This window comes from Phragmites australis, chromosome 15 (assembly GCF_958298935.1).
Source record: "Phragmites australis chromosome 15, lpPhrAust1.1, whole genome shotgun sequence".
Classification (NCBI taxonomy): Eukaryota; Viridiplantae; Streptophyta; class Magnoliopsida; order Poales; family Poaceae; genus Phragmites; species Phragmites australis.
Window position 1 is genome coordinate 12,156,053 of NC_084935.1, and position 72,089 is coordinate 12,228,141.

The 72,089-nt window shown below is 42.4% G+C and overlaps 1 protein-coding gene and 2 pseudogenes across 1 annotated transcript; 2 read left to right on the forward strand and 1 right to left on the reverse strand.

Moving 5' to 3' along the window:
- Positions 1 to 12,786: 12,786 nt before the first annotated feature.
- On the reverse strand, positions 12,787 to 15,365 carry LOC133893682 (GDSL esterase/lipase At5g45910-like; annotated as a pseudogene).
- Positions 15,366 to 25,645: 10,280 nt separating this feature from the next.
- On the forward strand, positions 25,646 to 27,404 carry LOC133892134 (probable carboxylesterase Os04g0669500). Its single transcript, XM_062332864.1, has 5 exons — positions 25,646 to 25,763; positions 25,855 to 25,976; positions 26,973 to 27,080; positions 27,184 to 27,276; positions 27,378 to 27,404. The coding sequence occupies exons 1-5, from the start codon at positions 25,694 to 25,696 to the stop codon at positions 27,402 to 27,404; spliced, it is 420 nt and encodes a 139-aa protein (XP_062188848.1). The 5' UTR covers positions 25,646 to 25,693.
- A 1,507-nt stretch (positions 27,405 to 28,911) lies between these two features.
- On the forward strand, positions 28,912 to 31,516 carry LOC133893712 (GDSL esterase/lipase At5g45910-like; annotated as a pseudogene).
- Positions 31,517 to 72,089: the final 40,573 nt, after the last annotated feature.

The window sequence follows — 72,089 nt, forward strand, 5'->3', positions numbered from 1 at the left end:
AGTCACGCTTTGAGAAGCGTGCAAGGGTTTTGCGGTTTGGCCTCAAAATCATAGGAGGACTGGAGGAGTACGTGGCACAATTGTAAAGCTTGTGTCGAGGCGAAGCCAAGTCGTGAAGACGCCGAGGCCGTCCGATGAATGGAGAAGAAAATGGATAAATGCCCACGATGGTAGGTAGAAGTGTACTATAAGAGATGGTTGTTTTGGGAAAAAACTAGAAAACTTGGGGTCAAGTTTTCTATGCCTATAAATAGAGATGTAGGGCTATAGGAGAGGTGGAACCAACCATTTGAGCCCTTTGCCACCCATATGAGAGCATTATGCTAAGGTTTTAGAGGAAAGGAGGATGGGTGTTTAGCATATGTAATAGGTAAGAGTTTTGAGAGGAAAATATTTGTAATCCATCTAAAATAGGATTGATATCTTTGAGTAATGAAGTTTATTTTGTAACATATGCTTGAATTTCCCTGGTTCTAGTTTCCTTCTCTTGGTTCTCTTGCCTTGTGTGCAAGTTTTTTCTTTTCGGTGTTGATTTTTATTTTTCTTTTTGAGCTAAATTTTTTTTAACACCTTGGGAGGTTGTTCTTCTTGATGCTAAAAGTATAAAATTCACATACACATACATATGTGATAGGGTCTTAAATCACCTTGCTTTTAGACCATCATCTTGGAGATCTTCTTCACCCGGTGTTCATCTCTTGATCCAAGAGTGATCTTTTCTCAAGATTCAACCTATATGTGGAGATGGGCCATGGATTGGTTTGTTATGGAACCTAGTGCTCAATTCCAACCATGAGACCCACCTTTTGTTGAATCTTCAAATTTGCTTTTTGATCTTTCTCGGAATCTCCAGACTCTCCGGTCCCATCTCCGGACTCTCCGCACTTTCTGGGTATGTGTAGTTTTTTCGCTATGTATTTGTGTTGTGTTCTGTTGCGATTCTGTTTTAGAAGTGCGTTGGGTGATCAAATAGGAGAAGGTCATCAATTTCGTAAGAAATTTGTTGAGGTGCATATTCACCCTCTTTAGTCGCCACTCCCGATCCTACATCGATTTGATTCTCGCTGGTGGAGGCTGCTGGATTTCGTGGTTCTCAAGCGCAATTCCACCTCCTTCTTTGACATCAAGAAGCTAGAGTCTGCAGTATTGATAGTCCGCGGTGTTGATCGAGCACAAGAACGAGAGCCTTTGGAATTTCTGAATTATTTTCCCTCAGAGTTTTCTGAGTTTTCCAAAGTTTTCGTGTGCGAGTTTCCAGACTATTGCGAATTTTCAGCTTCTTTTTCCCGTGTCTTTGGAAAGGATGGCACGTAAGAGCGGAGTCTGGCTAGATTTGGGAGTCCTCATTTCGGTGGGTAGCAGCCGCTTTTCTCGTTTCGACGGGTGGTCGCCGCCATCTAGTGAACCAGCCGAGCATGCATTCAACCACGTCGTCACTCCGTGCGTGGTGGGGTGTCTAATTGGCGCACGTGTTAGTAGGATGCTCATGTGCGATTTCGGACAACAAAACAATAATCACGGGCATTACCAGGCCTCCTTCGTTCTCACCTCCAGGGGCTCGCCCCCGCCCCAGCTTCCCCGACGGCTCGCCTCGCTCTCCTTGGCTTGCTCTTGCTCCTCCTCCTCCTCCTCCTCCTTCTCCGGTGTGCTCGCCCCCACCCCACCCTCCTCCATCATCTCTAGTGGCTCCCCGCTGCCGAATCCACCACCATCACCCGCCACCATGCTAACCCGACATTGCTGTGTAGTTGCTTTACTGCCAACACCGTGCGTCGATGGTCCTCCACCGTTCGACCGGTGGCGCCTAGCATAAGCGCCCCCCCGCCCGCCTCCTCCACCTCACCAGCCATTGCCCCAGACCTCCCACTAGGCCCTCCAGGACCCCAACCCTGAACCCTAATCCGAACCTTCCTCATCGGCCGCTATCCGCCGTCCGCAACTGACTCAAACACAGAAGAGTGCACCATGACTTCCCAAGTCGCACATGCTCATATAGGTCTTTTCGGTGCGTGGCCATAGTCGACCTAGCCAACCAAGCCATGACCTCCTAGAGGCTCGACTCAGCAAGCTTCATTATTGTATCTTGTCATTCTCTGCAGTTACCATCTAATCTCATACAACCTTACCTAACCGGAGCACTCTGCCTTTCACTTCAAAGCCAAATAGTAACTAAATCGGCAACATCATTAAGTTCTTATTACTAAGCCAATTAGCATTGCAATGACCATCATATATGCTAAATTTTGCCATCAACACATGCCCCTTGTTTTTTTGGTAAAGCTTGCATTCCAAAAAATAAATGCATAATACAACCAACATAGACAATGTGTTAACTCTCCTCTTGCCTACCTTAGATGCTCCTTAGGGCAATAACAAGCAAAACATTGGCCATATAACTTTACATCACACCTGCTCTAAGCATCTTGCCATACACTAGGATAGCATTTCTTTAAGTATTGTCCGTTAATAGCTCTATACAATTTCTCCCCTTGAAAGGTTTCTAACAAAAAAGAATTTCCAGGGATGATACTTAAAACTATGTATAGACCTTCTCAGCTCGGAGATCACTTGCTAAACTTATTGTCCTTTGACCCAATCGGTAGGATAGTCTTCCATACAAGACCTCTAATTTGAAATGACTTTACTCTTACCTTCTTGTTTTAGACCTTGACTACTCTTAATTTGTCCTTAATTTCCCTTAAAGTCTGTAATCTTCCCTCCACCACTTCATCAATCATGTCTATTATTAGATCATAATAATTCACATCCGACATGTTATTCTGCTCGGCCAAACTCAAAGCACCAATGTTTACTTCAACAGGTAGTACAACTTCTTGTCCATAAATAAGTTCATACGATGTTACTTTAGTGGCACCATGTCTAGAAATATGGTGTGTCCATAAAGCCTCTGATAGAACTTCATTCTATCTTATGGGGTGTTCCTATATTTTCTTCTTGATAAGCATAATCAAAATTTTATAACTAGACTCGGCCTGACCATTGGCCTGATAATATGGAGATGAATTGAGAAGCTTAATTTTCAATGTCTCGGCAAATTTACGTACTTGATGTAACATGAATGAAGTACCTTGATCCATAGTCAAAGTTTGCGGAATGCCGAATCTATAAAAAATATGCTCCAAAGTAAAATCAATCAACTTTTTGTGTGCCATGTCCTTGAGAGGAACAACTTCAACATACTTGCTAAAATAATCAGTAGCCATTAAAATAAAGCGATGAACTTTAGATGATGAAGGATGTATTTGACCAATGAAATATATGCCTCATCCTCGAAACGGCCATGATTTAATAATAGGATGCATCATATAAGCATTAACTAATTAAATATCACCAAACTTTTGACATGCCTTGCATCCTTATAATTCCTAAAGCAATCATTAACCATAGTAGGCTAATAGAATCTAGCTCTTTTCAATAACCACTTCATTTTGCATGCTAATTGATATGTACAGCATATGCATTCATGTACCTCTCCCATAGCGATTCTTGTTTGTTTGAATCCAGGCACTTGAGAAGCAAACCATTTATAACTCGGTGATACTGATCATCCTTCAACAATGTATACTTGAAGGCATATTCCTCACTTTCTCTCACTCGTCTCCATTTCCAAAAGATATCAGCTCAAGTAGGTGACTGCATATTCCTTGCCATCAATTTCTTATATCAAAACATCACCATCCACGTTCTCTCCCATAGCAATGTATAGCCGAAAAGATGCTAGAAGAACCGAAGGAGTAGACAAATATTTCTTGATCTAATTAAATGCAACTTGTTGTTATGCCCCCAGCAAAACCCGGTCTCATTTTTCAACCAAAGTATGGGCGTGAAAGCACTAAGGGTGTGTTTAGCTGGAGGATGAGGTTGGATGGGATATGACCATCCATATTTTTCTTGATGAGATGATTCAATTTTCTATTTAGTTAGTTGGATGAGATGAGTCAGTTTTTTGTTTGGTTGGTGGGATTACAGTGGATAGAACGAGATAGCTTTCTGTTTGGTTGCATGCATTAGATGAGCTGAGTTAGTTACGATGATTGTGCAATATTTGGATGAATTTATGCATATTTTAATTTATTTGAATTCAAATTAGATTAAAAAGAGAATATCACATGAAATGATAAAAATACATATAAATGGAGCATTACAAATGAACTCACTTTTTCAACAAATAACCTAGGTTGAAAATATTTTTATAAACTAGTACATCACATGAGAAGAATAGTAGTGAATTTTTCTATATTTCTAGGAATTTATTTGAGACATTTAAAATTACTAGAATTTATAAAAGTTGGCTTATTTGGAGAATTTTAATTAAATATTGGCTCTGGATTTTTAAATCAAACTAATTAAAATGGGTTGCTAGTAAGCTCTAATTTGCTCATGAAAATGTTTAGAATTTTTAAACCACTTTTGTACTTACAAATAAAATTAAGAGTTAAATAAAAAATATAAATACACACGTACAAGTTAGAATGGCTTCTAGCTAGCTTTCTTCTACGAGCGCGGTGCACTGTGATGGACGAGCGTGGATGTGGATAGCTTCATCCGGGTCTTTTTTTCCGGATCGGCTTGTCCAGCATCTCGACGATTATTAGGCTGGTGCTATCCGCCTGATCCACCAACCAAACAGCCGGCCACGCAAAAACCTGGGACGAGGTGATCCCATTCACTGATGTCCCTTTTTCGAAAAGATTTGATATAAATATCCTTAAATAATTTATCTTACCCAAAACTTTTGCATATCTCTTTTATATATAGGTGTCTAAACCTTTTGTATATGCTCTACTTTAGCAGAATCTATCTCTATCCCTCTTTCATGTATTATAAAGTCTAAAAACTTTTCAGCCGACACACCAAAAGTAAATTTGAGTGGATTCATTTTCAAACCATAATGACGCATTATTTAAAAGGCTAACCTGAAATTGGCTAAATGACAATCATCATCATCTGATTTAATGACTGTGTTATCGATGTATACTTCTAATATAACTCCAAGCAAATCATGAAAGATTAAATTCATAACCCTTTAATAAGTATCACCAGTATTTTTCAACCCAAATGTCATTACCATCCAGTCAATAATCCGACAAAACCAAAACAACAAAAAGTTGTTTTAGCCATATGTTCTTCTTCCATAAAAATTTGATTATAACCAGCATTACCATAAAAAAACCATTTATTCTATGTCCTAAAGCATAATTAATCAACATGCTGACACTAATCTTCTCTCAATCAGGATGATATTAGAGATCCAATCCGTATATTTGCATGGCCTAATAAACCTAGCTTTCAATAATCGGTCTATCTCTTCTTTAGTCCGATTATACATGTTAGGATTAAACATCCTAGGTGGTTGTTTATAAGGTCTAAATCCTGCTTTAATTGGTAACATCTCGTGATACTCCCAAGCAAAACAATCGACGTATTTTTTAAGTAGCTTGATTACTCTAGCCTTATAATTGGCTTTTGATGAGGACATCACTCATCCGGATACATGTAACACTACTCCTCAAGAGATAACCAATTACAAGAGCACGTGCACGACAATTAAACCATAAGGTGAACTTGTTCCGCATTGTTTGTACTTTCTTGGATAGGTTGCTACTAAATTCTTATGATGTTTTGTTGCTAAGGAATATAGGAGAAGCATTACGAGCTTGTCTAGACGTCATCATTCGAAGTCAAGTCCAAGTCAAGTCCCATTTGAACCCTAAAGTTTACTCGAAGTCTCAGGACAACACATCAATAAAGCGTGCATAACTTTCACATACGGAGTCCAATTGAGACTTTCTTAGACTTGATAGAAAGCTTATGACCAAACCTTTCCAATAGATCTAGTCTCACCCTAAAATTTGTTAGGAGTTAATTAGAGTCATTGAAATAATATGCTGCATCACCATTATGTGCCTTGTCGGGTCTTATATATAGTAGCGGTTATAGTTTAGACTCGAGTTTTACTTAGATTATTCTGTTTTTTAGACAATTTACCTGTATATTGGTTTGTGGAACCCCAAATTGAGCTTTTCATGGTAATTAGCAATATTCAGATTGCATCTACCTGTTCTTGCTTTTATTTTTGATTCGCTTGCAGGAAAAGCCTTCTTGGCGAGATCAACCACGTCTTGGTATAGTTGATAACTACGGAGTAGTGGTGTAGTGGTTGCGAGGATTCTCGATCTGTTTTGGTCAGAGCTTTTGGATCATCAATGTTGAAACTCTACCAATAGACTTATCATATTGCCTTTGGAAGATCAGGCATAATCCCATCAGCTTTTATATGCTTGTTTACAAATGTCAGTCTTGATACGGTACTGTCACCTATATCCACCTCCTCTAATGGATCAGCCAACGTAAAACCTTGACCTAACTTATCTAACTCATATAAGTCCTCAATGGCTACATGCTGTTGCTTGCTTCATGATATTAGTTTCTTGGATATTTTGGACAACAGTGCTTACATGCTTAGATTTGACCAAATTATTACTAATGACAATCGGTCCTTCGCTAAGCTCTTCGGCAACCACTTTTATTGAACCAATCTCAATAATGTCAACAGTTGTGGTCCTTGCTTCATCATCATTAATATGAAACTTTAGTAGAAACACCGATCTCCTTGGCCCGGTATATTTTCTTCACAACTTTAGCACTTTGAACATCACTAGATTGATTTATGCTTCCCGATCGGTCATGGACAGGACGTGATATTCTATCAAAAACTGGCCTCCGTGGTGTTGTCCATCCCAGATGAAAAGGAGGAAATTTCATGGGAGGAGGAGGTATCCATATATCGTCATAACCCCATGTCGGGAGCACCCATAGCATGGCGTCGACAGCCCAAGTGGTGGGTAAATGGTGGTAGCACGGTCTTCCCTTGGTTGATGATGATTACACACTCCTTACCTTGAAGGTGATCTTGGCCACTTGAACCTATTTGTCCGACTCATATTAGTTGGGACGGCCTTATCTTTCTCATATTTAGACAAGAGTTGCTTGAATGTGGAATTGAACTTCCCGACCTTGTTATGTCTCCTCGCTTCATTGACCTTCCACTTGCCAGCCTCTAGCCTTTTTGTTTTGATCAACCTTGGCTTAGCATTGTGATCATGAGCTCAGTAGCTGAAGTGTGCACCACAATCTTGATTGATTCTTTACCTTTGAGGCTTTTCTCAAGTAACACTTTTCTTAACAAGCTTTTATTTCCCTCAAAGGCTTAGATCTTTCTTCACCAATGATTACATTCTTTCCTTTAGTTGGTTCAGCTTGACTTGGCTGAATTAGGACGCTTTTGTCAAATCGACCACATTAATCAAGAATGACTGTTTGTCTATTTGCATCTTCGCAAGTTTCAATTGGCCTTCATTAATGGACGATTGAATCTATCAACGAAAAACATTGCAATCGTTGATTGCATGAGAATAAGTATTGTGCTATTTATAGTAAACTCATCTCTTTAATTTATCTATTGGTGGGATTAAATGACCATGAGAAAGCTTAATTTATTTTTCTTGTAGCGAGTAATAAAAAATTCTATCACACTTTGCTACACCAAAAGTAAATTTAACTTCTTCTTTCCAGTTCTTAGGAGGTATCGGCTTAAGAGCAGAGCAAACTAATGGTTTAGACTTAGAGGCCTAGGCCCATTCGGCCACACACACATCAGCATTATCATCGTCTGAAATTTCAGATTCATACTCAAGCATGTGAACATTAGGACGATCGACTCTTATTTTGTCATTTGACCTCTAAACATTTCTAGACTCTTTAGCCCTCTTGTGCTAGAGCTCTTTGCAAGACTTGACTAACATCTTAGAAATCATAACCCTCTAGCTTCTCCTTAAGATGTGACAATAAGCCCGAATAAGCCAATTCGGCCAAATCTTTTCCAGAAAGTGTCAAGTTAAAATATCGGTTCTTTGTATCCCTAAATCTTCTAATCTAATCAGCAACAAGTTCATTGTATTTTTATTTAACCGATGTCAAAAATATAATGCAGAAGTCTATATTCAGTGTCAGCACTATAAAAATATTAATGAAACTTCTCTTCCAGCTGAGACAACACATGTACAAAATTAGGAACAAGCGATGTAAACTATGTAAAAGTAGTTCCAGATAATGACAAAGGAAATAATCTAATTTTCAGGATATCATTGGAACTGGCTTCAACCAATTGTGCGAGAAACTGACCCACATGCTCCCTAGCGATGACGACTCCATCACCAACTAGAGCAGCCGAACAGATCAATTTGTGTTCATGGCTAGAGGAGCTGGTACCACACCTGCTGACGCAATGGCGGTAGATCCAAACACCATGGTAAACAATGGCACGGAAATTCCCAAGGATCCAGTAGCAGTAGCCGCCGCTCATGGTATCAGTGTTGCCAGCGATATGCCATCAGAAACATCTACAGCTAGCGCCTTACGTGTCCTTGACACAACTCTCTATCGATGAACCATGGGAGGTCAGATACCTCTTGGTCTTTAACGATGACTTCTGGTGGGCACACCTCCACCACCAGTATCAAGGGATGAGCTGCCCCAGAATAGCAACCGTGGAGCAGCATCATCTTGACCCCAGCCAAGTCTAGGCAGTGATGTTTTCAGCACTCTAGATGCTAATGTCCAGGGAGTCCATTTGATTTTGAGATCTCTTCCTGAGTTGGATCCAACGAATCCTTTAACCCCTATGGTTAACCAGGTCAGGACCTTACTCACTGTGGCCCAAATCCAAGCCGCTTGAGTAGACAATCTCAGCAACTCTGGGCACCCCAGTTGGCAATGCACTAGCTCGAGGAGCCACATATGCGAGTATCTCTGAGTCGAGCGATCTCAGGAGGGAAGCTTAAGTGATGAAGCCCAAGCACCACTTAACGGGCCAAACTGTGACTGCCCTATCTGTAGGCGCAGGAACCCAGAAGACCTGAGGAATTGTATTCCTCACAATTGGCATGATCTACATACAGTGATAGACAACCACCATGAGGAATGCCACAAGGACAACCACTATCATTACGATCACAGATCTCTAGGACAAGACTGTTGACGTGACTCCCCTGCTCGAAGGAACAAGCATGGTAGTCCTCCCCCACCTCTTGAAGAATTCAATGGATGCTGCAAAGTTTTCATACTCAAGCTTCGGTCAATACGGTGGCCCGAGAAGTTCAAGGCGGGCCCAATCCAGAAGATGATGGGAAGATCAACCCCAACGAGTGGTTACCAATCTATACCATGATTATTCAAGTTGTGGGCAATGACAACATGGTAATGGCCAATTATCTATTGACCGTGCTCGATGGACCTGCCAGGTCCTGATTATTGAACCTACCTCCTAACTTGATCTGGTTGTGGGCCGAGTTGAAAGCTTAGTTCATAGCCAACTTTCAAGGCTCATTCGAGCACCCAGGAACAGAGAACAATCTCCATCAACTGAACCAGGGTGAGGACAAGTCACTTTGAGATTTCATCCACCGGTTCAGTTACATGCGTAACATGATCCTAGACATCTCTGATGAGTCAGTCATCATCACCTTCAAGCAAGGCATCTGGGAAAAGGATCTTCTCGGGAAGATGGCTACTCAGAAGATCCACACGGTCAAAGAGCTCTTTGAGTTAGCCAACAAGTGTTAAAGTGAGCGGAAGCCCAGATACACACTAAAACTGGCAAGGACAAGTCTAAGTCCTCAAAGAACAAAGGGAAGGAGAACATACTCAGTGACAAGCGCAAGGGTCCATATACAATCATAGCTGTGGTTGACAGGAGCAAGTCGCACAATACTGGTGACAACAAAGGCCTGAGCAGAAGTGGTGGGAAGTGGTGTCCCATTCGTCAGATCAGCCAACACGACTTTGACAAATACCATGTCATCAAAAAGAAGGTTGATGAAAAGCTCAAGGCTGCTGTTGCTGAGTATAACAATAGAAAGGCGAAGCCGAACGTTAACGGCGATGAGCCCAACTTCCACAAGGTCAACCAAAGTCTAGCACATATCTTTGGAGGATCTAAAGCGTATGAATCTAAAAGGTGGTACAAGGCAGTTGAATGAGAGGTCAATTTGGCTCTAACTGGGCCTACTCGATGCCTCAAGTGGTTGGAGGTTCTAATCACCTTCAATCAAGTGGATCATCTAGCTACAGTTCCACACCCTAGTCGATACCCAGTTGTGGTCCAATCGACTATCCTTAACATCAAAGTCTCCTGAAGTTTGGTCGATGAGGGTAGTTTGCTTAACCTCATCTTTGCCAAGACCCTAGACAAGATGGGAGTTCAGAGGTCCGAGCTTAAGGTGGGAGTCAAGCCTTTCCATGACATAACCCCCAACTCATCTACCATTCCCTTAGGCTAGTTCTGTTATTGGTCTCACACTTGGTGGCATCGTTGGACTTGGAGGTGTTAGCAAAACTTATAAGCTTGGAGTCCTCGATCCCAACGGTGGCTGTATGCTTCCGACGCTTGGAAACCATGCCTTTGGAAGTAGTTGCCGCTTGACTGAGGTGTTCGACCATATCTAGGTTCGGCTTATCGTATTTGATCGCTGCATATTGATCTCCCCTGATAGTTATGACCCCTTTGGGACCCAGGATCTTGAACGTCTAGTATGCATAGTGCACCACTACTATAAACTTGCCATGCATTGGGCGGCCTAGGATCACATTGTATGCTGTCTCAAATAAGAATTCGAGCTCATCACTTTCCTCCGGGCAAACTAAGATGTGTCTGGAGTCCTAGGGAGGTGATTCAACATCAACTAGCTATTAAGTCTGACTCCAAACCTATGGTGCAAAAGCAGCGAAGTTTTGCAGAGGATAGGAATTAAGCCATCTAAGAGGAGGTCCACAAACTCCTTAAAGAGGACTTTATTCTAAAAGTTTGTCGCCCCACATGGCTCGCAAATCCGTCCTTGTCAAGAAAGCTAATGGTAGATAGAGAATGGGCGTCGACTTCACCGACCTCAACAAAGCCTGTCCAAAAGATCCTTTTCATCTTCCATGCATTGACCAAATCATTGACTCTACAGAGGTTTATACATTGCTATGTTTTCTAGATGCCTATTCAGGGTATCACCAAATTAGCATGGGAATAGTGGATAAGGAGAAAATTGCTTTTGCTACTCCTTTTGATGTATTTTGCTATGTAAAGATGTCATATGGTTAAAGAATGTTGGTACTACTTATAAACGGTGTATTCAAAACTGTATATAGCCCCAAATAGGACACAATGTGGAAGCTTATATTGATGATATTATAGTCTGCACCACTCCAACCATTTCAGCCACTTGTTTGTCCGATACACCGGCTTTAACTCTCAACAAACTGGATTTAACGTACGAGTCCATATGCATTGCATCGTAACATAATAAATCTGTGGGTCAAGCTAAAAGTATTGGGTGAACCTTATTTTCATCTCCTTCGTAATTGTACCCTCATGGTTTGAGTGCTCAAGAATGGTAAATAGAAAATTGCTAAAATCAACACCTGATGGACCTTTATGGATTTGACCATTTCTATAAAATACTCTAAGATTTATAGAGTTTGACATAACTATCACCTAAAAAATATATCAATTAGAAATGAAATTAAATTACATTCATACAATACGACTAACTTAAAATAGACTAACGCAATGGCCATGCCGACCCACCATTTCTGGTCCTACATTGAAAAGTACTATAGTCTTTGTTGCCTAAAATTTAATCAATGTTATTGTCCTAAATCTACATTGGGGATACCATTATTAAATAAACATATTACTAGCATCAACAAATTGAATATATTTAATTCTCAAAAACTTATTAATTAATACCATTTGATATTAAAATTATAATATAAATACTTCGGTGTTGCATTGCTTTTTGGATCCTCTATTTATTTTATTGTTTTATATTGCCCACTAGTCCTAAGTCCAAAATAACTAAAGTACTGAGATCTAATATTTGCACGCACATATATTTTATTTTCCTTACATAATATTAAAAATAATCTAATACAAAGATTTATACATAAAATCAACATTTACAAAGGAAAAATTATTTTTCTAATCCCTAATTTAATCTAAATACACATAGAGCGACAAACATCCATCTAAAACACAAATATAAAGGAAAATTTTACCTCAATATTTTTCTTCCTCCTCCCCTTCCCCTTCCCCTTCCCCTTCCTCCTCCCCTTCTCCTTCCTACTCCTCCTTCTCCCTCCTCCCTTCTTCCTCCTCCATTCCTCTTTTCTCTTTTCTCTTCTGCTAGCACGCTCCCTCTCTGCTCGCGACTTGTGGTAGCGAAATGCGACGAGCGCAGCCATGCAAGTGCAGGGGTGAGGGGATACGAGCCCCCCGGATTTCGGCCTTCCGTTTGGCAAAAATATAATTTTTGCCATACGGGTTGGCAACAACTAATTTTCGTCGAACCGTTTGGCAAAAATTGCCTCGAAATAGCCGCCGAGCACCCCAAACCTTCCGCTGGTGCCACGTCACCAGTATTCGCCATACAGTTTGGCGAAACTAATATTTTCGTCAAATGGTAAGGCGAAAACTTATTTTCGCCGAACCGTTAGACGAACAGGTATTAATTTTAGAATTTCCTCATTTTCGATATAGTTTCCACAATATCCGAAAAAATAATATTAAAAAATCCAAAGCCTTGCCCTGTTGATCATGGCAGTAGCTGATAGGTGATGCCAACAGCATTTATTGCTTGATATCTAAGCCTCAATCGATAAAACCGTTCAAACCGTGATTCCCATTCGTAATCCATCTAAACTATTGTATTCCTTACATTTAAATTAACAAATCAAGATTCATATTGATTATGTTTTAGTGTTAAAATATTTATTGGCATACAGGGCCTACATATCATAGTGACATGTGAAGCAATTTTGATAATTTTTCTAGTATTTGACACGAGCAATCCAAATATCTAAAATTTTACTAAAATTTGGCCATAACAAGGTTTTGGTCACGGCCAAATTTTAGCTTGGCACACCGGGATCACAAACAATACCCAGGTTTTGATCACCATGGCTGACCTTTGGATGACACCGTTCGTCTTTTAGCAACTGAGAGTATATATGATCTGTTCAACTTAGAATAGGAGGGGTGCAGTAGGGGCCGTGGACCCAGGCATCGGCGATCATCTTGTTCGCCGCCTCCGTCGGGTGGACGCCGTCCCAGCTCAGGCGAGCCGATGGGTCGTGGCAGGCTGTGGTCGCGCCCGGCATGCCGCATCTGGTGCCGACGTCGAAGTTGTACTTTCCTCCTCCTGCCCCGCAGCACGTCTCCAAAGGATTGCTGAATCCTGCTCGGCAACACAAATCAGCCAGTATACTTTCACATCATTTGCAACCGTTTGATATTTATTTTTTTTGTGGGGGGGAGGGAGGAAGAAAGAAAAACATAATTTGAAGCAATTTATCGCTTCGTGTCGCTCTATTTGATCTTTTGGATCATGGGGGGTAGAGTGAAAAAATTACCAAACTTTTGAGGCTGTTGGACCATTTGGTACACCTGGGAGTAGTAATCTGCGTACATGATCCTTGCTGATCTGTATTTCCCTTGGAGGATTTGTACTTGTTTTTGGAGCATTGAGTTGTGATTCTCTGTCAAACGGTTGTACCTTCTCAAGCAGCCGAACTGATCAAGGTCGGCTTGGCTGGAGGAACTAGCAAAAAATGTCAAAAAGAGTGGGAGACAACCCGTTGGGAGGATTCCCGGGGCTACAATGTGAACTGCACCAAGTGCAATCAATCTCTGGATGAAAAAACATATATATATATATATAGCTATTAATTTTCATATTCTGAATCTGCGAATATTTTTAAGGGAAAACTCGATGATATATATATATATACCTCAATACCATTAACGATGGCATTAACAATCATTGGGGTGTAATTCATTGCCTGCTCTGCCGTCAATCCAAGCACAAGAAACTGGATATTGTAATCGTTTCCTCCAAATCCACCGAACTGAAACAGTGATTTCTCTAGGAATCCTTTGCATTCTACCATGAGATGACAAGCAGCTTAATTGAATTAAATATATATTATATATACAGACAAATACATACGAATAGAAAAATCTAATGGGCAAGTTCATTAAGAAGAAAGAGTGCTCTCACTCTGTTTTGTTCCGCATATGGAAGGAAGCAACTCTTCAAACCACTGGATTTGCATGTCTAGCGAGCCATGGTTCCACACTGGATCTTCGATGCCGAGTGATTTGTAGAAGGTGAAGTTCATCGCGGTACCACCGGTGATGGCCATATTTGCACCGCGACGGAAATCTTTGCCTTTGGACTTTGATGGTGGTATTAGTGGGAGCCCAAGTGCTTGCGCTGCCATGTGGTAAAATTTAAAAGATAAAAACAAACTTTTACTTAAACTAATGTAAACGAGAGGTTTCTATGAAACGAGAGGTTGTGATTGCCCGTTTTGATTTTTTTTTTAAAGAAACGAGATGTTTTTGAGTTCCTTCTCTTTCTCTTTTCAGTAGCTATACTTCAATCTAAAATAATGGAACTTTTTCAAATCAGATATTAGTGGGAAAAATATAGTTGCATGGAAGCATTTTTTATGAAAAATATATTTAATCTATATAACTATGATTGATATAAATATATTTTTTGTTTATTGGCAGTAAAAGTCTTAAACATTCGAGACAAGGTCTTAAAAATTGCTGCTTGCATTCTAAAAAAAATTGTAATAATGTAGTAATGTGCATACTTGATCATTATTTTTCGTATAGTTGTATATTACTAAAAATTCCTACATCACTCATGTAACCAACACATATAAAGATGTTTCTTTTGTATGCGTTCCGACCGCCGACCAAACTTTGTTCTGGTTTCATAATTAAGATGTTGCCTTTTGGATGCCTGCCGATTAAACTTTGTTCAGTTTAGACCATGGATATGTTAGTTAACTAGATATCGTGGCTATGTATACCCCACAAAAAAAGATCATTTGTTCAGTCACAATTCTATTCTACAAACTCGCTAGTGTTATGAAATAAAGAAATATATCTACCGATGAAGTCAACGACCACGCGACCGTTGCACCACCGGCAGGACGGCCTGCCGAAGTAGGTCATGCCATATGGCGGATGGGTGCAGGTGAGCACGTCGAGCTCCGTCGCGTTGCTGCCGATGCAGATGTTGCCGGTTCGGCCACTGAATCTCCGAAGCTGAACATGGCATGGTATCTCGGCGCCGAGCTGGTGTTTGCAATGATACTGGTACTTGTACTACTACTGCTACCGATCACTACGATCAGGAAGAACGCAAGGGATGAGCAACAGGTGCTGCTTAAGAACCTCATGTTGGCTTATATGTGCACGCTCATCTACGGGCGGCGATAATGTATATAGGCAACACCTTGCCCTTGGATAATGGCAAGCTAATGATCAGCTTTTTAGTTGGCTGTTGGCCTTCACTAAATTTGCACAACTACCCAGTCAAGTTTCCAATTATGGATGCATTAATAGATTACTTGTCAAATGTCGGGCTCTTTATTGAAAGTCAGAATCATCCTATCAATTTGACCATTAAAACCAAGGTCTATACAAATTGATGTATCCATGACTTGGCTTAGTCAACTACGCTAGCTTTTCCTCTATGGATAACCAAAGCCAACACTTTTCTGAACGTTCTTTCCCATCCTTGCAGAGTTGGCTGTACTTGATCGAAAACAATGTTGTTCCTAGCGATCCAAATGCTCCAGGATCCAAGTATATGTAATTATTTCCATAAGGCTTCGTTTGGCACCAATAGAAATTCAACCAAGGGAGAGGAACCACGCTTGGATCGGGTGAAAACCCGTCCGTCCACCCAACCCAAGTGGGTTCAATCACAACTAATCTAAGATGTTAGTCTTATGTTTGGTGAAGGGGAAAAACAAAGGAACTCGAACATACACGCACACGCACACGCACACGCACATAAGAAACCAGACCAGAGAGAGCAGTTGCAGGTCTATGCTGAGGCGAGCCTCTGGTAGGTCGTGGCTAGGTTGGCTGGGTCGACTATGACCACGCACCGAAAAGACCGATATGAACGCGTGCGACTTGGGAAGTCACGGTGCGCTCTTTCGTGTTCGAGTCAGTTGCGGACGGCGGCTACCGGCTGACGAGGAAGGTCCGGGTTAAGGTTAGAGTTAGGGTTCAGGGTTCGGGGTCCCGGCGGGCCTAGAGGGAGGTCCGGGGCGATGGGCGGTGAGGCGGAGGAGGCGAGATGGGGGGCTGAGGCTGGGCATCGATGGCGCCGCCGGTTGAGCGGTGGAGGACCGTCAGCGTGTGGTGTTGGCGGTAAAGCAACTACCCGGCAATGCTGGGTTAGCATGGTGGCGGATGGCGGTGGCGGATTCGATGGTGGGGAGCCGCCGGAGATGATGGAGGACGGCGGGGTGGGGGCGAGCATGCTGGAGAAGGAGGAGGAGGAGGAGCACGACCAAGCCAAGGAGAGCAAGGCCAGCCGTCGGGGAAGGAGGGGCGGGGGTGAGCCGCTGGAGGTGAGAAAGAAAGAGGCATGTTAACACGCGCGATTATCGTTTTGCTGTTTGAAATCGCACGCGAGCATCCTACTAACGCGCGTGCCAATTAGACACCCCGCCATGCACAGAGCGACGACGTGGTTGAAGGCACGCTCGGCTGGTTCACCTGATAGCGGTGACTACCCGTCGAAACAAGCTAAGTGGCTACTGCCCACCGAAACGAGGACTCCCAAATCTAGCAAGACTCCGCTCTTACGTGCCATCCTTTCCACAAACACGGGAAAAAGAAGCTGAAAATTCCCAACAGTCTAGAAACTCACACACGAAAACATTGGAAAACTCAGAAAACTCTGAGGGAAAATAAATCAGAAATTCAAAAGGCTCTGGTTCTTGTGTTCGATCAACACCGCAGACTATCAATACCGTGGACTCTTGCTTCTTGATGTCAAAGAAGGAGGTGTAATTGCGTTTGAGCAACGTGAAATCCAGCAGCCTCCACCAGTGAGAATCAAATCGATGTAGGATCGAGAGTGACGATCAGAGAGGGTGAATAGGCGCCTCAACAAATTTCTTACGAAATTGATGACCTTCTCCTATTCGATCACCTAACGCACCTCTAAAAGAGAATCACAACATAACGCAACATAAATACATAGCGAAAAAATACACCTACCGAGAAAGTGCGAAGAGTCCAAAGATAGGACCGAAGAGTCCAAAGATTCTGAGAAAAATCAAAAACCAAACTTGAAGATTCAACAAAAGGTGGGTTTCATGGTTGGAATCGACCACTAAGTTCCATAACTAACCAATCCATGGCTCAACCTCACATATAGGTTGAATCTTGAGAAAAGATTACTCTAGGATCAAGAGATGAACCCCGGGTGAAGAAGATCTCAAAGATGATGGTCTAAAGGCAAAGGGATTTCAAACCCTATCACATATTTATGTGTATGTGAATTTTATACATTTATCATAAGAAGAACAACCTTCCAAGGTGTTGAAAATTTCAGCTCAAAAAGAAAAACGAAAATCAACACCGAAAAGAAAAAACTTGCACATAAGACAAGGGAACCAAGAGAGGGAAACTAGAAGGAGGGGAATTCAAGCAATGTAACAAAATAAACTTCATTACTCAAAGAGGCCAGCCCTATTTTAGATAAATTAAAAAGATTTTTCTTTCAAAACTCTCACCTATTATATAGGCTAAGCACTTATCCTTATCTCCTCTAAAACCTTAGCATAATGCTCTCATATGGGTATCACAAGGGGTTCAAATGGTTGGTTCCACCTCTCTCATAGCCCTACACCTCTATTTATAGACCTAGGAAACTTTACCCTAAGTTTTCAAGCTTTTCCCCAAAATATCCCTCTTGTAGTACACTCCTACCTACCACTGAGGGCGTTTTGGTCTATTTTTTTCTCATCCATCGGACGGCCTCAGCGTCTTCACGACTTGGCTTCGCCTTTACGATGGTGCCACGTACTTCTCAACTCTTCATGTGGTTTTGAGGCCAAACCGCAAAACCTTAGCATGCTTCTCAAAGCTGCCACTTGCTTCCACCAGAAGCAAGCGCTCTGATGATGACACGTGTCCTTCGTCTTACGATCTTGACTGCTGACAAGTCTCTCCCGCTCCCAATCCCTTGGGCCACCTTGTCACTTGCACTAGCATCCCCTTCGCTTGACTTTATAAACACACCATCTTCATCCTCATTTTCATACTTTTCTTGACCTTCATGTGTACAACTAGGATCAGCCTTGATTCCGTCCGCCCCTCCTTGATCGTCTGGGACCAAGCACCCGCTTAGCCCTGATCACCCGCCGTTGACCGCCAAGTTGTATTCGTAACCTGCACACCACGAAACAAGTAAACACATTTCTCCATACCCTAAAACATCTCCAAGTTAGCACAATAATAAAAAACTTCAACACGGAGCACATTTTGTAGAAAATGTGAACACCGGATGTTCCGGTGTGTTATGCTCTTGAACACCGAACCATCCAGTGAGTATAGCACTATCTGTTCTAGGAAAATTTTGCTCTCTGTAATAAAAGGTCTGGTGAAAGCTTCCAGTAATCTCATGACCATCACCGAATAATCCGGCATGTGCCAATCCATCAAACCACCCTTCTGCAACCTCTCTGCAACAAAAGGTCCGACACGATGAGGAATGCCTCTCACCCAAAAAGACCTCCCCCCCCCCCCCTCTCTTGAGTGCATGATCTTGTCATGCAGGAGGCTTGCCCCTCATGGCTAAGGCGTCCTCCTGCGACCTCACCTCGCTGGAGAAGCAAAACATGAGCGCGCTCCTCCAGGTTGAGATCGAGGACCACATCATGTTTCCAAGTGCCACAATAGCACCCGGGCCCATTCCAAGGGAGTCATGTTGATGAGTTTTTCCAATGTGGGGTGAGCGCACTAGAGATCCCAAACTATGAGTAGGTGGCGGTGAAATTGTAGAAGGTATACAAGAGCTTCCACACTCTCCGCCTACTCGCCATCTACACCATCCTCATGGCGCAAAGCAGGTGCGTGGTCACCGAACCGCACCCACCTACACTGATACACAAACTTGTTCTTCCCAAATCTGCATCCACATTGCATTTGTGCTTGCTAGTCATTAACTGTGTATCTCGATTGAGAAACCAGGTTGAAATGTGTCTTGGTTTGCATGTGATGAGTCATTGACAACATTGAATTTGAAATGATTTGGTTGGTATGAGCTTGTTTGTGTGTGATCTTGTTTATGGCTAACCAAAGTTTGAATTGGAGAAGACTATTTCAGAGTCCAGGAAATTATGCCTCATAGAAACATCTGGTGTATAGGTTTTTGACCACACCGGATAGTCTAGTGTTACGATGAAGTGAGCACTGGAGCATTTTCAGTGCTGAAGTAGAAATTGAAGCAAACACTGGATGGTCCAGTGATGAACTTAGAGAGCATCAGAGTATTTTTGGCAGAGAGGTGATTTTTAGCGCCAAGTTTGATTATGTACGCCAAATAATCTGGTGCTTAGTTCGTGAACATAGGAGAATGTGTCGGACCTTTTGTTGCAGAGAGGTTGCAGAAGGGTGGTTTGATAGATTGTCACACGCCGAATTATCCGGTGATGGTCATGAGATCACAAAAAGATTTCATCGGACCTTTTCTTGTAGAGAGCAAAATTTTCCTGGAACATATAGTGCTACACTCATCGGATGGTCCGGTGTTCAGGAGCAGAACACACCAGAACATTCGGTACTCACGTTTTCTCCAAAATGTGCTCTGAGTGGAAGTCTTTAATTATTGTGCTAACCTGGAGATGTTTTGGAGTGTGAAGAAATATGTTTGCTTATTTCATGGTGTGCAGGTGATAGATGCAATTTGGTGGTCGTTGGTGGGTGATCGGGGCTAAGCGGGTGCTTGGTGCTAGACAATCAAGAAGGGTAGAGTAAAGTCAAGGGTGATCCTAGTTGTACACATGAAGGTCAAGCAAAACATGAAAAAGATGATGAAGACGACATGTTGACGAAGTCAAGTGAAGCGGATGCCGGTGCACGTGACAAGGCAGCCCGAAGGATCAATAGTGGGAGAGACTTGCAAGCGGTCAAGATCTCAAGATGAAGGACACGTGTCATCATCAGAGCGCTTGCTTCTAGTGAAAGCAAGTGGTGGCAAGTCACGCTTTAGGAAGAATGCTAGGGCTTTGCGGTTCGGTCTCAAAACCATGGGAGGACTGGAGGAGTACGTGGCACCACCGTAAAGCTTACGTCGAGATGAAGCCAAGTTGTAAAGGCACCGAGGCTGTCCGATGAATAGAGAAGAAAATGGACCAAAATACCCTCGATGGTAGGTACGAGTGTACTACAAGATAGGGGTATTTTGGAAAAAGCTAAGAAACTTGGGGTAAATGTAACACCCAGTTTTAAAAGAACAAAACTAGGCACAACACATGTATGGCAGGATCAAGTTTCACACGTGTGCTTACTTCATTAGTGTATCATCACAGTGCCAAGATTACAACAATAATTAACTATTACAAAAGGACCCAAGGGTCTAAAAGAAAACACAGAAGAACTAAAAAGAGGTCTTCAGCGCCAGCGGGGCCTCCATCTTTCACAGGCATCGATTGGGGGCACACCAGTCTAGAATAGCAGCTCCGGGTCGAAGTCGTCCTCGTCGAAGGTAGCGGCTTCATTGATGGATTTTGAACAGCAGAAGAATGCAAGGAAGGGGACAACGAGTGTGAATACAAAAATGTACTCCGCAAGTGGAGGGAAACATGATTTTGGGTTTAAGTCAAGGAAAGATTTAGACACGGGTTAACTGCACTAAGCAACCTGAACCTATGATTCCAACAACAAGCGTCCCATTTACTAAGTGAAGACACAACTATGACAAAAGCATTGACTCATTGACTCATAGGATTTCATCCGACTACCAAGACTCACCAGGTAATTCCATTACCCGGCTACCCAACCAACCAGACTAAACCCTGATTCCAACTAATCCTGAAGAAGTCCAAGTTTGCTCTTGACCGTGAGCACGTCTGATCAATCAATTTATACTCTGCAGAGTTTGCACAGCGTTCCCCACAAGTCGTCAAAGGGGAAAATAGCTGGGGAGGGGGAGAGGAAGGGAGAGGATCACGGTGGTGTGCTTTGGTTGGAGAATAAATGTGCGGGGAGGCTCAGATTCGATCAGGCGCGGGCGGATTTGGGGGTGACTCGGGGCTCGACCGGAAGAGGATGAAGGTGAGCCGCAGCGAGAGGCTTGGCTGGCAGCTCAGCTTGGCAGCTCGGGCCAAGCCCGCTTGCCAGAGAGAGAGGGTGGGGATGGAGCGGCTCGGCTACAGCGTAGGCCAGCTCGATCTTGTGGGCCGGCGCGGGAGAAAGGGCGCGACCCAAGCGGGAGAAGGGTGAGGAGAGGGGGAGGAGGCGGATTGGTCTGAAGAAAAAGAATTTCAGCCCGAGAGCCGCTTTCCATTAATGAAAATCTTTTCTTTTTAAATTTCAAACAAATTTTCAAAAGGGATTTTAACGGGCGACTTCTAGCGAAATTTCGCAAATTTTTTCCACACATAAAAACCTTATTGCATCTATAACGGCATGAATGCAACAAACATTTAACCTAGGCCAATTTAAATTTAGAAATTAATTTTCCTATTGAACAAAATTGCAACCACCTATTTAAGTTCTAGCAAAATTTTAAATTATTGCAAAAGTTGAAATTTATGTTGTTACAGTAAAGTTTCCTAGACCTATAAATAGAGGTGTTGACCTATAAATAGAGGTGTAGGACTATGGGAGAGGTGGAACCAGCCATTTGAGCCCTTGTGCTACCCATATGAGAGCATTATGCTAAGTTTTTAGAGGAGAGAATAATGAGTGCTTATCCTATGTAATATGTGAGAGTTTTGAGAGAAATATCATTGTAATCCATCTAAAATACGGCTCACCTCTATGAGTAATGAAGTTTAACTTTTTACATATGTTTGAATTTCTCTTCTTCTAGTTTTCCCCTCTTGGTTCCCTTGCCTTGTGTGCAAGTTTTTCTATTTCGGTGTTTATTTTCGTTTTTCTTTTTGAGCTACTTTTTAACATCTTGGGAGATTGTTCTCCTTGATACTAAAGGTATAAAATTCACATACACTTGCATATATGATAGAGTTTTGAATCCTCTTGCCTTTAGACCATCATCTTGGAGATCTTCTTCATCTGGTGTTCATCTCTTGATCCTAGAGTGATCTTTTCTCAAGATTCAACCTATATGTGGTGATTAGTCATGGATTGGTTAGTTATAGAATCTAGTGCTCGATTGCAACCATGAAACCCACATTTTGCTGAATCTTCAAGCTTGGTTTTTGATCTTTCTCAGAATCTTCGGACTCTTCGGTCCCATCTCCGGATTCTTCGCACTTTCTGGGTAGGTGTATTTTTTTGCTATGTATTTATGTTGCATTATGTCGTGATTCTCCTTTAGAGGTGTGTTGGCTGATCGAATAGGAGGTCATCAATTTCGTAAGAAAATTATTGAGGCACCCATTCACCCTCTATGGTCGCCACTCTCGATCCTACATCGATTTGATTCTCACTGGTGGAGGCTGCTGGATTTCGCGTTGCTCAAACGTAATTCCACCTCCTTCTTTGACATCAAGAAGCAAGAGTCCATGGTATTGATAGTCCGCAGTGTTGATCGAGCCCAAGAACCAGAGCCTTTTGAATTTCTGATTTATTTTCTCTCAGAGTTTTCTGAGTCTTCCAATGTTTTCGTGTGCGAGTTTCTAGACTATTGGGAATTTTCAGCTTCTTTTTCCCGTGTTTGTGGAAAGGATGGCACGTAAGAGCAGAGTCTGGCTAGATTTGGGAGTCCTCATTTTGGTGGGCAGCAGCCACTTAGCTTGTTTCGACGGGTAGTCACCGCCATCGAGTGAACCAGCCGAGCGTGCCTTCAACCACGTCGTCGCTCTGTGCATGGCGGGGTGTCTAATTGGCGCATGAGTTAGTAGGATGCTCGCGTGCGATTTCAGATAGCAAAACGATAATCATGCGTGTTAGCAGGCCTCTTCCTTTCTCACCTCCAGCGGCTCGCTGCCGCCCCTCCTTCCCCGACAGCTCGCCTCGCTCTCCTTGGCTTGCTCGTGCTCCTCCTCCTCCTTCTTCAGCGTGCTCGCCCCCCACCCCGCTGTCCTTAATCATCTCCGGTGGCTCCCCACTGCCGAATCCGCCACCGCCACCCGCCACCATGCTAACCCAGCATTGTCGGGCAGCTGCTTTCCTGCCAACACCGCACGCTGACAGTCCTCCACCGCTACCCGGCAGCACCCTCTGTGCCCAGCCTCAGCCCGCCATCCCGCCTCCTCCGCCTCAGCGCCCACCGCCCCGAACCTCCCGCTAGGCCCGTCGGGACCCCAAACCCTGAACCCTATCCCTAACTTTAACCTGGACCTTCCTCGTCGGCCGGTAGCCGCCATCCACAAATTACTCGAACACGGAAGAGCGCATCGCGACTTCCCAAGTCGCACGCGTTCATATTTGTCTTTTCGGTGCATGGCCATAGTCGACCCAGCCAACCGAACCACAACCTCCCAGAGGCTCGCCTCATCATAGACCTGCAACTGCTCTCTCTAGTCTGGTTTCTTATGTGTGTGTGCATGTATGTTCGAGTTCCTTTGTGTAACACCCTAAATTTCAATTTTTGCAATAGTTTAAATTTTTTCTAGAAATTAAATAGGTGGTTACAATTTTGTTCAATAGGGAAATGAATTTCTAAATTTAAATTGGCATAGGTTATATGTTTGATGCACTCATGCTGTTGTAGGTGCAATAGGGTTTTTATGCATGGAAAAGTTTGCAAAAATTCTCTAGATGTCGCTCATTCAAACCCCCTTTTTGAAATTGTTTGAAATCTAAAATAGAAAAGGCTTTTGAAAATAAAAAATGGCTTTTGGGCCGTTTTCCTTCTCTCCCGGCCCATTTCCTCTCCTCCCCCGAGCCTAAGCCGAGCCGCTTCGCCTGAGCCACCCGCGCCCGAGCTGGCTCCATCTCTACCACCTCCCGCCGCCGACCAAAGCGCCCCCAAATCCGCCGGCCATTTCAAAATCGGAGCCTCTTCGCGCATTAATTCTTCAATTAAGTTGCATGTCCATGATCCCCTCCCTCCCCTCTCTTGATTTTGGCCGTTTGCCCCTTCATTCCCCTCTCTTAAGTATGAAAACGGTCACATTATTTCCAATTAGGGCACTAGCCAAATCCCATCGATTTCGAGCCCTCCTCTCCCCCTCTCGCGCATATAAACTCCCCATCACCTTCCTTGAGAGTTTCCCCACCCGTTCCACCCATTTCCCCTTTTGATTTGCACACAGAATCTGTTCTCCGCAAGTGGAGGAAAAACATGATTTTTGTACTCACACTCGTCGTCCCCTTCCTTGCATTCTACCGCTGTTCAGAAGCCGTCAATGAAGCTGCAACCTTCGACGAGGACGACTTCGACCCGGAGCTGCTATTCTAGGCTGGTGTGCCCCCGGTCGATACATGTGGAAGATGGAGGCCCCGCTTGTACTGAAGACCTCTTTCTTAGTTTCACTGTGTTTTCTTTTAGACCCTCGGGTCCCTTTGTATTAAGTTAAGTACGTTATTATAATAATGGCACTGTGATGATACACTAATGATGTAAGCACATGTATAAAACTTGATCCTAGTATACATGTGTTGTATCTGGTTTTGTTCGTTTAAAACTGGGTGTTACACTTTGTTTTTCCCCTTCACCAAACATAATACTAACACCTTGGATTAGTTGTGATTGAACCCACTTGGGTTGGGTGGATGGACGGGTTTTCACCCGATCGAAGCGTGGTTCCTCTCCTTTGGTTTAATTTCTATTGGTGCCAAATGAAGCCTTATGGAAATAATTATATATATACTTAAAAAAGTTGTAAGGCATGTTCTGTCCACTCCTTTGCCTCCGCGCAATTCCTCTGCCCGCCCCATCCACTCGCCAGCGTGCCCGTGACCATTCCTTCTCCATCCGCCCACCCGCATTCCCCGATCCCCTTCGCGCTCCTCCTCTCCTCTCCTCCTCGCTTCCTCCGCCTCCTCCATTCCCCGGCCCGTGTGCCCGAGCCACCGCCTCCTCCTCCACGCCCGAGCCACGTTGATGACACCACCCCTGCTCTCCCCCCGCTCCCCCTTCCCTGACTCCCTCGCACTCCTCGCCTCCTCCCCGCCACCTCGTGACTCTGCTGCCTCCCCACCGCCTCTCTCCTCTGCCTCATCTCCCGGCACCGCCGCCCGAATCCACACTGCCGCCACCGGATCTGAGCCACCATCGCCCGGATCCGCCTCCCCAACGCTTGCCGCCGCCCTTCACCGACACCGCTGCCATCATCTCGACCGCGCCGCTTCCGACCGAGGTGAGCCCGCCTTGCTGATGAGCTGCTGCACCAGGTGGACATGCACCACCCGATCCGAGCCGCCATGGCGACTGCGCAACAGAAGCCAGGCAAGCAGCTATGTGGCATGGCGGATGTGCTCGCCATCGCTACCGACCTCAGATTCCCCGCTCTGAACATACCTTTGAAGTGTTGTGAGTTCACCACTACCGCTTGTAAATTGATAGGTAAATGTGACATCAGATGTTAATTGAGCTGACACCTTGACAGGTAGGGTTCTCCGCAAGATGAGAGTGGGGTTCTCAAGGCTGTGGAAAATGTGCATGCCATGATAGACAGGGAAGTAGCAGATGGTATCCACCATGAGAATATATTTGTTTGTGGGTTTAGCCAAGGAGGTAAGAGTATCATTGATGCGTTTGGATGGATCGTTTTGTGGAGAAGGAATAATTTGTGCTATGAGCTAAGTAGTGGAACGTGATTCTGCAGGTCCTCTGACATTAGCAAGTGTTTTGCTCTATCTGAAGATGCTAGGTAGAGGTGCCATTTTCAACGGGTGGGTGCCTTTCAGTTCGTTAGTCGTTCAAAGGATTTCACCTGAAGCAAGGAAGGTAATCAATATTTTTCATCCTTATTTCCCTTTCCTTTAGTTTAATGCACAAACACAACCTTAAGGTGTGAGCAAGCATAAATGTTGAGGTTGATGGAAATTGCTGAACAACAAGAGATGTAGCTGATGATGTTTGCTCTGTTGGGTTCTTGTTGTTGTCTTTTGATTTGAAAGAACTTTTCGTATGCATCGAACAAACACTGCTGGAATCTCTACCTACGTTGGCATAGTCATACCTAGGAACCATCAGGTGATAAGTATTAAGTATTTCTCCTATTCGAGTTGGATTACATATACACCTAAAACAAAACAATTTAAATTGCACTGGCTATGGATTGATGTGTTTCAGTGAGCAATCTGGATAATTATGTAAAACATTGAATTATAGCGCTAAATTTTTTCAGCACTTGACTTATTTGGATGTTATCGTATGAAATTCACTGTCTGAACTTTACGTATTCCTAAGTATGTACTTCAGATTTAATATTCACAGTTCCCTCCTAAACATCAAATATTGCAATATGCCTATTATGGCGCAGCCTTACCTATCAATTTGGGTGCCAGTAGAGTTAAGTCAAGGAGGAAAAAAATGTGACCCTGCGGCCCCATCTTAGGACTTAGGATAGGAAAAATGTTATTTTACAAATTCAATAGAACATTGCACAATGGAAGTTAAATTACGCACGTAATCTCATATTTTAGCCAATCAAGTATTATGTTTATTTACACAATAATGATGATAGCATAAATCCTTGTGGGTGATTTACAATATTTGAATGAAATCAGGCAGACTGCAGTCACTTGTCAGACTTGCCGAAAAAACGAACCCAATAGATTAAGGAAAGTACTGGCCTCGCAGTTATTCAACCTTGAAGAATGTTAGATGGACCATCTGGTCTCTGCTGTAAGAATATAATTTTGAAAGAAATTTGGATTCTTAATATGGTCATTAGTTTATTTTGGTTTAAATTGTAATCACGATCTTTTAACTTTTCAGACACCATTTCTTTGGTCACATGGAGTAGCTGACAGAACGGTATTGTTTGAAGATGGTCAAGCTGGTCCACCATTTTTGCAAAGTGCAGGTGTTAATTGTGAACTTAAGGTAGATTTCTGCATGGTCCTTTTATCTCCCGCTTCAGAGAATCTTTGATTTCGACGTGAGCTCTGAGTATCCAACTTATCAAGCTATCATATGCATTTTACAGGCATATCCAGATCTTGGTCACTCAATTTCCCAGGATGAGCTGCAATATCTTGAGTCATGGATCAGAAGTCGTCTTAAGGCCTCGAGAAGGACGGTTAATTTAGTCCACCATCGCTTCCCCAGTATAGCAACTTGGCGGATGCCGCCATGTTTGTATTCAATCTCATATTTTAGCTAATGGTTTCTTGTGGTTAGATTTCGTTTCCTGTGGCTGATAGCTGATACATATCGAAAACATTATTGAGGCATAAAACTCTAGGTGTATGCAGTTGTCTTTAGCATCTTTACTTAATTTTGAGCATTGCCATTTTCTTCTTTTATGGACCTAACTGTTATTGATCTAATATTGGAGTTTTGTTTCCAACCTGAATATTGGAACTTTTTTTTTTACATTGGGGATGTTTTCACTAGCTCTCTTGCAGGATCACATTGAGGTGGTGAAATATAGCAGAATGCCTGCTTCTATAGGAGTCATACTGTTTTTTCTGTAACCTGAAAACAATTTCTTGCATCAGCTTTCCTATGCTTATTTTATTCTTGTCACAGTGAGAGGGCATTTAGTTCGGTATGTATCATATGGCATATGATGATACAGCCTCTCATTGGCTATTGGAGCTTTACGACAATATGAATATCGACAATTTCTTGCATTTGTGGAGCTGGGAGCTGACACAGTTTTGTACATCGAGCTTTATAATGATATCTTCATTTTCTTTTTGATATTTGCAACGTAACCAAGTTTGAATGTTGTGCATAAGGCTGAAATCAAATCTGGGAGTGTTGAGTGGGAGGGATTAGTTTAGTTAATGACTGCAGTAGAATCCTACAAGATGTTAGTGTCGATCCAATTTCTACACAGAAAGCAAGCTTTACTTTTCTGTTTTAGATGTTAGTTTTTTTCCTTTTATTATTTGTAGTTTCGGGATTGCATATCAGGATACTTCTTGGTAGATGTGATCATTTTGATATTGTCTGCTCTTTCATCCACCATGTATGTAGGTTAAGCAAATGATGATACCAGCACAAACAAATGAGAAACAGGCTTCTGCAGCTTGTTCTCATGCTGATATAATATGCTTTTGTTGCGACTATTTTTGGCAATCCTGCGGCAATAGCTTTCTTATCTCAGAATTGGAATTAATGATCATGATCTATAAAATTCTCTTTTTATTTGCAGTTATATATATGTACCTATCAATACATCTCATTATAAAGTATTAATAGCCATACCATATTCCTCTTGTCTTATGTTATTTTGGAATCTAAAGTATTTATAGCAGTAATACTATCATGTGTTATGTTATTTTCAATATGTTTCACCTGATCAAATATATTATCTCGTAAAAAATTTTAGCGCCTATTGCAAAGGAGCATTTGGATCGCTAGGAACAACATTGTTTTCGATCAAGTACAACCAACTCTGCAAGGATGGGAAAGAACGTTCAGAAAAGTGTTGGCTTTGGTTATCCATAGAGGAAAAGCTAGCGTAGTTGATTAAGCCACGTCATGGATACATCGATTTGTATAGACCTTGGTTTTAATGGTCAGATTGATAGGAATGATTCTGACTTTCAATAAAGAGCCCGACATTTGACTAAGTAATCTATTATTGCATCCATAATTGGAAACTTGACTGGGTAGTTGGGCAAATTTAGTGAAGGCCAACAGCCAACTAAAAAGCTGATCATTAGCTTGCCATTATCCAAGGGCAAGGTGTTGCCTATATACATTATCGCCGCCCGTAGATGAGCGTGCACATATAAGCCAACATGAGGTTCTTAAGCAGCACCTGTTGCTCATCCCTTGCGTTCTTCCTGATCGTAGTGATCGGTAGCAGTAGTAGTACAAGTACCAGTATCATTGCAAACACCAGCTCGGCGCCGAGATACCATGCCATGTTCAGCTTCGGAGATTCAGTGGCCGAACCGGCAACATCTGCATCGGCAGCAACGCGACGGAGCTCGACGTGCTCACCTGCACCCATCCGCCATATGGCATGACCTACTTCGGCAGGCCGTCCTGCCGGTGGTGCAACGGTCGCGTGGTCGTTGACTTCATCGGTAGATATATTTCTTTATTTCATAACACTAGCGAGTTTGTAGAATAGAATTGTGACTGAACAAATGATCTTTTTTTGTGTGGTATACATAGCCACGATATCTAGTTAACTAACATATCCATGGTCTAAACTGAACAAAGTTTAATCAGCATGCATCCAAAAGGCAACATCTTAATTATGAAACCAGAACAAAGTTTGGTCGGCGGTCGGAACGCATACAAAAGAAACATTTTTATATGTGTTGGTTACATGAGTGATGTAGGAATTTTTAGTAATATACAACTATACGAAAAATAATGATCAAGTATGCACATTACCACATTTTTACATTTTTTTTAGAATGCAAGCAGCAATTTTTAAGACCTTGTCTCGAATGTTTAAGACTTTTACTGCCAATAAACAAAAAGTACATTTATATCAATCATAGTTATATATATTAAATATATTTTTTAAATATATTTTTCATAAAAAATGCTTCCATGCAACTATATTTTTTCCACTAATATCTGATTTGAAATATAAAGTCCCATTATTTTAGATTGAAGTATAGCTACTGAAAAGAGAAAGAGAAGGAACTCAAAAACCTCTCGTTTCTTGAAAAAAAAAATCAAAACGGGCAATCACAACCAATTGGCAATCACAACCTCTCGTTTCATAGAAACCTGTCGTTTACATTAGTTAAGTAAAAGTTTGTTTTTATCTTTTAAATTTTACCACATGGCAGCGCAAGCACTTGGGCTCCCACTAATACCACCATCAAAGTCCAAAGGCAAAGATTTCCGTCGCGGTGCTAATATGGCCATCACCGGTGGTACCGCGATGAACTTCACCTTCTACAAATCACTCGGCATCGAAGATCCAGTGTGGAACCATGGCTCGCTAGACATGCAAATCCAGTGGTTTGAAGAGTTGCTTCCTTCCATATGCGGCACAAAACAGAGTGAGAGCACTCTCTCTTCTTAATGAACTTGCCCATTAGATTTTTCTATTTGTATGTACTTGTGTGTATATATAATATATATTTAATTCAATTAAGCTGCTTGTCATCTCATGGTAGAATGCAAAGGATTCCTAGAGAAATCACTGTTTCAGTTCGGTGGATTTGGAGGAAACGATTACAATATCCAGTTTCTTGAGCTTGGATTGACGGCAGAGCAGGCAATGAATTACACCCCAATGATTGTTAATGCCATCGTTAATGGTATTGAGGTATATATATATATATATCATCGAGTTTTCCCTTAAAATTATTTGCAGATTCAGAATATGAAAATTAATAGCTATATATATATGTTTTTTCATCCAGAGATTGATTGCACTTGGTGCAGTTCACATTGTAGCCCCGGGAATCCTCCCAACGGGCTGTCTCCCACTCTTTTTGACATTTTTTGCTAGTTCCTCTAGCCAAGCCGACCTTGATCAGTTCGGCTGCTTGAGAAGATACAACCGTTTGACAGAGAATCACAACTCAATGCTCCAAAAACAAGTACAAATCCTCCAAGGGAAATACAGATCAGCAAGGATCATGTACGCAGATTACTACTCCCAGGTGTACCAAATGGTCCAACAGCCTCAAAAGTTTGGTAATTTTTTCACTCTACTCCCCATGATCCAAAAGATCAAATAGAGCGACACGAAGCGATAAATTGCTTCAAATTATGTTTTTCTTCCCCCCCCCCCCCCCCCACAAAGAAAATAAATATCAAACGGTTGCATGATGTGAAAGTATACTGGCTGATTTGTGTTGCCGAGCAGGATTCAGCAATCCTTTGGAGACGTGCTGCGGGGCAGGAGGAGGAAAGTACAACTTCGACGTCGGCACCAGATGCGGCATGCCGGGCGCGACCACAGCCTGCCACGACCCATCGGCTCGCCTGAGCTGGGACGGCGTCCACCCGACGGAGGCGGCGAACAAGATGATCGCCGATGCCTGGGTCCACGGCCCCTACTGCACCCCTCCTATTCTAAGTTGAACAGATCATATATACTCTCAGTTGCTAAAAGACGAACGGTGTCATCCAAAGGTCATCCATGGTGATCAAAGCCTGGGTATTGTTTGTGATTCCGGTGTGCCAAGCTAAAATTTGGTCGTGACCAAAACCTTGGTATGACCAAATTTTAGTAAATTTTTAGATATTTGGATTGCTACCGTGTCAAATACTAGAAACACTATCAAAGTGGCTTCATATGTCACTATGATATGTAGGCTCTGTATGCCAATAAATATTTTAACACTAAAACATATTCAATATGAATCTTGATTTGTTAATTTAAATGTAAGCAATACAATAGTTCAGATGGATTACGAATCGGAATCACGATTTAAATTTTATTGATTGAGGCTTAGATATCAAGCAATAAATGCTTTGGCATCACCTATCAGCTACCGCCATGATCATCCAAAAAGCAATACAACACCAAAGTATTTATGTTAAAATTTTAATATCAAATGGTATTAATTAATAAATTTTGGGGAATTAAATATATTCAATTTGTTGGTGCTAGTAATATGTTTATTTAATAATGATATCCCCGATGTAGATTTAGGACAGTAATATTGATTAGATTTTAGACAACGACGACTATAGTATTTTTCATTGTAGGACCAGAAACGGTGGGACGGCATGGCCATTGCGTTAGTCAACTTTAAGTTAGTCGTATTGTATGAATGTAATTTAATTTTATTTGTACTTTATATATTTTTTAGGTAATAGTTATGTCAAACTCTATAAATCTTAGAGTATTCTATGAAAATGGTCAAATCCGTAACGGTCCATCATGTGTTGATTTGAGTAATTTTTCATTTATCATCCTTGAGCACCCAAACCCTGAGGGTATAAGGATAAAGGAGATGAAAATATGGTTCACCCAATACTTTTAGCTTGACTCTTAGATTTATTATGTTACGATAGAATGCATGTGGACTCGTACGTTAAATCCAGTTTGTTGGGAGTTAAAGCCGGTGTATCGGACGGAAAAGTGGTTGAAATGGTTGGAGTGGTGCAGATGGCGTCGGGCTGAGTTCAATATCCTAGTGCAACCATGTCCAAGAGAAGCGGATGATAGTAGCAGTGCAGCAATACCAGTAGAAGAAAAGGATACACGCAGGCATGCAGTGTCGATAGGGGAAGTTGAACAAACGTAGATGACCGAGGTAGAGATTGTTGTGCATAGGCGGGCGGCGGAGGTTGAGGAGGGTCAGGCTAATACATGGGAGGAAATTGAAGAAATCATTGTTGAGCTCGAAAACATGGACCGTAACGTAACTCATGAGGAAGGAGCTTTATTGGAATGTGTAAATGTAGATGAAGATGACGGTGATGATGAGGATGATGCAGACGATGACTGCTCTAATACTGTCATCCCAGAAGAATGGAACTTGCCTGACAAAGCGAGGATGCAAGTTATGGAGAACCATGACTCCCCTTGGGAATATGGTTCTAGTATGGTTCACCTAAATCGTGTCTTCCTCAATCGGTCTGAAATGAAGGATGTAGTGGCATAGTGGGCAGTGACATCACACAGAGAGGTATTTGTTGCTATCTCAAGCCTAGAAATGTATAGTGTCAAGTGCAGAACTCCTGGATGCAGATTTTATGTTCATGCATACAAGCCAAAGAATTTGACCCACTGGGTAGCCTCAAGAGTGGTTCAGCACAATTGTATGTTGGAAAATATTGGTCGAAAGCACTACAACCTCACTACTGCACTAGTTGCAAATGAATTGTTCATTGACATTATACAAAAGTGGGACATAGAATTCTCGTTTATCCAACGATTTATCTTACAATAGTTCAAATATGAGATTACTTATCAAAAGGCTTGGAGTGCAAAGCAAAAAGACCTGGAGAAGCGATGGGGTACATACGAGGCTTCTTATTGCAACCTAGCCCGCGTGCTTGAAATTCTGAAGGTCAGAAACCCTGGCACGTACACTGCTTTCAAGGAGACTGAACTTGATGAAAACCAGCCTAGGATTTTTTTGGCGTGCTTTTTTTCCTTTAGGTCAGTGTCTTCAGTCCTTCCAGCATTGCCGCCCTTTGTTTTGCATGGATGGTACATTCTTGACTGGGAAGTATAAAGGCCAAATTCTCACTGCAATTGGTATTGATGCAAATAACTAGATACTTCTTTTGGCATTTGCATTTGTGGAGGGTGAGAGCAGGTTGAGCTGGCTCTGAATTTTAGGCATCTTAAGGTTGGGGCTGTCCATGATCGACCTAACGTTTGCTTCATACATAGTCGGCATGCTGGGATCTTATCTGCTATAAAGACACTGCAAGAAGATTCAAGTGAGCCGTTCCCTTGGAATGACTGGCAGAATAGGTGGTGCATGCATCACGTGGGAGCAAATTTCCACAAGCAATTCAAGATTAAAGCACTGATGGACATGTTCAAGAGGCTGTGGAGCCAAAACCAAAGTCGCAAGTTTGATGCTTTGTGGAAGGAGTTGGATAAGGAAACAAGGACGCACGTGCAAGAGAGAAATAAGGAGTCGGCTACTAGTGATGAAACTGTACCGAAGGTGCTGCCACCTCTTGGAGAAGGTATTGATCCTCCTAATATGAGAAGAAAGTCGGCAAGAAACATCAAATGTTTCTCACGCTGGATTAAGGCAAATCCAAAGGAGAAGTGGTCCTTACTCTATGACACCAGAGGTGCTAGGTTCGTGTACTGGGCTATGTCTTTATCGAATATGTGTAATATGAGTTAGTATATTTGAAAGTTGATACCTATTTTTTTATGTTATTTGGTAGGTATGGCGTCATGCCTACCAAAATAGTAGAGGTTTACAATTGGGTCATCAGAGTGCTACGTGGACTCCCTATTGTTGCAGTCGTTGAGGGGATGTTGTACGGCATTATTGGTTACTACCAGAAGAGGCATTATGTTGTTGTGATACACTGTACAACAATGCATATACCGTATGCCCAATGGATGATGGAGTACTTGCAAAAGAAGAACACGAAGGCAGTGAAACATATGGTTCGTAGCATGGGCGTCAGTGAGCACCACTTCAAGATAACCTTGAGATCAAAAGGAGGAGTGGGGAGCGATACCAGAATTGTCACTCATGAGGTGAACATAGGGCAAGTTTTCAATGGATGGTGCAAATGCTCCTGCAACAAACCGAAGGTTTTACATGTCCCATGTTCTCATTTGCTGATTGCATTATCACAAGTGGGTGTGGGAAGCTCAATATATGTGTCACAATTTTACTTGAAGGAAAATGTGGTGCTGACTTGGACTAAAGAGTTTCGTGGATTCAGTGCACATGGTGACTTTACAGTTTACGATAGATATATGCCAATATGTCTGCCCCCTATGATGTTGCTTAGACATCCCCATAGAAAAGGTGGTCGGCCGTAGACTAGGCGTATATGTAACGATATGGATGAAGCTGAAGTTGGCGGCCCTGTGAGGAGGTGCAATGAGTGTGATAAGTATGACCACAAGGCAAAGGATTGCCCACACTCTAACCGCGGTGATGCTGGAGTGGGACCATCCACCGGTAGTCGACGTGGGAGAGTTGCACATGGAGGACAAGCAGTGCACGGGACTGAGGTAGACCTTGATGGATATGCTATCTAGGAACAATGTGTTTCTTCAGTTATTTGTGTAACTGTTATGTTTTTTATGTAAAAACTAAGTGGTATTATTTGTGTAATTTTTTTGTTCTTGATGTAAAAAATAAGTTTTTTTATTTATGTATTATTTATGTTCTCTATGTCATATGAAGTTGTTTGTGTATGGTTTATGTTGTTGACGTATGAATTATGTGGTCATGAATTTACAATAACTATGTGTTATATGTTGGTCTATTTTTGCAGAGATGGAGCCATCGTACGAGCTTCTCGACCGTTGTGTGGACAAGCGTCACCGTGGATTTTTACACACCACGTGTGACGCTTCGAGTATTCCTGTGTTACGGATTCGTGCACCAAAGACGGCTTGGCGACTACACCCAGACTAGTCCGGCAGGTTGTACAGATGGTTCAATTTGCATGCAGCAACATTTAATTTGTTGTAAATAATCAGCTCATGTATTTGCAGGTTGGGTCACGTAGGACTTCTTTCGCTTGTACGGATGCTTCAGGCCACAGCTGAGGACACGGGTCTGCATCAGGCAGCTAAGGGACAGGAGGACGAGGGCCAGCTGCAGCGGTCTCGTTGGTTCCCATTTGACCGTTCTCTTATTTCAGCTTTGGTGGACCGATGGAGGCTGGAGACACACACGCTCCACATGCCATTTGGGGAGATGGCAGTCACACTGCAGGATGTCTCCATGCTGATTGGGTTACTGATTTCTGGTGAACCGATCGGTCCCTTGGTCACTCTAGCTGGTTGGCAGCAAGACTTGTTTGAGTGGTTTCAGGAAGTTCTACCTGAGCCACTAAACGTCTGGCCCATTGAGGAGCATCAAAAGCAGAGGCCCAAGAAGCAATGGTTGGAGCAGTTCATAGTTAGTAATTGTTTACGTTACTTCTCTAATTTCATATTGCACGTGTTTTGTCCATTTATTATCGGTAATAACAATCAATCGAATTATGCAGGTGGATAGGATGGCCGAGGATCCGACGGAGTACCAGGTTGCTCGACACCTGGAGGCTTACCTGTTGTGGTTGTTTGGTTGGGTGATGTTCACCTCCAGGCACGGCAACACTATGAATGCACATTGGATAGCCTATGCCCCGGCTATTGCTGACGCAGCAGTCGGCGATGTGCCTTAGGTGTCTTGGGGTTCGCCGGTTCTTTACGCCACCAACCGCGCCCTACGTGACGCCTACATGAGGACATGCAACGCGTCCAACTTGACAAGTATGCCTCGTCTGCTTCAGCTGTGGTCCTTGAAGCACTTTCAGGTTGGATGACCCCTCGTGGTGCCTATGCATTACACCTCAGAGATGTACACTAGCGACGACATCAACAAGCCTATAATGGGATCACTTTGGACACGCTGATGGGTATTTCCATCATAGTACCATTCAAATTTTACTGTTGTAACATTGATAACCTAACTTAGATGAACTGTAATTTTACAACCACAATGGGCAGGAGTTCAGGTTCATTTAGCGTATGAGGCTTTCACTGAGTAGTTTGACCACCTAAGGGTTGATATGGTCGTTTAGGAGCCGTACACCACCGACTTCGTGTTGCGACGATCCACTGGTCGTGGGATCTCCGAATTGTGCTTTAAGGACTTAGCGTTTTGGATGACGAGGGAAAAAAACTGGTGTTTGACGTATTCATCAAAGACTATGCCATCCATCGTGTTATGTGCCAGTTTGGATGGTGCCAAGAGGTCCCGGTCCCGCTAGGAGACCGTGTTCCTGCTTCCGTACATACATGATTTCTAATGTCGCATACCTCATTTTAATATGTGTATTGCTTTTCTCTAATTAACACTCCATTGTAGGTTGTCGATGAAGGGGCCACCAAGGAGCATCATTGACATGACCATCAGGATGCAGCCCTGGGTCCAGTAGTAGGGTGATGCTCTTGCGGACGTGATCGAGTTTGGTGCGTCTTACGATGACTATAGTTACTAGTAGTACCTGCAGTGGTACAGTACATGGACTCGCACATGTCTCCTTCGTGTCGTGGACCCCCATGTCGTTCCTCTGCTAGCACTGCTGCCCTGTACCTAGGACACGCAGGAGTGGCGCTACACGTTGCCTTACGTAAAATGTTCAAATTTTTACGGCTTTCAACATTCACATTACTACTATTGCTAATGATTAGTCATGTACTGCAGTCTGACATCGCGAGAGAGATTCACAAGGAGGTGATGAATTCAGCTACGAGACTACGCGAGCAAGGTACATGTGGTACGGCAAACGATGATATCTTTGAAGCGTTCTCCTGCTTTTTCGCCAAGGCCTGACGTATCGTGAAGTGCACATCGTGCTGGTAGCCTGACGTTGTTGTACGCGAGTCTTCGGCCGCGCATTCCACTTAGAGGCCCCCACGACCTTCCTCCGCCTTCGGCCACCAGCAATATGCTAGTCCTCAGCCTTCGCTCCCTGATCAGGTAATTTTATCACTATAAGATTTTTTATTTAACCTAAGAACTTTTTATTTCGTTGAAAAATAAATATTTTGTATGTAATTATTTCTTTGTAATATTGTTGTACATTTACGTAATCTTAGCAATCTGTTTTTTTAGTTCCATGTAAGGTTAATAAACTTGTTATTTTGTTTTATACATTTATTTTCTGCCGCAATTATATCAAACGCTAGAAATCTTATAGTTTCTATGCAAATGATCAAATGCATAACGGTCCATATGGTGTCAATTTGACTAATTATGCAGGCAGGAGGCTCTGGATGGGCCGCCCCCTAGTTCATAGAAGGATCTAGATGGGCCGGCCCTCACTTCACAGGAGGCTCTGGATGGGCCGCCCCCTAGTTCACAGGAAGCCTCAGATGGACCGGGCATGGCTACGATACTGCTCAACCTCTGCATCATGTGCATGCAGGAGGCTCTAGTTTTGCCACACGTGTGTGTCTTCCTACGCCAAGTATGTCACGACTCTTTATTTGGTAATGTTTGAGTTATTACGCATTCTTCGCTAATACTCAGTTATTTGTGAGCGATATAAATGCAGGTTTGATCCGCATCGATACAACCACATAGGTTTCTGGAGGTACTTCACACTCTAGCGGGAATCCATTCTTTGACTATGTAGGGGCCTCAGAAGTGTTGGGGTCATCACAGTTGTACGGTGCACCACCACCCACTCAAACTACACAGCAGGAGGCAGAAGGCATCTAGACGTGAGTGCCACGTGCCTGATTGGTACACACCTTCCACCTACGAGCATCCTCGGGAGGAGGAGGAGGCAGACGTTCCAGCTTCAGCACGTAGGCGCAAGCGTGCCAGAGGCAGGGCGCATGGAAGGGGTCAGGAGTAGCCTGTGTTGCTTTTATGATTAATAAATATCATTTGTTCAACTTTCCATTTCATTAGTTCAGACTGCTAGTTTACGGAGTAGTTTAGTTACTCTGATGATACTATCTTATATGCTAGTACCTTATTCTGCTATCGTATTCTACTGTGTTAGTATGGTGGGAACAGCCGATGGCAGCGGAAGAGAATCACTAGGTGGATCCAATGCATCCAATGCATTCACGATACGCTTCACTGCATCCACACTGAGTACTTCATCTCCCTTCATATCCCCTTTCAAATATTCACTTCAAACTTTCAAAATAAAAAACCGTCGCATCAAAAAACCCTACAACTATAACCCTTTCAACTACAATAAAACATTACATGATGAGGATACAATTTATTCAATTATGAATAGCATGATACATGAAAATATAACAAAATACTAAGGTAACACGTCACCATAAAGCGTCAGTGGTCGTGGTGGTGGGGGAGCAAGCTTTTGGTGAGTCCTAGGTACATATTGGGATTCACATATTTAGGGAATGATAACATAGTACAGATCAAATACGAAATCAAATCCTTGGCCGACCGCTAGAACACATCCTTATTACTCCTAGTTGTTCTTCCAACCTACTATGCGAGGTGGGATATAGCGCCTTCTAACGTTGTTGTATCTCTCTCGGTGTAATTGTTCCTGTAGTTCCTTGATAATGACGTGCAGGTGACGGATGTATTCTTCAATGTGTGGATCTATTAGAGGGTCAATCCAATACTGGAACCCAGAATCATCTGTCTGGAAAAAATGATAGATGAGATAAGTAAATGGTTTTGAGAAAAAAGGAAATAAAGTGAGTATTATTTCTTTGTACTCTGAAATGTGGGCAATGGAAGAAGCGGCACCCATAACATGCCGGTTCTTAAACTCTCACTCGTGAACCACCATTGAGGTGCCAAGAATCGGCACTGATAGGCACTACCAGTGTCAGTTCTTGGCTAGAACCAGCACTAATACTTCAGTACCAATTCCAGCCACAATCCTGCACTGATAGTGCCTATTAGTGTCGGTTCTTGGCATCTCAATTATTGCTCATGCACGGGAGTTTAAGAACTGGTACTGATAGTCACTATCAATGCCGGTAGGAAGTAGAACCAGCACTGATAGTTACTATCAGTGCCGGTAGGAAGTAGAACCGACACTGATGATATATATCCAGCACTTAACCACTCTCCTCGTTATGCTCCATTCAGCATGCAGCCTCATCATCGCGTGTTGGCTCGTCGCCTCCTCGTCCTCGTCCTTGTCGTGCGTTAGCCCGCCACCTCATCCTCCTTGTCGCATGCTAACCACTGCCTCCTCGTCCTCGTCATGCGTCACCCCGCTGCCGCCTCCTCCTCCTCGCGCGTCGGCCCACTGCTGCCTCATCCTCCTCATCGCGCGCTGGCCCATCATTGCCTCCTCGTCACCTCCTCGACATCCCCATGGTGAGCAGCAGTAGCAGTGGAGGTGGAGGGCGTAGATCTAGGCAGCATGGAGGCGGCCACTCTATCCTATCCAGCCGCCCGGGTCCGGATGACCACTCTCGTACTTCCGGCCTCTAGATCCTCAACAGTGTATCCCCTTCCTACCCGGAATGGCCACGAAACACCTGGGTTAGTTTTCAAATTCAAGTTAGCAAATTGTAGTTAGCAAATTATAGTTAGCAAATTGTAGCTAGCAAATTGTAGTTGGCAATTTTAGTTAGCAAATTTAGATCCTAAAATTAGATATGTATTTTAGTTCAAAATATGTTGGCTTATTATTAGATGTGTATGTCATTATATTAGATGTGTATCGCTATATCGGTGTTTTAGATGTTATCATCACTTTCCGATGAGTAACTAGTTTGGTACTTCCTTGTTCTGCAATTGATGACTTGACATAATTGCGATATTATCCACATATGCGGATTGATATGGCATTGGCGTTTTTTTCTCTGGGCATGCAGACGTACCTATGACTTGTCTTAGGTACATCTGCATGCTCAGAGATGAAAATCTCTTTGCTATAAATTATAAGAAGGACAATTAATATTGTAGTTTGCTGTTAACAAATTCATAACATGTCAATTGATGTAGATGTTTCCTTATGTACAATGGCTACATGATATTATTGAGGACCTTAGTGGCACACCACCTTGGTGACAACGACATTGGCTGATAACAATAAAATGAAGATCACTATCTCTTTTAGTATTGCTTTTCCTAAAGAAGGATATATCATTTTAATAGCATCAAGCTCTGAAACAAACCAAAGACTTATGGCTGAAAGATCTACTATTTATGCGCTTCTACAATCGGTTAACCTGCAACTTGGATACATGTTTTCGGATTACAGCTATTTCAAATTGAAAGTGCTTGAACAGAATGAGGATGTAATTGCAATGACTCCTAGGCTTTCGCGGTTACATACAGCTGAAACGGTTGGTAACATAAACCTGTAGTTTGTAGCTAGGATTATTTCAATAATATTAAAAATTTTCTCTATATTGTTGCTCTTTGTCTGTAAGATTTTTACTAGAACACTCGGATGCTGATGGATCGTAGCTTGACTTCAATCTTACGCCTTGTTGCCCAGCAGTGGGGTACACATTACTTGGTCCTCAATGCAGAAAGGTCCGGGAAGGAAATTACGAGTCACACCTTAAGTTTCAGTGTGATAGTAACAGTTTTGTTATTTACAGAAGTCTAATGGAACTTCCGTTTGAAGCAACAACTAGTGCGCTCATTTATGCACTGAATCATTTTGATGTAATATTTGAAGTTGAAATTTTAGATATCAACTATGCATGTAATGGTATTTGATGTAATTTTAGAAATGCCTGTAGTTTGAATTAATGTATTAAGTGTTTAGCGTGACTTAAATATTACAAGGGCTCCGGAAAGGAGAGGATGGAGCTCACAATTGCACAGAGGCTCAAAAAGAGATAGTGACACAAGAACATGAAACTTAACAAGCTAAACTCGAAGAGTTGGTTGGCACATTTAATTTCATATAGCCAAATCATGTGCAAGGTGACCACCATATAAGCATCCACTCATACCGAGGTAATACAAGCATTAAGAACTAGCCAACTTCAATCTCAAACTAGCAAAATAAACATTCATGACAGTAGGCTTTGCAAACGCTCACATATGAAATCAAGACTTAGTTAGATCAAGTAATTAAAATAAAATTGATCATTTAGGCATATTTCGTTCATTTTTATCCTCAAGTTGACTCTTATCCAAGTAAAGTATCACACGACTAGGTATGACAAACACCTTAAGGCTTCAAGACAACTGTATTGGATCACATTTTAGCATAAGATACTTGAATTCGCCAGATTATTCACATGATCAAGTCAAATAGTGTCTTTACGACACAAGAAACACATATTCTCATAAGGTTCTATCATGAACTAGACATTTGATAAAGATAGAAAACATAATATAATGTTCCCCAATCCATTGTCTTGAACCAAGAAGACCTAGAGCAAGATATTCATCAAACTAGCCTTAACACAAGTGTTGACTAAGCCTAAGAAATTATGGACATGGTGATCAAGAATGTAGCATTTTATAGCCTACATGATTCATAAAATTGCCAAATTTCATCTTAAGTAGAGATAGCGTGCTTGAAATGTATCATGTCAAAGAATCAAGAAGAGCCTAAGATTAAAAGATTGCTCCACACAACTACTCAACTTAGTCCAAATTCAAGTCTAGCAATCGAAAATGCTAAAGATATATAAGTCAAAGCTCAGCTACTATGATTATCTTATATTGTGAAATGTAATGTAAATGCAATAAAAGTAACATAGAATATGTACAAATGATAACTCCCCCTCACACAATGTCATAGGTATGGCACACATCAAGCTCTCCTCTCAAATAGGTAAATCCTATAGCACTAGAGGCTTGGTGAATATATCGGCTAGCTGGTGTTGGGTATCTATGTAGCTCAACTCAATATCTTCCTTCTCATTATGGTCTCTTAGAAAGTGGAATCTCACATATATGTGTTTGGTTTTGGAGTGTTGAACTGGGTGGTTAGCTAAGCTTATGGCACTAGTGTTGTCACACAAAAATGGTACACTCCTGAAATTCAACCCAAAATCCCTCAAAGTAGCAACTATCCACAAAATATGTGACCAACAACTAGCAGCAGCTACATATTCAGCTTCAGCAATAGACTGTGCAATACTAGACTGTTTGCAAGAAGACAACACACAAGAAAAGTACCCAAGAAGTGACTTGTTCTTCAGGCCTCCGCCTACCACCTACATATGAGAAGAATAATAGGTGGATGACTCAATACTGGGGTTAGTCAAAAACCTCTTGGGAATCAAAGACTGGGTCATCCGTCCTGAAGTGGTAAAAGCAGGTGTAGGTAAAACTGGTCTAATACGCTGAGGGTGAGTACCACGATGAGGAAAACATGGTCCGTCAAAGCGCTGAGACTCAAAACCTCTTACACGTGGACCAAAACCATATGAATCATGGCAAAATCTACACTGGACAACACCTCTAGGAAGATAATGAAAAGCGCTAGGGACTCATGAGTAGAAGCGAGAAAAAGGCTCATGTACACCAACAGAGGAGCAGTACATGTCCCGGGTGCTCCACTCCCACTCACGCCGCTCATCTCTCCTACGGAAAAAGTAAAACCCAACCAAGTGACTCTCTCTCTCTCTGGCAGTAGGTACAGCGGTAGCGTCTCTCAGGAACTCGACCGCCGGTCACTCGGGGCTCTCTCATCTTAGGTTGTGGAGCTCTCTTGGGTTATGGTGCAGGTTTCTTCTTTGTGGGTTGAGAAATGGGTTTCTTGATGGGTTGTGTTGTGGCATTGATTTTAGAATTTTCAGCTTCTACGGTAGTGGGTGTAGTGAACACAGTCTTAATCTCTCCACTGTAAGCTATCCTCTCAAAACCCAACCCAAGAGCCAAACTCGCCTTATCAGCACACATCTTGGTCTTAGCTAGGATCAAATTCATTTTCCCTTTGCCCTCTGAGCACTTCTCCACCAGAGAAAGGAGGTACTCATTCTTAGTCAAAAGCTTTTGAACTTGCCCTCTACCCAGATGAGTTTATCCTAAAATATGGTGCAGGTGGAACAATTTGGATGCACATCCTTAGGACTTCCAGCACTCTCGAATCTAGACTCTAGCTCCTTCAGGTGATTTTCTTTTAGTTCAATATCCTTTGCGAGCAAAGGGTAATTCTTACAGGCACCTAAGAGGAGCTTCTTCACAGCACTCTCAAGCCGACTGGTGACTTGAGCATGCACATTACGAAGCTTGGCAAGTTTAGCCATGACAATCAAGCAACTCTCACATTCCTCAACATCGGGCCTAGACCTAAGCAATGCAAGTTCAGTAGAGATAGACTCATACTTAGGCCTAAGATCCTTCAACTCACGCACAGCTTTCTTTTGGCTAACAAGAGCATCATTCAAGATATCGACTTGAATGGAAAGCTGGTCGTAGAAAGGAAATACATTGGAAGGATCCAGCTCGAGGTCGCTATCGTCGTTGTTGTCGTCTGCCATGAAGCAGAGGTCAGTGAAGTCCTTGGCCTTCTCTTGTTCTTTGCTTGCGATTCATCCTCCTTCAAGCTCTCCTCATCGCTGAAAGAAGTGTCAATGTCGCTGAGAGCCACCACGAACTCCTTAGAAGCCATCTTGGCCGCCTTCTTAGACATCTTGTCATGGTTCTTTTTGAAGAAGGGATTCTTGTTCTTCTTCTGGTGCTTGTTGTAGTCGTGGTCGCCATCCTCCCTCTTCTTGACCTTGGGTTAGTCCACCTTGAAGTGGGTACTATCACTGCACTCAAAGCAGGCACGAGAACCACCCCTCCTCTGATCTCGATGATTGTTGTAGAAGCGGGTGAACATCTTCACGATAAATGCAAGGTCCTCATCATCCAGTGTGTTCACCTGCTCCTCTATGACAGAAACTAAGGAAGACAAAGGAAATCCACTTGATGAAATGTTAGCACAAGAAAAACCAGTTGTAGACTAATTGCCACCACCAAGTCCGAAAACCAACACCATGTTCTGAGACAGGGGATTTTCGAGACCGATCCGAGCCGCCTTAGCTATCTCAATGGATTTGAGCTTGCTGAAGAGCTCATCACAAGTTAATGTGTCATAAATTGGAGACTCTTCAATGCTCAAGATCTTCACTTCTCATATGCTATGGTCAAGAGCATAGAGAAGCCTGATTGCTCTTTCATGGTCAGAATAGGGCAAAACACCAATTTATCGAAGATTGCTAACAATCCCATTAAAGCGAGCAAACATCGCATCTAAAGACTCTCTAGGGCCTTACACAAACATTTGGTATTCTTGATTATATATGATTTGACCTTAATCTGATTAGTGCCTTCAAGAAAGACACTCAGAGTATCCCAGATCTCCCGGGTAGTACGGAGGTGTTGGACCCTGTCAAACTCATTTCAACTCAGGATAGTGAACAAATTATTTATGGCCTTGTTGTTGGCCTCATACTATTCGATTTGAACCTGAGTCGTGCAAACAGCAGGGATCTCGTAGTTGGAATCAACTACTTCCCATATTGCACTTCCTTGTCTTAGAAGATATGAAAAATCACAGTCATCAAACAGCGGAATCTTCCCACTTCTCTCCATATCGCCTACGGATCACAAAACTAGTTAAGGTCAACAAGTGACCAAACCAACTCTGATACCAATTGTAAGAACGAGATTGGTGACAAGAGGGGGGGTGAATATGCGCCTTAACAAATTTCTTGTGAAATCGATGGCCTTCTCCTATTTGGATAATCCAACGCACCTCAAATCTCAAGTGGAAGTAAAAATCGAGAGAAGTTTTAACAAGAGAAAATTGAGATAATATGACACTACATATGGTATATGAACCATAAGTTCCATTTAAGATCAATCCATGTGTCTTAACACTCGAAAGAACACAACTAGCAAAGAAACAAGAAAAGATGAATATCGAGCAATGAAACTCTTCAAATTGATTGTCTAGAGGCAAGGGAATTCAAGACCCCGTCACATAAGCGTGTGTATGCAAATTTTATGCCTCTATAAAATAGAAGAATGACCTCACAAGGTGCTAAAATTTCAGCCCAAAAACAAAAAAAAAATCAAAACCAAAAAGAAAAAACTTGCACACAAGGCAAGAGAACCAAGAGAGGGAAATTAGAAGGAGGGGAATTCAAGAATATGAAATAAATATAATTACTCAAAGATGCCAGCCCTATTTTGAGCGGATTACAAAGATTTTCCTCTCAAAACTCTCACTTATTACATAGGCTAAGCACTGATCCTCCTCTCCACTAAAACCCTATCATAATGCTCTCATATGGGTGGCACAAGGGGCTCAAATGGCTGGTTCATCCTCTCCAATAGCCCTACCCCTCTATTTATAGGCCTAGGAAACTTGACATCCAAGTTTTCTAGCTTTTTTCCAAAATACCCCTCTCTTGTAGTACACTTCTATCTACTATCAAGGGTATTTTAATCCATTTTCTTCTCTATTTATCAGACGGTCATGGAACCTTTACAACTTAGCTTCGCCTCGACACAAGCTTCGCGATGGTGCCACGTACTCCTCCAATCCTCCCACAGTTTTGAGGCCAAACTGAGAAACCCTAGCATGCTTCTCAAAGCGTGACTAGCCGCCACTTGCTTTCACCTGAAGCAAGTGCTTTGATGATTACGTGTGTCCTCCGTCTTGCGATCTTGACCGTCAGCAAGTCTCTCTCGCCTCCGATCCCTTGGGTCACCTTGTCACTTACACCGACATCCCCTTCGCTTGACTTTGTCAACACGCCATCTTTATCCTCTTTTAATGCTTTGGTTGACCTTCATGTGTATAGCAAGGATCACCCTTGACTCCATCCGACCCTCCTTGATCATCTGGCACCAAGCACCCGCTTAGCCTCGATCACCCGCCATCGACCGCCAAGTTGCATCCGTTACCTGCGCACCTTGGAACAAGCAAACACATTTCTCCACACTACAAAACATCTCCAGGTTAGTACAAAATCAAAAACTTCAACTCAGAGCACATCCTGCAGAAAATATGAACACCGGATGTTCCGATGTGTTCTACTCCTGAATACCGGACCATCTGATGAGTGTAACACTCTCTGTTCTAGGAAAATTTTGCTCTCTGTAAGAAAAATCTGGTGAAAACTTCCTGTGATCTCATGTCTATCACCGGATAATCCGGTGTGTGCTAATCTACTGAACCACCCTTTTCCAACCTCTTTGCAACAAAAGGTCTAGTGCATTCTCCGGTGTTCACAATCTCAACACCAAACTATCCGGCGTACATAATCAAATTTGGCGCCAAAAATCTCCTCTCTGCAGAAATACTCCATCGCTCTCAAAGTTCATCATCAGATCATCTGATGTTTGCTTTCATTTCTGCTTCAACACTGAAAATGCTCCGGTGATACCCTTTTGTGTAGCCACCACACTCACCAGACCTTCTGGTGCATTGATCTCCAATGTTGCCCAAAAATTGCTCTCTGCAAGAAATAGTCTGGCGAGTATACACTGCCCATACTGGAACTTTCGGTGTGTGTAACTTTTTGCGTACAAAGAAGAATTCGCCAATTCCAAACACCACCAACTTGAGTTAGACATGAACAAGAACATGCATCCACAAACATATGTTAACCAAGTTCAAGACTCATCACTATTGGCAATGTCTCATCACATGCAAACCAATGCACTTCTCCACTTGCTTTCTCATAAGCTCAACATGTAGAGATAAAATTCTAGGAAATAATTGAAAAATGATAAACAAGGTAATTAAGAAATGCCTAGAATTAGTCTACATGTAGATCATTGCAAATGCCCTAAGGTAGAGAACAAAATGTTAATGAGAAACTAAGTGAAAATGTGTCTTGGTTTATTTGTAATGAATAATTGACAAGATTGTAGTCTTGGTTTGATGAGTTTTGTGTTGCATGAGCATGTCTATATGTTGCAAATGTAATCATGTCTGACCAAATTTGAAAAGAAAATAGAGTTTATGTTTTTATCTCTGAGTCCAGGGAAATTGTACTCACAGGATGGTCTAATATGTAGGAAATTATACACATCAGATAGTCCGATGATTAGAAGCAGTACACACCGGAGCTTTTTCTATACAGAGGCGAAACTTAGATTGTGCACTAGATGGTCTGGTGTTCACGGGACGTGAACACCAAAGCATTTTCCAGAAAGGTATGTTTTGTGTGCCAGGTGGACTTTGGCCCACCGGATAGTCTGGCAATGGAGCTGAGTACACACCAGACAGTTTTCCAAAGAAGTCTGTTTTTCATACCAGAGAGAAGATGCACACCAGATAGTCCGGTGATGAGCACAGTGAACACTAGAGGGTACACCGGACTATTTATCAGAGAGGTTAAAACATGGGGTCTGATGCAGATGTATTGACCAGATAATCCGGTGATGGGCATGGTACACACCGGAGGTTTCACCGGAGGGTTTTTTCAAAAGGTTTTCAGCAGATAAATCAGTGCACACACCGAATGATCCGGTGTTCAGAGACGGGTACACACCGGAACATTCGATGTTTATAATTTTTCATGGATTTGGTCCTTTGACAGGGATTTTTTATGTTGGGCTAATTGGAGATATTTTTGGAGGTTTGGAGAAGCATGTTTGCTTGTCTAATGTTATGTAGGTGATGGATACAACATAGTAGTCGATGGTGGTATGATCAGGGCGAAGTAGGGAGTTTGTTGCCGGAGGATCAAGGAGGTCAGGCGGAGTCAAGGGTGATCCTAGTTGTGTACATGGTGGTCAAGCAAAGCATAGAATGAAGGATGAAGATGACATGGTGATAAAGTCAAACGAAGGAGATTCCGATGCAAGTTACAAGGCGACCTAAGGGATCGGGAGTGGGAGAGACTTGCCGGCGATCAAGATTGCAAGACTGAGTACATGTGTCGACATCAGGATGCTTACTTAGGGTCAAAGCAAGCAGCAGTGAGTCATGCTTTGAGAAGCGTGCAATGCGATTTCATGGTTTGGCCTCAAAACCGTGGAGGGATGGAGTGCACGTGGCATCATCGTGAAACAATCATCGAGGCAAAGCTAAGTCGTGAATGTGTCACAGCCGTTCAATGGACAAAGTAGAAAATGAACCAAAATATCCCGGTGGTAGATAGGAGATTATTGTAAGCGAGGGGTATTTTAGGAACAAGAAAATTTAAGGGCTAAGTCACCTCCCTAAACTTATAAATAGAGGGGTAAAGTTGTAGGGGAGTAGTGAGCCAGCTATTTAAGAGCCTAGTGATAGTTTTTGGAGGAGATGAGAGGATAGGCTTAGCCTTTGTAATAGGTTAGAGCTTTAGTGAAGAAAAAACTTAGTAGTCTGTCTAAAATAGGACTAATCTCTGTGTTTAATGAAGTTTATTTTCTCGCATGAGTTTATGTTCATCTCCTTCTTTTGGTTCCCTTATTTCTCTTGTAAGGTTTTTATTTTTGGTTGTGATTTTCGTTTTTCTTTTGAGCTGCAGATTTTTCACCCTTGTGAAGTTGATATCTTTGTTGCTAGAGACGTAAAATATGCATACAATAATACAAATTTGGGTCTCGCATCCTCTTGCCTCTAACTCATCGATTTAGAAAGTTTCTTCATTCGGTGACCATTTTCTTGAGTTTCTTTCAAAATTACAAGCTTTTTATGACTAGTCATGGAATGGTCTTAAATTGAATCTTGTGTTCATATCTCATCTATGGAGTCACATGTTATCAGTTCTTTTCTTTGTTTCTCTATTTCCTTCCACTTGAACTTTTAAGGTGTGTTGGATGAAACAAAGAAGAATGTCATCCGATTTGAAAGAATCTGATGAGACGCATATTCATCCCCTCCTCTAGTTGCTAATCTCGATCCTACAATTAACATGGGCATGAGGGCAACAAGAACACCTCGCTGCAGAGGAAATACTTGTTGTACAACTTATTTGCACAAATCATTTACATCCAAATGTTTGTATTCCCTTTGATTAGTAAGTAAGTCACTACCCAAGTGATTTGAGTCATTTAATCTCTTGATCGTAAAGGAGATGTATAAATGTCTTGTACATATAACAGCCCCCTTGAGAAAACCAAATTTACTGAATTTTAGACCTAAGTATATGCTGAGCAAACGAATTGAGATGTATTGCAAAGTTATATCATTACATCAAAGGTATCTGTTTGTAAATCACTGCTGAGTGAGTTTCAATTAACCTGCATTCGAAAACAACGTCGTTCCAGGTAAGTCAGCATGCTCTGCCACAGCACAGCCTGTATGTTAAGCATTGCATTCTTTTCCAAGAATCAGGTATTTACCTGACAGTAAAGAGCAGCACAAACATCATCTACAATGGGGAAAACATCATTCTTTGCAACATTTATTAGCCTGCAATGTCTAATGCAACCACACTTAATAAATCGTATCACCTTGCCAACCGGCAGCATTCATTTCATTTAACACAAACCAGTAGCATCCGGTTTATATTCAACCAAACCAACATACTGGTTTAGAACATCCTGCATAATCACCTAATTTGGCAGCACTGGTAAACAAGTAGTTCATGAAGGCTAGGTTAACAGCAATTCATTCCAGCAGCCAGGACGAGAAACATGTTATTGGAACTACCACAGATCATCAGGAAAACTTGAAGGCTAGGTTAACAGCGACAGAGCAGGACCTTGAGTTCTAAGATGACAAAACCCTGAGGATATCATCTGCTGTTACATCTAGAAGCATATGCAAATCATGCGTGAATAACCTGCGCATAACAACTGCGATAAACAGCATTTCACAAAAGGATATGCCTTGAAAAGGCTGTACATTTTCTTGTATTGTGAAATTTGAAAAAATCTTAGGGGACAGTTTCACTGTCACTCTTTTCATCAGGGGCGCACATCTGAACATAAGTTTCAAGAAATCGACTTCATGACCAGTTCCTTCAAAAATTTCAATTTCTACCTCTTCAAGAGCCATCAAGGAGAGATTCTGACTTCTCCAGTTTGGCGGTTGATCACAAGGACAATTTGGAAGGCATTGTTCCATATGGATTGCCGCTTGGAGCATTCATTGAACATTTTGGTAACCAAAAACTGCCAAAGCTTTAAAGAACTTTGAACAAAGTCTATCCAAAGTCAAAATGGTACATCGACACTCAAACCTTGGAGAAGTCATTCCAATATCAGCATGGAAAGCTGAGCTAGTTATAACGTTGATTCATCAAAGAGGGATATACCAATAGATAAAAGGGATGCCAATACTTGTATATAATAATAGGAGGGTAAACAAGGATGTGTTGCTACATGCTAATTTGAAGAGAAGCTATTTTGCTTTCGAACTGTTGGGGAAAGAGAGAGAGGGCAGGTAAAAAGTTTTCTTTCCCTTTGTGTGTGTTGGGACGGAGTGCTCTCATGCCAAACAGGAATCATCGTGGATATACTAGCCAGACTATATCATTAAGTTGTTTCTGCGTGAGTGATAAAAGGATTCCAGAACTCAAGGATGAACTTCTCACTTCTTCTCCAGCACCTGTCTGGGAAGAACGATGCGGCAGGACAATAGATGGTGTATTTCGGTCACCGGATAAGATTACGAGGTACAATAGAATGACATAAAAACTAACCTTTTAAATTTTGATATTGTCAGAACCTCCTTGTACACACTGACACATTTCTCTTTGTCATCGAGGCTGCCTCTCACAACCCAAGTGAGCAGCGTCGCATAATGACAATACACAAGCTGCGCATGATCGAGCATAGAGCAGAACCAAACCACGATTTAGCTTGAGCACAACAAAGGTAAGATCCAAGTGAGCGTAAAGCCAGTTGGGTTCTTGGTGAAGTCATGAACAAAAGCTTAACGTGTTGCGGGTGGTATGATATTTTCATCCGTGGGAGAGCACGGGCATTCAGCTAGTAATAACAAACTAAATGAGTAAACGCTAGGAAAATGTGAGAAGAGCGCAGAAGATCCTACTGAAATAGTTGCAGCTCCAATTCGTAACAAGAGCTCAAAAGAGCTGATGTACCGGTAAGAGCTGCTGCCACACCTGCAAGTCCGCCAGTGCCGGAACAGCACATATTTGCAGCATTCGGTACCCTGCGATGTCTAATGCAATCACAGTTACTGAATCTTATCATCTGGTTTATATTCAGCCAAAGAAACATACAGGTTCAGAAGGAATAATCCTGCATATTCAGACAAATTTGCAGCACTGGGGTACAGGCATGAACCCGAATTCATTAGACATTTAGACTAGACCAACATCAATTCATTCCAGCAGGCTGGACAGGAAACAAGTTTATGGAACAAACGCGAATCATCAGCAAAACATGCAGGCTAGTTAACAGCGACAGAGCACTAGCTTGAGTTATAACAAGAGAAAAGCCTGAGGATATGCTGTTAAAGATATAAGTATATGCCGTCACATATAGATGCGTACTGAACCTTCTCCCCACTGCTGTCATAAACATGGCATTTCAAAGAAGGATTCTCGAAAATGTTGCAGATTTTCTCCCATTCTATCTCACGTAGTAAAACATCAGGAGACAGTTTCACAGTCACTCTTTTCATCCAGGTGCGCATCTCAACACAAGTTTCAAGAAATCAACTTCATGGTCGCTTCCCTCGAAATTTTTTATTTCTACTTCTTTAAGAGCTGTCAAGGAGATACTCTGACTTCCCTAGATTTGCGGCTGATTGCAATGACAGTTTGGTGTGCATGCTTCGTTTGTCACCTGAAAGAGACGTGAAGTACTGCTGATTCTCCATATCCTAAAAACATCATTGCAAACAACTATTCCAACATCCAAGAATGCAGCGAAAAATAGTTCTTGAAAATCTATATATAAGGCAGATGAAGTAAAGAATTACTGCATATCGTCCAATGACCAGCTTAAGGCTTTGCATCGCTGTCCAAATCTCAAGTAGATTCAATACCATTGCTTCAAAAACATGTCCAATTGTGTGGAGACATAGCTCCAAGATTGAAAAGTTTGGAAGTTGGGCTATTTCTTGCAAGTTCCGCGCATGTGGTGCATGATACTGTAATAAATGTATAAATCATATCTCAGAGGAAGTACAAGACAGTAAAATAATTTGCTGAAATTTTCCCAACAAAAGCGTTAAATGGAGCATGAATGATTTGTAATGCGCGGCGAAAGCACAGCAGAGGACACACTTGGAAAACATGAATAACACAGATCCAAGCATGAGCAACGCAAAGCTATATCGTTATGTTTCCCTCACTATCTCAACACCAAAGTAAGCAGATTCCAGATGGATTCTCAATTGGAGTTTTTTGTTGCAAATGCTCATCTCGTCTAGTCTACTGTAGATTCAATCTTATATGAGCCAGATTACAGCTTGTCTAAGATGAGCACCTCCTTGATTTGTTGCTGATATGATTTCATCAAATTTATAGCAAATCACTCTGCGCAATGTAATAGCCACTTTGCTCAGTCAAGTATCAGTAAGACGGTAACAACAATTCTGGACCACGAGTACAGTCTACATATGAAGGTTGAGCGAATTGTCAAACTGTCAAGGAAACAAAGGAGTGATTACGCACCGGGATAAATATGTTCAAACGTAGGATGTAGCCACTCTTCCTCATCCATAACTTCAGGCCGCTAAGGCACCACATCCCGTCAATCCCTACATGCTCACCGGAAAACATGCAATGCCACGAGAGATTCTCCACCAAAGGTGCCGAGAATGACATGCTGAAATCTGTCAATGAGGGTATTCAAGGTGAACTTCTTCAGCACAGGGGCAACAATGTCAATCCACCCATCTCGGTCCACGACGAGCTCCTCAATCGTCATTGAGTGGACCCTGAAAATGTCGCGATGCCTAGATCGGCGCAGTTCTAGCACACGCAGTCGCGGGCACTGCAAGATCAGGCCGGCGGTGCTCAAGTCGCAGCCTGCAACGGACAGCCTCTCGAGCACAGGGAACTCACTGCCGGCCGCTGGCGGTGTTAATTTGACATCACCTAGTTCCAGTTTGATTGATGTTGCGCGATCGAAGCAAGGCAACTCGACGGCAATGCCGCTGTCCTTTATGTTTATCCAGACGATTATGGTGAGCTCCACCGGAGCCAGCCGCGCGGCGGTGCGGAGCAGCGAGGCGACGCCAGCGGCGGAGAACTTGAGGCGCTTGGGGACATTGATGTCGAGGACGGACAGTTTAGGGAGGGCGAACTGGGCGAGGGCGGCGACAAGGGCGTCGGGCGCAATGCCGTGGATGTGGAGCTCGGGGAGGCGCCTCCATAGGCCGCGCCACCGGCGGGAGAGGCCGCCAGCGTGGGCGGCAGTGCGGGCGCAGCAGACGCGGGCGAGGACCCTCAGAGCACGGTGTCGGGGAGGCCGCTGATGCGGTCCCCTCCGTCAGTGTCGCAGCACGGGCAGCTCCGCGGCCGGCATCGGCGGCCAGCTCCGCGGGGCAGCTCCGAGGGGAGGGAGCGGCACGAGCGCAGCTCCATAATGCAAAGATGGCGTTGTTTGGGGAGGAGAGAGCGGTGGGATGAAGGAGTTGGAGTAGCGGCGGTGTACTGCAGATGGGAGATGGCGGATAGGAAAGGGGGCGGCGGTGCCCCGACCGCGACTCCATGACGCAAAGACTCGAACCCTAGGCAAATGTTACCTCAGGATATTGTTGTCCGGGGAGGGGTGAGCGGGATAAAAAGTTGGAGCAGTGAGCAGGGACGGCGGCCTGGTGCGTATGGGAAGGGAGCGGCGGCGGCGAGGTTCGGCTGGGCTGGGCTGCTTAGCATCTGGTGTACTGCAATGCGGGGCAGCACCGACAGTGGCTACTTCGGGAGGTGCCGGCAGGAGGGCCGTCGGCTTTTATGTCGGCGGCGGTGCTGCTTTGGGCAGCGATTCGGCAGCGCGACAGCTTCAAGGCACGGTGATGGCGGTCGGAGTTACAAGGTCGTCAGCTTCAAGCCGGCGGTGTGCTTTTCCGTTTTTTTTTTTTTTTTTTCTTCTTTCTTTCAATCTTGTGGTGGTGAACTTCGAGCCACCATGTATAGGGACAGTTTCTGGTTTTTGGTTGACGGCGAGGCTACCGACTTCATGCCGACGATGTGTCGTGCATTCCCTTTCCCTTTTTTTTTGTCTATGCAGGGGTAGTCGTCGGTTTCCAGGCTAGCGACGAGGTGGAGGGGGTGGTCGTCGGTTCCGGGCCGACGGTAAGGTGGCAGCTCCAGGCCTCACCATATCTGCTACTCGATGTTATATAGATCTGTTTTCTACTGTTTATTACTATAGGCTACTGTTCATGTATATGCGTGCTATACGATTCACAGATCTATTTAGTTACGAAAAATAGTAGCATCGAGAAAACGTACCGGACGATCTCATACCTTTTAATCCTTGCGAGCGATTTATGCCGCGTAGGACATATAGGCTAGGTCATGACATGCCCGCTTGATGCAGTGCAGATCTGTTCCGCTAGCTTGGTCTCCTATGGAGCTTCGTGCTGATAACGTATTAAGGAACCACTACTACCGAGTGTAGTCTAGCGATTCCTCGAGAGAACAATTGCAAAGGAGACATAATGTAGGGTAAAAACTGCTTATTCTTTATTCATTTGTGTTTACAATGAGAGGTGCTAGCCCGTATATATAGTGTCAAAAACTCTTAAGAGATAAATCAATCTTCAAGAGATAGAGACTTATTCAAAAAGGTCAAATCTTTAGATGTCGAGATAGGCCTAAATTCTGTTGTAAAACTTCAGGTTTCCTAACATTAGCCTCCTCCCTTACTTGATTTTTGGCCACCCAATTTGCATCCCGATTAGAGCTCCAGTGAATCAGGTGAGAGTCTTCTCCGACTTTAGGGAGGGCACCAACAAGCTCCCTTCAATCCTCGAACTCACAGGGATGCTGCAGTAGTAGGCTGGGCCTGATGGTAGCGGTGGACACAATGGTGGCTCAACGGGGATGTTGCCCATCGTAGGAGGAAGAGGACCTCCAGTGCACACGGTATTGGGGCGGGGGCGTCACAATGTCGTTGGGTTACACGGAAGTGGCAAGCGGTGGTGGATCCGAGAGTAAGAGGGCGGCCCACGGGCATCACATGGTGGAAGCTCGCCGGCGTCGATTTGAGATCAGAAGAGGAAGAAGGTTGGGAGGCAGAAGAAGATCATGCGGCTTTGGATGAAGATTGGACAGTCCAAAAATCGAGTACTAAGAGAGTCAGAAATGTGCATCGGTGTACTATCCTTGATGTCAACATGTACATCAACAGATTTGATGCATAATATAAGAAATATTACGTAAAAAATAGACAAAGGAGACACAAAATTAATGACGAGTATCACAATACCTGTCACTTATGATAATAGTAATGAGTCGTAGTTGCGACCTGTCACTAATGACAACTCATCAGTGGCGGATCATCCTATACCGATCATTAGTGACGGATCAAGTTATGACTCATCACTAATGACCAACTTAAACAGGGCTTCTGACATGAATAGGAACAATAAGCATTATGCTATATATTTTTTTTTCTCACATCGGTAATATTAGAATAGGAACTATTGTACATTTCTATACAAGTTTGATATAAGGTGTGGCAGCTATGGACACAAACGAGCATTTTAAAAATGGTGCAGAAACTTTAGCAGAAAAACTCAATCTTCTAGGATATTTTTGGGCTTGAAAAATTCCCTGAGCCTGACAAAGTCAGGGAGAAATGGATGTAACTTTTTCTGTAGATATCCGCAGAGTAAAAAAAAGTCAAAATCGGAGTCTGTATGTAAAAATTATGCCCATTTTACCAAATACATTTCGGATCACCTAATAAATTGTGATCGTTGACACGAGATATTCAAAAAATCATAAAAATTTTGTACAACTTTGGATGAAGAAAAATTTTATATGTAAATTAACAATTCACTGAATTCGGTATCAAACACAATTTAATAATAAATAATTTGGCAAAAATAGTCATAGGTGATACCATAACTATGACCCGTCACTTATAACAAGTTATAGGTGATAACTATGACCCGTCACATATGACCTTCGGCAACGAAGGTTAAAAGGATAAAATATCTAGTTTCTTTCACAACCATGTGATAGTTGAGGTGGTAAGTGAGTTTGCGCGTGAGGTCGCAAGTTCCATTCTCATGGAATGCAAAGACTAAAAATAGTTTGGAAAATGGTATGGTTTGTAGGGCATATGCGATGGGTTCTTTTTAGGTGTCTTGGATAAAAATATATATTTTTTTCACTTTTTTATTTAAAAATATGAAAAATATTCATCAGTTATGATTGACGAGTCACTATAACCCGTTACTTATGTTCAGTCATAGGTGACAGGTTATATCTTTATTAGTGACGGATAAGTTATGACCAAACCTATGATCTTATTAGTGATAGATCTTTACCTATCATCAATAACGATTTATCAATGACACGTTCGAGATAACAGGTACAAGACCCGTCACTAATAACGATTATCACCCATCACCTATAACTTTTTTCAAAAATAAAAGCTTATCTCAATGTCTAAGTGTTGCCCGTAGGGTTTTCATGAGCTCCTCATTCATCTCGTTTTCCTTGCAGATCTGGTGTTCTTGTTTTTCTGTTGGCTGAATCCTTTTTCCTCTCTTGAAGGTTTATCATATTATGTGGTTGAATCTGTGATGTAAACAATTTCGGTGGTGTGTTTGAAATTTATGATGTGTACGAAATTTGTGATGGTGAGATCAACTCGTGATAGGTAACTTCCGTGTTCATGTGTTCCGGTTCCAATTTTATTGTGATTTGTTCCCTTTCACGTCCATGGTGATGTTCATCGTATGCATGTACAGGAAATGAACACAGAAGTTTGTTAGTGTTCACACTAGCTGTACAGTGCAAAACAAAAACAAAAAAATGTGCATTTTTAATTTTTGTGGTGTAACCAGATTGTTTGATCATTATATCCTGCACCAAAGGCCATGACATGCGTACACAAGGTTTTTTTTTTTGGGGAAAAGGGTACTAGTGCACTGTACACTTTGTCAGCACATTTTCTGCCTGTGTTGGCACGATTCTGGAAGCAAAGATCATCTTTACCGCCAAAACAAGATCGCGTGCCCCTTTGCTTATCTATTCAGCGCAGAATGCACGACCATACCAAGGGGAGAAAGAAAAAAAGAACCCAAGAGGATAGATCGTAGGATACGAGCGCGCTGCTCCGCATCCTGAACGGCGGCATCAGCAACTCATCACCGACCACCTGCAGTCGTAGCAGACGTCTGGCAAGCCCGCTGTGCCGACACACAAAGAACAGCTACATCAACAACTCATTGATCATCTCCGATCCTAATTTCTTGCCACAAGCTTCAATGGAGAACCAGATTGGTTTAAACGAGGAAGAAGACCAAACCAATGCAGGTCCACACGAGTAAGTAACAAGCATTACGATTATGAATTCAATGTAATCTAAATTTATTATCTGATTATTATTACACACTGACGATAAAGAACTGGGTGAAGTGGCATATGATAGAATCTGGATAGGAATTATGAACTTGCCGCATGATACTATTTGACAAGATATATAATTAATATTATATATTTTATGTATTTCATATATCTATAAAAGATATATAGGGATTGACTACATCTTACAAGATAAGGGTTTGGTCATAGCCATCATAGAGTAAGGTATAGAGATAAGGTGTGGAGACCCGATCAAACTAGAGTCAGTTCAATTGAATGGCTGATTGTCCACTTAAATTGAGAACTAACATACACCCGTCAAAAGACCTAGCACATATTACACCTCAACTAATGTGGCCACTTAGTGCACCATTCAACTAAAACGTAAGTAATTCCGGTAGTCCTGATATGTGTATTTGGATAATTTCTATGACAGCTATTATCCAACACATATATCTAGCAGCAATGTACATCATAATTATACAAGGGTTCAAGTGATTACAAGTGATAAAATAAACAAGTAACAAGGTATTATTTAACATAGTTATATATAAATCGCAGTGGAATAATGGATAAAAGAAACTAAAATCGGTGGCGTCATTTGCCCACAAGGCCACTGACCGGAGTTAGTAGTATAGAAACTACTCGTCACCACACCGCTCTAGGTAGGGCACAAGTAGCCAACACCTCAACTTCACTTGCAAAACAACCAACAAAGCACATTGAGTACAAATGTACTCGCAAGACTTACTCATATGGGTATTATATATTCCCGACTCCAAAAATAATGCATTTGGATTATTTAGTAAGGAATCAGTCAGAAGGTAAACTTGAATTATGCGAAAAAGGCAATTTAACAACATAAACATGTGAGCACCTAACATAACTTGACATTTAAGCTATCCTAGCATGACCATAAGAACATAACCATAGACGACATATGAATATGATTATCTCAACCTAGAACATAACAGAAGCATCTCACCTTCTCCTGCATATAACCTCCATACTACAATTACCAAATGGGACTCTACAGTGACATCCAATGAACATTAAGCTTACTCATAACTGAGAGTGTGACAATTCAAATTGATTTTAGACAATTCAGAGGAGTACATCTTTAACCAGACTACCCTCCATTCAATCCGTCGGTTGCAAGTGATGATTCACGTGATAATCGTTCATGTTCCCACCTGAACCATTGTTCCCATGCCCTAGTCTATAGATGCCACCTAGGTCTCCTCCCGGAGTAACCTTAGATGCCTCTTAAAAGCCCTCTCGCTCACATCATGCGCATATGAGTAAAATAAACATGGTGACTTATAATAATTGGCTCATCCTTTCACTATTCGGATATGTGTTATTACGGAGAGGTGCTTAAGTCAACAGTGCCAATGATCGATGCTTAATCGATACAAGCAGTCTATAGCATCTAGGTCCCTTTTCCTGACCTGCTCTTAACACCGCCCACATCTTATCTTATTCTCACATATCATCATCCCAACCTTGTTTTCATTGTGAATATATATATATATATATATATGCCATATAGCTTACGAACAATGAAATGTCACATTGCTCGACTTCTACCGATGACCTATGTATTGCTAAGCATTTTGGATAAATTTTAAGTTAGACATTAATATAGTTATCCCCAGGTTATAAGGATGGAGATACATCAAGGTAGGAACACATGCAACAAAATAGGTGCAACTCAATTCCCGATATCAACTAACTAAACATGCATATATGACACATAGCAATATCTAGCAAATGACCAATAATTCACCAAAATATAGGAGAAATACGCATATATGCTTGCCTTGGTGCTCAACTTCACAATCTAGACCAACCACAAAATCTCCTAAAGAAAACTCGTCACTCTCTGGTTCATCGATCAGTAAAAGAGGGAAAATGCATCGCAATAAGTATGATGAAATATTATAAAGTATGTTTTATGATGTATGATCATGAACAAAATGCAACGTGACATGTCATGAAAACATTTGCAAAAAAATGCTTGATTGATTGGGCTAGAAGGGATCTAAACATCACATGAGATAAATTAAGTTCACTGGGTTCTGGTTGTCTGGCGTTAGACCGGATGAGGGTGGTAGTCAGACCGTGAGGGTCAGACAGAGAAGAAAATGATATTGAGTGGCTTTGGCGGTCAGATCATACCTATGGCGGTCAGATCACGAGGTCTAGCAGTCAGATCAATCATAGTGGCGATCTGAGTCATGAATGTGGAGTCTGAATCAATCTAACAAGCCAAGTTCTAACCCAGCAGTCAGACAGGCCTAGGTGGTGGTCAGATCATTGGGCTGGCTGACAGCACCTCAGCGAGGTCATCGATGAAGGCTCTGTTGATGCCTTCGACCAAAGGTGGTACCCAAACACTCTACAAGGCTAGAGAGATTTATTATAGATGGTTTGAGCGATATGCATGGGGCCAAAAGCTTGGGCCCATGGATCGACATCCATGGCTAGGTGGGGAGTGGGGGAAACTCAGGGGAAAAGAGAGGAAAGGGGTTAGGGAGCTTCACCTTGGTGTGGTGTAGGGTCACAAGGATGCCGACTAGAGGGGAGTGAATATGCGGTTCTAAAATTTCTAGCGAGATTTAACCAATTCTAATATGGAATTAAAATGATCAGTTACAACACATATAAAACCTCCAAAATCTATATCTATGTCAAGGTTCGCAACCTAGGGTGACATGTAAGCAATTATCAATCTAGGAATGTAAATTGCATAAAGTAAATAAAGTTAAGTAGACAAACTACAAAGGAAACACCAAATTTTTTAGCATGGTCTCGGAGATTTGCCGATCTCCCATAATCCACGTTGAGGTGGGTTTAAGCATTTAACTTCTCCTCTATCAAGTCATCGATTCTCACACCGAGATGGACTTGACTTTTGAGCCAGATTAATCCAATGAACCACTCACTACCTCGATTCCACTATAGTTGTACTTTACCACTCTGGTAAGGTGTGCACAAAGCCTCTCACAATTACACTGAGCCTTCTCACAAGCTTCTTTGAGAAGATCACCGGATGACAACACCACCGTGTCATCTAGGTAGTAACAAGCCAAGGCTAACTTGACTCTCACCAAGTGCCTAAAGCTCAATCTCGAATACAAATGCACTTGATTCTTGCCTCACAACTCTCTCTATGTGCAACACATGCAAAAATATGAGAAGGACTTTACTTAGCTCAAGTATGCTCAATGGGGGCAGGAGAGTTGCTCCAAGTCACTGGACAAGAGGTATATATAGGTCACACCACCAAAACTAGCTATTATACATGAGATGACCTAAACCTCTATTTTTGATGGTCAGACCATAGTACAATTGGCGATCAGACCGTCACTCAAGCCAATGGCTCTAAAACTAGCTATTATAGCCTTTCAGGCCTCCGATAGTCAGACCACCTACCTTGGCAATTAGACCGCCAACCATTCTAGAGAGATGAAAGTTCGTTGTTAGTTTTAGTGTCAGACCGCCAACCTCTCCAGGAAAAAGAAGTTTATTTTGTTAGCTCCAGCAGTCAGACTGGCATTCTTGGTGGTCAAACCGTCACTCCCATATCTGCACAACTGACACACAGAAACACGGCAAATAAATTTTGAACCTGATATCCAATTTTTGTGATCTTGGACTTTAAAAAGGATTATTCAAATGACTACACATCCCAACTGATTTCTTGATCATAAACAAATTGGATCAAACCTAGAAATATAATCCAAAGATCCACCACAAGGAAAACTGCATGAACCTTAGTCATCTATAAAATAAATTTGCAAACTAAAAGTTCCATACGACCAAGGATTAAAGCATTCACTATGACAAATTACAAAACACATTTGCAAACTTAGTGACATTCTATACGGAGTAGAAACATGAACAAGAGCTATTTGTAAAACACATTTTCAAACTATAGCATCCTATAAATGAGAGCATGCACATGCAAGATTGATCTTATCAACACATGGTAAAACTCAAGCAATCGTCTAGACCCCTCTTAATAGTACAGTATTTATCCTATTAATCTAGTCATTTCTCTTCTCTAATCACTATTGACCGAAAAAAAATACCCTACATTTAATACATTTGGCTTGAGCTAGTCATCCTGTTGTACTTGACAAAAACATCATCCGAGTCTCGATGCTTCTTCTAGACTTATCATCAACTCTTCACTTGAGCCTGAAGACGATGTTCATCCTCGCTTCCCATCTCGATCCTCTCTTAGTCTTTCGGAAGATTGATGAAGTTCAATTGATTGCTTTGTATACACCAAGCATGGAAGACTTTTCTTTTCATATCATTTTCATCTGGTTCACCACCAAGATATGAACCGCAAATATCAAACATACAAGTTATCCACTAAGCTTATCTTGATCTTACTCTTCCAATTCAGCATATTGAATATCTCAATTCAATATATGCTTTCATATGGAACCTAACCCCTACTTACTCTTAAGCACATAGCACATGTGTTAGTCTGTAAAACTCAATTGACAATTATATACATTTAGTCACTTAATCTCCACAAGTGACTTAGCCTTCACGCTTATCGTTAATCTTCTTTGAGTTTCTCTTTCATCTCATGAGTGTCACCTAGAGCTCAATGACTTTGATGCAGCTCTTTCATCTCATGGAATTCCTCAACGAATTCATGTTTTATTACTTATGCATCTCCTATGGAACAATATATTAATAATTTTTAACATAACTGTTAGTGCATAAGTATTGCTACCACTTACCCGAGCATCACCTAAAGCTCATTTATCTTGATTCATTTCTCTTAATTACATGATATTTTTCAATAAATTCATGCTCAATCCTCCATACATTACCTATGGAATAACCTACTAGCAATTTTCAACACAATTATTAGTCTATATGTATTTTCATTAATTACTAAAACCACACTTAGGGGCTAGATGCACCTTCATGTGGGGAAACTTTCTAGAGGGTTGACCGGCTCCGCAGAAGCTCCAATGTGCAGATCAATTCCAAGGTGCTCCAACCGGCCTAGAGGTGGAAGAATGGCTCGGGGCTTGCTCCGGCGAGGGGGTGCTTGAGGATGAGCTCGGGGATGACGTGGGGAAATCATGAGCGACCTTCTCCTTCAATTTTTGGCTTCTATTGTGCTCAAGATAGAGGGAATGGTGATGGAGCTCTACTTGCTCTCTCTCTCTCTCTCTCTCTCTCTCTCTCTCTCTCTCTCTCTCTCTCTCTCTCTCTCTCTGGTGGGGAAGAAAATGAATGAGTGAGGGAGAGAGAAGAGAGATGGTCGATTGGGTTTTAAGTGGGGGTTCTGAGCTCTAGCGGTCAGACCACAGGTAGTCACAGTCAGAACGTGGGTTGGGCCCACATGTAGAAAGTCCTCCCTCCTTTTTTCTTTTTCTACCAATTCTTTTCCCTTCATTCCTAAATGGTTTTGGGCTATCTAAACTACTTCAAAACAATTCTCACTCATAAGTATATGGTGGAAAAGCGAGTCTCTTATCAACGTACCATTTTAAAGAGTTTTTAACACTTAAAACAAAACCAAAATCATGAAACATGATGTCATGATGCATATGAGTGTTTGATGTCTAGGTTGGGGTTTTTGGGGTGTGACATAAGATACGGGGAAACTAATATTACCAAAATAGGAAAGTTATCCCCTTGTTCGAGGAGGGTTCCTGGATATTCAGGAGTCTAACAATCTAGAACAGATATGCCTAGAGGAGTCTGCGTAGGTGACGCCCTAATTCCCCCGATTATATAAGGTGGGGAGGGGGTACGTCCAAGACATCTCATCTCAATCGAATTAAAAGCAAGTCGCGCCTTTAGATCTCTGAAGTCACGAAACCCTCAAGGCTAGTTGAGTAGAAGACCAACACCCAGTGAAGATCCACGACAAAAGCAATCCCCTAATCGATTAGATCTTACGCCTTAGACACATCAAAATCTGCCTAGTTCTTAGGGTTAGATCCATCAACACATCAACATTGTACTATGTGATCCAAGAATAATCAAGGTAAGAGAGGACGTAGAGCTATTACTCATCTCGGGGACTTGAACCTATATAACTTTGTGTCTTTGTTCATAGTATTTTTCATCGACTATGTAGGTATCCCTGTTTCCCGTATCATAAACAATAGGCCATCTCAAAGAAAGGTCTCTGAAGTACAATCACATGATTCAGGCATTGGACCAAAAGCTGCACATGAGTTGGCTAGTCATCGAGGTGGTGGATCATCTAATCTTGGCTACACTCGTGGGATCACAAAAGGTATTTGCATACTAGGCGGCAGAGGAAGTTAATGTATGGTGAAGCAGGTAGTACTTTGAAATATTTTGAAGATAGAATCAGCGAGAATCCATCGTTCCATTATGCATTACAATTGGACTACGAAGAACAAATCATAAATTATCGACAAATTGTGATCCGTTGATCTTACGATTTTGTGAATGAAGTAAGTGATACTTCCAGTAGCTAAATCACACGTCACACACAAAGATTTATACAGGTTCAGGTCTCCCTTAGGATAGCTTTATATCATGTTTGTCTTGTATTGATCTTTGAGACTATGTACAAGGGGGGCCTTGGCTAGTCTAGATGAGATCTATACCTAGTTGAGAGATTCTTGTGTGTAATCTCAGTGAGATGTTGATACAGATCGTGATTGTATAAGGCTTGAGGCTCATGGAGCACCGGTGGCTTCTATTTGGCTTGTTGTGTCTCTATTTGGCTAGAATTATCCTCCATAGGGTCCTCAGGATCCGCATATATATGAGGCGTCGTACAGCCTTTGGAGTCTTCCTTCCTGCTTTTTGAGATAAACTTCAATATTTACGATATAAACTGGGTATCTGCAGGCGGTTTCCATGCGTCCAGGGATTCCCTTCTCAGAGATAAATATATGCCTCAAGAATAACAGAAAACCCCAGGGTATCTGGATATGGTAGTTCTATACTGCTCATCTTTAAGCCCCCCACCAGTACGTGAAATGAGGTTGTGACGGATCAAGAAACTTAGCCCAGCCGAGGAAGACTTCTCGATAGGTTGCCTCTTCGAATAATATCTCGGGCTTTCGAGTAGGATGTATGTCTATTCGAATTTTTGGTTGTCATCGGGTCATCTAGTCGGGATATTAGGCCATCTACGAGTAGCTCCATGAGCCTCCGGGTAAGGACCTTGTTCGAGTAGGAAATCCAGGTCAACCGAAATCCGAGTCAACCGATAAGCATCATTCCAACTCCTCAGGATTCCAAGAAGGTTGGGGAAAATCTGGCTCTCCGTCCGGTGGGTTTTTCGAAAGTTGAACTATCGCGATGGAGATTTTGCGTGGTGGTGAAAGAATATTTCCTCCTTTTCTGGCAAAAAATCACGATGACATTTGGAAACTGAGCACACTTGTCGGTGTTGTGCGCCAGCTCTCATGGTATTTCATACCAACAACCCCTGCATGCGCCAAAAGAGATCCTGAACATAAAATACGATGCGACCCTAGCACAGATTATCATAGTTCTGAATAGTATTCAGAACCTCCGTGGTGGCTAGTCAGAGAATCGCTGAGTCCACTTAGGCTTGTGTTGTATCATGTGCTTGGGAATAGAAAGTTATTCTTTTGTTAGTAAAAACAAAAAAGAATCTAAAGGAAAATGGTAGGACATCTTGGGAACCCGATACCGAGGAGATAACGACAATCTAACATGCCTAGTGCTACTTGCTTCCTCCTTTGGTTAGAGTAGGATAACTTCATTACTAACGAGGAGCTTAATCGGGTCAGCCCTAGGTTCGGCGTGAGTGAGAGGCGTCATAGCCCTCGAGCACTTGAGGACGCGATAGGGAACCTATGTCATATCCTGCGAGGTCGTAACTTAGAACATCATTTTCACGTGATGTAAGTAGCTTTGGCACACACACAATATGTTGTCGTTAGCTCTTGATATATATTATTCATCCAGCCCCGACTGGTTATCTGGGAAGAAAAATCGGATAGGCAATTAAAGATAATAAGATAAAAACTATAGATCGGCCATTACGAATTAGCCATCGGGGTAAGAGAAAATAATTGAATGCTCATACTTCTCCTTTGGTCGTAGAAACTCTTGTTTCCTGAAGCCGATTCTCGTGTGACCTTGTCCGAGCTTATCTGGGTGCGTGCTATAGGTAGAGGTATCCGGATTGCGGCTTACCATTAGTGTGCCTGTCTTACGGTGCCAGACATTGAGTTTAGGGAAGACAAAAAAGAACACAACAAGAATCAAGCAACCTTACAAGAAATATGAACATTTACTAATGTAAACTTACTCTTAGTACTTACACATAAAACTTTTCAAGTTGGTCGATATTCCAAGAATTATTGAAGACTCATCCATCCTCCATTGCTAACAGACCCAGGACGAGCAGACTCGAACACCGTGTAGAGACCCTCCCACTTTAGGGATAGCTTATTGCTATTACGTTGGCTCTGAACAGGTCATAGAACCAGTTTCCCTGTATGGAGGGCTCGTTGTCGAATGTCTTGGTCATAGTAGCTCCGGAGGGGTTTGATATTCAGCTATCATATCAACACTTAGTCATTTCTTGGTAGAGATACCGATAGAGACGAAAAAGAACTTGAAGCTCCCAAGCGCCGCCCCTTGTCCGAGAAACTGGCTTGGTCTAGACTTGGGTGGAGTCGGTGACATATTGTGTGACGAAGATTTGGTGTCGTTGGTCATGATCCTCACGGACGGCACCAACCGTCGACCATTTGTGAACCGCCAATCTTACGATTTTGTGAATGAAGTAGGGGGTACTCCCTGTAGCCAAATCTCATGTTACACACAGATATTTATATAAGTTCAGGCCTCCCTTAGGATAATATCTCTATATCATATTTGTCTTGTATTAATCTTTGAGATCGTATATAAGTGGGTCTTGGCTAGCCTAGATGATATCTAAAGCTAGTCGAGGGCTCCTTATATGTAATCTTGGTGAGATGTTGATATAGATCACGATTGTAGAAGGCTTGAGTCTCGTGGAGCGCTAGTGGCTTCTGTTTGGCTTGCTGTGTATCTACTTAGCTTAAATTCTCCTTCGCAAGGTAATATGAACAAGGGTTCCCGATCTTTCGAAAGGTTCTGGTAACTCTCGATTTGGTGGAAACGAGACACAAGTCGATCCGGCTTCCGAACAACACGATCCGAAACCCCGCAATCGCAGCACCACGTCTCCTCTGGTTATCAACCGGCGTTGCACGGTTGACCTCGCCAAGAAGGCTAAAATCCTTGCCTGCGAATCGAAGAACACAAGCAAGAACAAGGAAGAATGCAACCAAATTGCAGATGAATGATTAATCTCACGAGTTGGGGTCTCACAAACCGACGAAACGGCGAAACTGTTCTTGACAGAATAATCTAAGCAAAACCCAACCCTAATTAGGGCGGCGGCTACTGTATATAAAGGATTAGGGTCGGCTAAGGACCCCTAGACGCGTCCCTAATGGACTCCAACACGATACATGGCCCAACGGACCAAAAACGGTGACGCAGCACCGGGACAGATTCTGGACGCTGACTTGTTTCGACGTTTCCCGTTGACTCAGAAGGAATTTGGACCTCAAACCAACGCCATTGGTTTCCTTATGAAATTATCTTTCCAACCATATGTGAATCGTCGAAAACGGAGTCCGGATGCGTCCTGGGCGTCCGTTTTATTGCTCGCTGGTCCTGGAGGCTGAGGCTGATTCGGACTCGAGTTGGACTGGACCTCCTGCTGTTGTTGGACGTCCTAGCTGCTCCTCCACGCCTCCAAGCCTTCCTCTATGTGTTTCCTTGTCCTCTCCATGATTCCTAAACAACACATAATCATTAGGTAGTAATCTATTCTCAAAATTATATAAAGAGTTGCTTAGGAACAAGCTCACCTCTAAATTTAATTGTCGTGCGCGAGCTCTTGTGATTGGACCTTGAAAGTTCAATGGAGGATCATTGTATGTATCCGAGGGAGTGATGTCCTCATCATCCTCCCCCTCTTGAATTGGAGTCGTCCTCGACTCAAGCTCATCATCGGCTCCCAAGTAAGGTTTCAAATCTGCAATGTTAAAAGAAGGACTAACCCCGAACTCGGGTGGCAACTCAAGTTTATATGCATTATCATTTATTTTCTCAATTATCTTATAAGGACCAGCAGCTCTTGGCATTAATTTAGACTTACGCAGCTCTGGAAACCTATCTTTTCTTAAATGTAACCACACTAAATCACCCGGTTCAAGTTTGACTTCTTTCCTACCTTCACTACCAGCAATTCTATACTTTTCATTCATCTTTTCGATATTTATTTTAGTTGTTTCATGCAACTTACGAATAAAATCAGCACGTGCACTAGCATCACTATGTGTTCTTTCAGTGGTAGGTAAAGGCAAAAGATCAATAGGAGCGCGAGGGGTAAAACCATACACTACCTGAAAAGGACTTACCTTGGTGGTAGAATGTGTTACCCGATTATAAGCAAACTCCACGTGGGGCAAACATTCTTCCCACATCTTCAAATTTTTCTTCAAAATAGCTCTCAACATGGTACCCAAAGTGCGGTTCACTACCTCCGTTTGGCCATCAGTTTGTGGGTGGCAAGTAGTAGAAAACAATAGTTTTGTACCCAACTTATTCCATAGAGTGCGCCAAAAGTGACTCAAAAATTTAGCGTCGCGATCTGAAACAATAGTAGAAGGCATACCATGCAAGCGAACAATCTCTTTGAAAAAGAGGTCAGCAATATAAACGGCATCATCACTTTTATGACAAGGTATAAAATGTGCCATCTTAGAAAAACGATCCACAACAACAAAAATAATATCCCTCCCCCTCTTAGTCCTAGGCAATCCCAAAACAAAGTCCATCGAAATATCTGCCCAAGGAATAGAAGGAACAGGAAGAGGCATATACAAACCATGTGGATTCAAGCGAGACTTAGCCTTTTGACATGTGGTACAGCGTGCCACGAACCGCTCAACATCTCTCCTCATCTTTGGCCAAAAGAAATGTGTGGCCAACATATCCTCCGTCTTCTTAGCACCAAAATGTCCCATCAATCCTCCTCCATGTGCTTCCTGCAACAACAAAAGACGAACGGAACCAACTGGAATGCATAGACGGTTAGCTCTAAACACAAATCCATCATTGATCACAAACTTGTTCCATGTACGTCCCTCTTTACAGTTCAGCAATACATCTTTAAAATCAGGATCAAGCACATATTGTTCTTTTATTGAGTCAAGTCCAAAATTTCTATAATCAAGTTGGGACAACAAAGCATATCGTCTAGACAAAGCATCAGCAATTATATTATCCTTCCCTTTCTTGTGTTTGATAACATAAGGAAAAGATTCAATAAATTCAACCAACTTAGCATGTCTACGATTCAGATTATTTTGAGAACGAAGATACTTAAGCGATTCATGATCTGAATGTATAACAAATTCTTTAGGCCACAAATAATGATGCCACGTCTCTAAAGAACGTACAAGTGCATACAATTCCTTATCATACGTAGAGTAATTAAGAACAGGGCCATGCAATTTTTCGCTAAAGTATGCAACGGGCTTACCTTCTTGCATCAAAACACCTCCAATGCCAACTCCACTAGCATCACATTCTAGCTCAAAGGTCTTACCAAAATTTGGAAGTTGCAGCAATGGTGCGTGCGTAAGCTTGTCCTTCAAAGTGTCAAAGGACTCCTCTTGTGCCTTACCCCAATGGAACACCACACCTTTCTTTGTCAACTCGTGTAAGGGGGCAGCAATGGCGCTGAAATCCTTCACGAAACGACGATAAAAACCTGCAAGTCCAAGAAAACTTCTCACCTGTTTGATGTTTTGGGGCACCGGCCAACTCTTTATGGCTTCAATTTTCATCTCATCCACCTCAATTCCCTGTGGAGTAATAACATAGCCAAGAAAAGAGACTCGATCCGTGCAAAAGATGCACTTCTCAAGGTTACCAAATAAATGTGCATCACGTAAAGCATTAAAAACAGCACGTAAGTGATCCATATATTCATCCAAAGACTTGCTATAAATCAATATGTCATCAAAGTAAACCACCACAAATCGTCCAATAAAAGCTCTTAAAACCTCATTCATCAAACGCATGAAAGTGCTAGGTGCATTAGTTAAACCAAAAGGCATTACTAACCACTCATATAATCCGAATTTAGTTTTGAAAGCTGTTTTCCATTCATCTCTAAGTTTCATTCTAATTTGGTGGTAACCACTACGCAAGTCGATCTTTGTAAAAATTATAGAGCCACACAACTCATCAAGCATATCATCAAGTCTAGGAATAGGATGGCGATATCGAATAGTAATATTATTAATGGCTCTACAATCAACACACATACGCCAAGTACCATCTTTCTTAGGAACCAAAATCACAGGAACAGCACAAGGACTAAGGCTCTCACGTACATACCCGCGGTCCAAAAGCTCTTGGACTTGCTGCTGAATTTCCTTAGTCTCCTCGGGATTGGTTCGATACGCAGCACGATTTGGCAATGTTGCTCCCGGGATCAAATCGATTTGATGCTCTATCCCTCTCATAGGTGGCAGTCCCGGGGGTATCTCAGCTGGGAAAACATCCTCATACTCCTGCAAAAGGTTAGTGGCAGCAGGAGGTATCGAACTAATAACATCATCAAGCGAATACAAAACTCGTTTGCAAACCAAGGTGTAGCAAATATCATTATTAGAAATTTCAGCAAGGTCACTTTTTAGTGCAAGCATAACACCACCCTTCAATTTTATGCCCTCTACCTTAGAACTAGGTGTAGACTTATCCTTTTTAGGTGGGTAAAGAGAATTAGCAACTTGCTGATTTTCAGATTTAGTATCACGCAAATTAGCAGCTCGTTCTTTATCAGCTTGTACAATTTCAGCAGGGGTCATAGGAACCAAAGTAATTTTCTTTCCTTTATGCATAAAAGTATATGTATTACTTCTACCATGGTGTATAGCATCATTATCAAATTCCCAAGGTCGACCCAATAAAAGTGAGCAAGCTTCCATAGGTACCACATCACAGTCAACATAATCAGCATAGGAACCAATGGAAAAAGAAACTCTGCAAGTTTGTGTTACCTTAGCTTTTCCAGCATCATTAAACCACTGAAGATTATATGGATGGGGGTGTTGGCGTGTGGTCAAGCCAAGCTTCTTGACCAAATCTGAACTCACCAAATTATTACAACTACCTCCATCGATGATGACACGTGCTCGCCGATTTTGGATGACGAAGAAAATCTGGAACAAGTTATGGCGTTGCAGCTTCTCTGGTTGTTGTACCTTTGTGCTGAGCGCCCGCTGCACAATGATGCTCCTATAGGTCGCTGTGTCATCACTGCCCAAGATTTCGTTGCTCTCCTCAACAACTGGTTCTTCTTCTTCTTCAATGTCAGAGGCGCTGATGTACCCATCTTCCGTTGCAATGTATGCCCGCTGACTTGGGCAATCCTTCTGCACATGACCGAATCCATGGCAGCGACGGCATTGAATGCCAGAGGTGCATCCCGTTGATGCAACAGAGGAAGCACTCTTGGAATGTCCCTGCAAAACAGAATTTTTACCTAAGCCTGAAGGTCGTGTAGTGACCGGATTTGGTGCCGTAGCTGCTTGTTGCTTGCTCGCTGGTGAGGGAGCCCTGTAAGTGGATGGTTTGGACAGCCCAAAGGATGGTCCTGTGCGCGGCGTGTATGTGGTGCTGGCCTTGTACTTGCCCTGCTGCTCACGCCCCTGCAACTCCTTCTCTGCAAGCATAGCAAACTGAAACAACTGGTTGACATTGTTAAATTCTTTATAATCAATAATATCCTGGATTTCACGTCTCAAACCCGAATAAAATCGACAAATAGAATCTTCGTTTCCCTCTACTATGCCACAACGCATCAAGCCCTTTTGAAGCTCACCATAATAATCCTGCACAGATTTATCTCCCTGTTCTAAGCGCATCAATTTCTTACGCAAGTCTCTATGATAAGATGGGGGAACAAATCTATCACGCATAGGAACCTTAAGCTCTTCCCATGTACGAGGTGTGGCACCATCTGCAGCTAAACCAGTCCACCAAATAATAGCAAAATCTTTAAACTCACTAGTGGCTTGTCTAACTCTATGTTGTTCAGGTACTTGATGGGCACTAAATTTTTGCTCTACTGTCATCTCCCAATCAAGATATCCCTCAGCATCATAATGTCCCGAAAAAGAAGGTATAGTAAATTTAACCTTAGCATAAGGATCTTCAGGAGCTCGATTATACATACCTCGATGGTGGTGGTGATGTGGAACGCCACCCATACCTGTGGTGTTAGTGCGAAGACGACGCCGTAATCTGTTTTGCAATGTCGCCGCTGGATCAACATTAACATCGTCATCATACAACTCATCACCGGTGTTGCTTCCATTCACATCTTCGTTGTGCACAGGACGGTTTTC

Excerpts from the sequence above, each read along its gene's own strand:
- LOC133892134 (XM_062332864.1), top strand. The coding sequence starts at position 25,694 with ATGATAGACAGGGAAGTAGCAGATGGTATCCACCATGAGAATATATTT. Across the intron at positions 25,764-25,854 it reads TTGTGGGTTTAGCCAAGGAG|GTCCTCTGACATTAGCAAGT; the intron begins GTAAGAGTATCA and ends GTGATTCTGCAG. Across the intron at positions 27,081-27,183 it reads GTGTTAATTGTGAACTTAAG|GCATATCCAGATCTTGGTCA; the intron begins GTAGATTTCTGC and ends TGCATTTTACAG.